Genomic DNA, 52,146 nt, shown 5'->3' with positions numbered 1-52,146 from the left:
TGCTCCTTTTCTTTCTAATAAGCTAAAGGGTGTTGATCTTGAAGATGCAGGGCTTGGTACTTCAAATGTTTCAGTCCTGTTAGTACTGAAGAGTCTTGAACACATTGCAGGTTTTTACAGCATTACCACACTGCACTTCCTATAGTAACTGTGATTTCTAAACAAGCAAAATAGCGGCTGTGTGATTCTTAGCTCTGTCTCCCTCTAAAAGACTCAAATGCATTTTTGCTTCCTGTGTTTATCTGTCACAAGTTTAAAAGTTTCGGTTTTTAGTTAATAACAGGATGCACATTTAGTGCCCAGTCTCGCCAAGTGTGATTTGTGCCTTCAATTGTAGCTCTCCTGTGTTTAGGGTTAGCTGCTTGGGGCTGGGCTGCTGGCCACCACTCTGAGCACACCACGTGACATCTGTTCCCAAAACTTGTGTTTATCATTGCGTAGTTACGTGAATGAACAAATTTTGTCCGTGCTTCAGGAAGTGTTTATAAAGTTCATAGAAAGAACCATGAAGTTTTCTTTGTTTTGTTGTAAAGTTACCACCACAGTGGCACATCTTGAAGATACACACTGGCTTTGGTGAGGCCCTGGCCCAGGCTGCCCAGAGCAGGGGTGGCTGCCCCATCCCTGGGGGTGTTCAAGGCCAGGTTGAATGGGGCTTGGAGCCCCTGATCCAGTGGGAAGTGTCCCTGCCCAGGACAGGGGTGGAACTGGATGGGCTTTGAGGTCCCTTCCAACCCAAATCATTCCATGATTCTATCATTCTAAATAATGGAAAAGATTAAATTTTCACTGCACTGTGTCGTTGTCCTGGCTTGTGGTGCAGCTGCACAAACGCTTTTGCCCACGTGAGGCAAGTCTGCCTCTGTCATGGTGCCTCCTAGCTGGCTGAACCATGAAGGGCCCCCTCCAGACTGTGGCACAGAGAAATCCATGTTGCAGGGATGCTCAGAAATGTCATAATTTTAAAAATGTATTTTTTCCATTCGGAGAATTGAACCAAAACCAGAAGAAAAGTCAGCGAGTGAGCATGAGGTGTGGACTCCCAGCTACAACCAGGACATTCTTTTTTTGCTTAGGGCAATTCTATAGACCATGATGGGGGTGGGGGAAGGGGAAAAGGAAACTTTTTCTTTTCCAGGAGGAAATGTGAATCCAAACTCTGTGATAATCCTAGGAACGCAATGAGATTCTCTGATACTGTAGAGGTGAGTTTGAACCGGCAGCAAATGACTTAGCTCCACTAAAGCTGGCACTGTCTACCTCAGGTCCAAGTCCAGCAGTTTAGGTCTTACCTGCCTGGAGCTTATTTTAGATCAGCACATGCCACCTTGTGGCAAGTTAACACCATGCAGCTGTGCTTTTTCCAGCTCCGTAAAAAACCACTTTTCTTTATTAAGGTTCTACCTTTTTTTTATATGTCATGGATTGCTGTGGGGACAAGATGGGTTTCAGCTCCAGAGTTCCTGTGCTTCACCTCAGTACCTCCTGCACAGCGTGGAAATCTCACCATTTCAAGGTGCTGGCATTTTGCACCATGATATCAGGCCGACATAAAATGTGCTTTTCAGCAAGGGGTACTGAGTGCCTTCTGACTCCAAGCCATCTGAGGAATAACTCCGAGGGTAATACCTGAAGTACGGTATTGTAAAGAATATGGAACATTTACCTTTCAGCTTTTACCTTCATTTCTCCATCCAAATTTTGTGGTCCTTCCCTCTCTTGCACAAAGCACTGGATTTAGATGCTTTATTCTTCTTATTCTTCCTGACATCCCACTTGCTCACTGGGGCTAGCAGTGCTCTTTTCCATTGCAAACACAGCCTTTACAAAGATGATTTTGGTTTTCACTGCAAGCCTTTCATTTGCAAATGCACGTCATGCATTGTACAATATCTGTCTTGTTTGCAATGAATGCCAGTGTGATGGGAAGGGAACAAAAGACTGCAAGGGATAATCACCAGATGTAATGAAACAGTGCCAATAGCAAGAGAAAATAGCTGCAGAGACTGCTTCTGGGGCTGGAAAAGTCCTCAGTGGAATGTGCCAATGCTGTTGTGAGTTTGGAGAGTGGATCCCAAGCATGATCAAGTTTGTGTGCAGATTCACTGGTGCCAGTGGATCTTCTCAATACTGAGTATCTTGCTGGAACTCATTCATGTTTTTAACTTTCCACCTTATTTCTGGAAAAGATGAATGATCATAGAATCAGAGAATCATGGAACCATAGACTGTCCTGATTTGGAAGGGACTCACAAGGATCATCGAGTTCAACTCCTGTCCCTGCACAGGGCAACCCCAATATTGACACCATGTGGCTGAGGGTGTTGGCCAAAGGCTTCTGGAATATTGTCAGGCTTGGTGCCGTGACTGCTTCCTTGGGAAGCTGTTGCAGGGCTCCACCACCTGAAGAACTTTTTCATAATGTCTAAACCTAACCATCCCTGTCTCATCTTCCTGCTATTTCCTGAGGCCCTGTCACTGGTCACCAGAGAGAAGAGCTCAGGACCTGCTCCTCCTCCTCCCCTTGTGAGGAAGCTGCAGAGCTCAATGAGGTCTCTCAAACTCCCTTTCTCCAGGCTGAGCACACCAAGTGACTTCAGCCATTCCTCATACAGCTTCTCCTCTAAACCCTTCACCAACTTTGTGATGATGCTGACTGCCACAGGTTTCCCTAGGTGTTTCGCCTGGGCACTGTGTTGGTTACACCTCCCACTCATCTCTCCTGTCCTCTGCTGTACAACAGCATGAGGATGGGAACTCCTCACTGCCAACCGGGTTTAGCTTCAGAGCAGGACAAGTGCAGCAGATACAATTCTTCTCCCTGCCATGACCTTTCAATGTCCTTTCATTTGGTTTCTTGTGGATTTGCTTCCTATTTCCTCTAAAAAGGTGCGAGTGTTTCTCTACTGTGTTACCCTGTTCTGGAGATATTTCTTATGCTCACTGCAATTTTTTTTTAAATTGGCTGCTTTTTTATGGGACCTGGTATTGAATTTCTCTCTACGCATCCTTTCAGGGTTTGTGCGCTTTACATTTGTGAGCTCCAAGGCCTTAAACCCATGCTTTGGCCTTTATAATTGTGGTAGCGTGCTAAGTTGAGTGAGGGATTGTTCGAGGTAAGTTTGTTGTCACAAAAGGGCAGGGATTTCTGTAGTTTACTGTCATGGTTTAGCCCCTGCCCAGCCTAATTGGCAGCCAAACACGAGCAGTTCTGTCCCAGCTCCCTTGACCCTCCCTGGGAAAGAGGGAAGGGAAATGAGAGAAAAAGGCTTGTGGTTTGGAAACTAAAAGAGTTTTAATGAAACAAAAATAATAAGAAAGAAAATACTATTAATAAGAAAATAATGATGTACATACAAATATGCAAAAGTGCCCCCTTGATGATGACTCCGTCATTACGGATGCTGCAGAGCAGGCATGGGGCAAAGGTCCTGGGCTGGACTCAGCAGCAGGAGGGAACTAGGTTCAGGAATGCACGGAGCCAGCATCAGGGCCAAAAAAAAAGATGAGGCCCTCACTGGATATTGGCCATGAAGAAGAGTGATTTACCCTCATGATCCCCCAGTTTTATCCCCAATGTGACATACACGGGATGGAATCCTTGGCTGGTCAGGTTGGGATCACCTCTCCTGTCCGCTTCTCCCTGCAGGTGCCACCCTTTCTCTCCCGTTTCCTTTACGGCTCCAACAGCTCCAGGATGGCCTCGGTTTTCACAGGAATAAGCATAAACTCTGGCCTTTCTGCATCCCAGTGCCCTGTGTGATCCCTGCTAGAGGGAAACCCAGTCTGAAACCAGGCAGTGAACTTTCAGAACATGAAATTACTCAGATGAAGTTTAGCTGAAGTTAGAAACTGGTTCTACTGTAGCTCAAACCAGAACATTAACTTTACCCACACCTTTCATTAGAGGAATGTTTTTAATAATAACTAGACCTCAGCTAATAATCACCCCTTGTTTTACAACATCACAGGTAACCTAAAGGAGAAAGGTCCAAGTGTCCTGGGCTCTGGGAGGGCTGCACTTCTTAATTATGAGTAAGAAATTTGACAGCCAGCTTTAACTGCAGTGAATGCTTTCCCTTATCAGGATAGGGAATACAGGGACTTGGAGGCTCTCTTCTCTCCTGTCTTGTGGTTTGTGTTCTGCGTCCAGAAAGATGTTAAAAAAACAGCTTTGCAGCAGGTGAAGGTGTAACCTGCTGCATTTATTACAGTCATCTGTTTTCAGCACTCTTCTGTGCGTAACAATTTTACTTTCTAAAGCAAACGCTTCAGTATTTTTCATATTATGAGGTCTGCAATGGTTGGAGTTATGTGCAGCTCTAGAACAGCAAATTAATAGAAGCCACAATGGAGGAAAGTAAATTTTAATAGGATAACACAGCAACTGTAAGTTTGCAGGGAACTAATTTAAACCATACACTCTTGCTATTCTGCCTTGAACATCAGTAAGAAATACCCTAAGTGAGACGTAATTCATTCTGGTCGTAATGCTAGTGGTATTTTTTTGATGGTTAAAGCTTACCAGTCTACGGCTTTTTCTTTTTCACATTGTAAGTCTTAAATTGAAGGGGATTTTTGGTGACTTCTGCATTAGGTTGGATTGGTTTTTCTGACCTAGAGGTAATAAATGCCAGATCTCCTGCAATGCTCAGTGAAAATTCAGAATTGTATCTGTATGCTTCCAGCCCAGAAAGCCAGACATGACCTGGGCTGCATCCAGAGTATTGGGACCAGCAGGGTGAGGGAGGGGATTGTACCCCTCTGTTCTGCTCTATTGAGACCTCACCTGGAGCCCTGAGTTCAGTTCTGGAGTCCTCAGCTCAGGAAGGACACGGAGCTGTCAGAGTGAGTCCACAGGAGGCCACAAAGATGATCCGAGGGCTGGAGCAGCTCCCATCTGAGGACAAGCTGAGAGAGTTGGGGTTGTTCAGCCTGTAGAAGAGAAGGCTCCAGGGAGACCTTAGAGCAGCTTTCATTACTGAAAGGGGTTCCAGGAAAGCTGAGGAGGGGCTCTTGATCAGGGAGTGCAGGGATAGGACAAGGGGAACCATTTTCAGCTGAAAGAGGGGAGATTGAGATGAGATCTTAGGGAGGAACAGCAGTGGTGTCTGCCGCATCCCTGGAGGTGTTCATGATCTGACAGGCTGGGGTTTTAATCACCCTTATCCAGTGGGAGGTGTCCCTTTCCATGGCAGGGGTGGAACTGGATGGGCTTTGAGGTCCCTTCCAACCCAAACCATTCCATGACTCTATGAGTCTGTGATGTTCCCTGCTTGAAGAGAAACCCAGTGCAGTTATCAGAGATCAGTGTACCTTCCGCAAGTGGACTATTCAGATGTTAAAACAAGTTTATTTTGGCTGTGGTCTTGTCTACCATCCATGAATATTTCAGCCAGTAAAAACAGATTTGGAAGCTGTCCATCTTGACTTTAAATTGCCAAGCATTTGCATTCCTGCCAGAATGACACAGACACTTGTTCCTTTGGGGACGTAAGCAGCATGATGGGATGGACCTGCTTTGTCACAACTGTTAAGCAAGTCGCTTCTCTGATGCCACGGAACTGAGATATTTTGGTTTTAATAAAAAATAGGGTGCTTTACAATTGTTATTCAACTCAAGGAAACTGCCTTTGATTCAGGGATATTATGGAAGTAATAAAAAGAGGTTTAAAAAATCAGCACTTTTCTGGAGGTTATTTGCTCAGCTCTGCTATTAATATTGGTTTGTTTGCCAGACTGTGATCAAAAACATTTGGCAGGCAAGGCTGAGTCAGGAAAGTGAGCCAGTAAAGTTGAGCTGTCATCTAAGCACATACAGAAAAACTGTTCTCTTGGCATGGAAAACAGACTGTTTACAGAAATAATAAACATGCCCTCTAAAATTATGTTCCTGCTCTCTAAAATCACGGAAGGTCACAAGACTTTGACCCTACAGAAGGAGCATAACACTTTATGAGACTTCTGTCAAAGCACATGATAAAAAATAAATACACTGCAATAAAGACGTGTCAGCCTGATGGCTCAAATGTGCCTTCCTAACATATTCTGTCTCCTTTCTTTCAGATGTGGTGTGCATGCTGCCACGCAAAGGAAGCCCATCTGGAGGGGATATCCAATCAATCCATTTTCTTGACGTATCAGTTGATGTAATTAGCTTTTGTTTCATCTCCCAAGTAAACCTTGTAAACACTAAAATGTGTCAAAGTAAAAGAGAATTTATTGAAAAGTGTGATTTGCAAAAGTCCTTATGGTGATTCAGCTGCTGGATAGAGCCCCAGATGCTTGGTATCCATGAGGAATAAGAGATTCATCTGGCCAAGACTTTTTTTTTCTGAGCCCAACAATAAACGAGTGAACTGTAAGCGAGGGAGAAAGTGGTGGCTGGCTACCTCAGCAGCTGCCTACAGCCAGAGGAGGGGTGTGTTCACCACCGTTTCCAACATGCCCCAGAGGCAGCAGTCTCGCCTTCTGTTGGCTCTTCAGGATTTGATAAAGCATTGGAAGAGGCTGCCCAGGCCAGTGGTTGAGTCTCCACCACTGGAGGGGTTCGAAAAGTGTGGAGACGTGGCACTTCAGGACATGGTTTAGCAGGCACGGTGGGGTTGGGCTGACAGTTGGACTGGATGATCTTAGAGGTCTGTTCCAGCCTTAATGATTCTCTGATGCTATGATTCTATGATTTCCATGTTTACTCAGTTTGGGTTCTTCCTTCCTCCCCTGTAAAGTGGTTTGTTTAAATTCTGCTGTGTTAGCTCCAGGCACGGGAGTGAGAACTATCACTCATTCTTGAGAGCCCAAGTAAAACAATGAAGCTTTACAATATCATTTGAACATCTTCAGTTGGGAAGTGATGACTGACAGCAAGGTTGTTGTTATACTGGCCATGAACTTTATGGTTGGACTCGATGATAGGTCTCTTCCAACCTGGTTATTCTATGATTCTGTGATTCTATGATTCTATGAACTGAAGTAATTGCAGATGTTTCCCTGCAAAACTTTGTCTGGGACAGTCTATCATCGAGTAGTATTTACATATGAGAACTGAGATGAGGGAACCACAATGTCTTTTCACTTGGTAGATGCTGCTCTTCAGCTAAGCACTGCCTGCGAGTGAAAGTCTGTTTCTAAACTAAACCACAGCGTCACTGACTGGGATCTGCTTACCACAAAAAGCTGTCACCACTGAAGGAGATGGAGAGCACCAGATTTACCAAAGACAGTGTTTGAGTTCTGGGAGGACAGTTTATATGAGTTACAGGCTGCACAACATGAGAATCTCCGTTGACTAGGCTGACATTGCCCCATCCCTGGAGCTGTTCAAGGCCAGGTTGGATGGGTCTCAGAGCAACCTGATCCAGTGGGAGGTGTCCCTGCCCATGGCAGAGGGTGGAACTGGATGGTCTTTGAGGTCCCTTCCAACCCAAACCATTCTGTGATTCTCTGAGAATGCCAAGGCCTGACCTGAGCTTCATACTGTCGCAAGTACATTGGTGTCTGTTTGAGCTGGGTTATTAAAAACCCGATCAAGCTGCAGGTCCACTTCTGAGGGCCATTCAGACTCGTACTCTGTACTTGTACACTGCTGGGTTACCTGTGCATTTTATAGACAGATATTACTCAGTGTCATACAACCGTTACCTCTTCTTCTGGCATCCCTGCAGTTCAGAGGAAGCTGAAGTGTTTCCCCACTGCCTTCCTCACTTGCCATGATCTTCCTCTTCCGTAGAGCACAAACCAGTCCTATGCTCCCTCTTTGGAATTCCACCAGGCTTATACACATTTATAGAATGTAAATGATATGTAAATGTATAAAGCCTGATCTTTCAGCTTGCTGAGGGCAAGTGTGCGAGTGTTTGGCTTAGGGTCTGTCTCCCCCCTGCCTCACAAAACCGTTTAATCCATAAAAACAAAGAAGGAAAAAAAAATCATTGGCTAGTAGTTTCAATTCTGTTTAGTTATAACTCACAGCCCCAAAGCATAAGAATTAAGTTTTATAGTTCATAAATTACACAACACGCAGCACATACTGTTGTTATCTGTACTGCACATAATCTATATGAAGTATAAACACCGATGTCTAAACAAAATACAGAGTCACTATAGGCAATCTTAAACCTCAGCTACCCTCATATGGTATTAATTCAATTGTTTTATGTTATACATGCGTAAGAACTAGAAGGGATTTCCTTAAACAACAAACATTGAGGATAAAAAGGTCAGTGTTTATAAAAGTGTCAAACTCAAAGGCTCTTCCATAACTTGTTAGAGGATTGCTATCATTTCAGGCTCACAAGCTAGTCATTCAAGAAGTCCTCCAGAGAGAAAAGCTAAACTTTGGTTTCCACTCATGGGTTGCTACTCCAATCCCTCAGCAGCATGTTAGCAGCAAGCTTGCTGATACAAGACCAGAGAAATCTGGATATAAAAAGAGATCCAAAAAGGGCTGTAGGATGATTCAGTTCTACAGCACGTAGCTCTTGGTAAGTCTCTGGTTTGTGCTCGGAAGCTCAGGAGGAAGCAGCTCCAAGTGTGGTGCAGCTGGCATTCAAGCCATGTTCTTGCTGCTAAGTGTCGAAGAGTGAATTTTCTGATCACAGCTGCCTGTTGCTCTCTCATAGTTCAGGCTGGCGGGGTTGGAAATGAGAAATCATTCAAAGAGACAGGGTTGACTTAGACCTCTGCCATTTATCTGCAGCTCTAAGTATGTGCTAGAAAGCAATGCTCAATCACAGGATGAGACAGGAGAGCTTTCAAAGTCACTGGGTCCAATCCCAGGGCAACTGACGAGCCTTCTCCCTCCTAATAAAATCAAACAGCCTCAGCTGGCATAGCTGGAGTGTACGGCATGGGTTTGGGAGAAGAAGCGTTCATGTAGGAGCTTCAGACTAACAAAAGGGTTGGGAAACTGCTATCTCAGCTAAAAATGTGATCTCCCTGGGCATTCCTGTTGTATAGAGACTGCAAAGAGGCTTCCAAGACAGGAGATTTTTGTAAGAGTTAGGAGGACCAAAATGACTTGTGATGGGTGATGTGGAGGAGGAACTGGAAAGGGAATTCTGTGGTTATACTGTCTGGAGCTTCACCAAGAAGGAGCTCATGAAGTGAGTGCAGTTTTCATAGAATCATGGAATCGTTAGGGTTGGAAAAGGTCCCTAAGATCATCCAGACCAACTGTCAGCACAACCCCACCATGCCTGCTAAACCACGTCCCTAGGTGCCACAGCAATGTGTTTTTCAAACACCTCCAGTGGTGGAGACTCCACCACTGCCCTGGGCAGCCTGTGCCAGGGCTTCACCACTCTTGTCAGTGAAGAAGTTTTTCCTGATATCCAGTCTGAAACTCCCCTGGCACAACTAGAGGCCATTTCCTCTGGTCCTACCCCTTGTTACCTGGGAGAAGAGCCCAGCACCCACCTCACCACAATCTCCTTTCCAGAAGCTGCAGAGAGCGATGAGGTCTCCCCTCAGCCTCCTCTTCTCCAGGCTAAACAGCCCCAGGTCCCTCAGCCATTCCTAGAACCTCTGGGCTCCAGCCCCTTGTGCTTCTCTGCCCTTCTCTTTTATGTCAGAAGGAGGGAATAGAAGCAGTTTCTGGCATGGGTTTCTGGAGGTGCTCCCATGTACTTCCCCACGTCCTGTTTTCAGCACGGCTGCTACCATCAGCACTGAACCCCAGCGTGCACCAAGGTCTGTGGAGCTAAGAGGGAGGTGTGTGGGTGCACAGTGTTTGGCAGAGGCTGTCAGTGATCTGAAGAGCCAGTGTCGGAATCTCTGGATGCGCGAATCTATTGATAGTGCCAGCTACATACAAAAACTTCTCCAGAAACAAAGATTCTTATTATTTACTGTCATTGCTAAAATAACAGCTTTTGTGTGGTCCTATTGCTATTCACTGGAATTCATTAAGTAGAACTTTCCCTTGTGATATCAATGAAAAAAAAAAAAAAGCCTTTTGCTAGAACTCTATTTGGGATGTGATGGGAATAGGCAGAGCATCATAGAATCACGGAATGGGTAGGGCTGGAAGGGACCTCAAAGCCCATCCAGTTGCACCCCATTCCATGGGCAGGGACACCTCCCACTGGATCAGGGGCTCCAAGCCCCATCCAACCTGGCCTTGAACACCTCCAGGGATGGGGCAGCCACCACTGCTCTGGGCAACCTGGGCCAGGGCCTCCCCACCCTCACAGGAAAACATTTCTCCCTCAGATCTCATCTCAATCTCCCCTCAAGCAGCTCAAAACCATTCTGCCTCATCTTTTCCCTGCACTCCCTGACCAAGAGCCCCCCTTCCCTCTCCCCCAGCTTTCCTGGAGCCCCTTTCAGAACTGGAAGCTGCTCTAAGGTCTTCTTGGAGCCTTCTCTTCTCCAAGCTGAACAACCCCAACCCTCTCAGCCTGAAAATCTTTGTGATCTGCAGCTGATTTTTCTGAGTGAGCCAAGGGTCTTATTAAAACTAGTGGAAAGATTTGCATTAGCAGCATTTTCCTGCTGGATCTGTCTTCGATGTTAAACTGCTTGCACTTTTTCCTCTTTGCTTTGGTGTTGATGCCTGCACAGCCATGGATTCCTGGTTAAAGGCCGGGCTGTTCCCTCTCGCTCTTTCCCTCTGGACTAATATTCTTCCTATTGTACAGTTCTCTCCTTTGGACGTTTTAATTGCAAGCTGACTACTCGTTCTCACCTTCTATTTCGCATGGAAACGCTTCTCCCGGTGCTCTCCCCTCCCCGCTCTGCCCGATCCGCGGGGATGCGGGGGGAGCAGGGATCATCCCGAGCTCTTGATGTCCCGAGGATCCCCGGAGTGCGGAGCCGCCAGAGGGCACCCACCGCCCGAGCAGCCCGAGCAGCCCGCAGATCCCAAGCATCCGGAGCATCCCATCACATCCCGCACATCCCACCTCATCCTGAGCATCCCGAGCATCTCGTGCATCCTACGCATCCTGCACAACCACGCAGCCCAAGCAACCTGAGCATCCCGTGTATCCCGAGCATCCCATCACATCCCACCGCACTGCATGCATCCCAAGCATCCTATGTATCCCAAGCATCCCATGCCTCCCAAGCATCCCACGCCTCCCAAGCATCCCACGCCTCCCAAGCATCCCACGCACCCAATTGCATCCCACACATCCCACCACTTCCTCTGAAGCCCGAGCATCCCATCACATCCTACGCATCTCATCACATCCCACACATCCCACCACATCCTAGGCATCCTGGGCATCTTGTTCATCCTGTGCATCCCACACATCCTGTGCATCCATGCAGCCTGAGCAGCCCGAGTAGCCCAAGCAGCCCAAGCATCCAATCATATCTCACTGCATTGCGCACATCCCAAGCAACCCAAGCGTCCCGTCACATCCCACTGCATTGCATGCATCCCAAGCTTCACGAGCATCCCACACATCCTGAGCATCTCATGCATCCTGTGCATCCATGCAGGCTGAGCAGCCTGAGTAGCCCGAGCATCCCTAGCATCCTATCACATCCCACGGCATCACACACATCGCATGCATCCCAAGCATCCCAAGCATCCTGCACATCCCATTGCACCCTGCACATCCCACTGCATCCCAGATGTCCTGAGCATCCCACACTGCCTGAGCATCCTGCGCATCCAACCGCATGCCATGCATCCTGCACATCCCGCTGCATGCCATGCATCCCACTGCATTCTTCTGCATCCCATGCATCCTGTGTATCCTGCTACACTCCACACATCCCATTGCACCCAGCACATCCCGCCACATCCTGTGCATCCCACTGCATCTCAGCACATCCTGTGCATCCCATTGCATCCCATGCATCCCATCATCTCCCACCGCATCCCGCTGCATCCAGCCCAGACACAGCAGCTCCCTCCAGTCCTTCCCTCTGCAGTAAGCAGCATCCTATGGGCTTTTCCCTCTCCGTCTGGTGCGCTGAGTGGGCTCAGGGAAAGCAGGGGAGACCAGGCTGTGCAAAGAGGTGCCATGTTTGCTCCAAGTCCAGAGAGAGGCTACAGAAAATCAGCGAGGAAGAGCTATGGTGTGAGGCAAGAAGGGTGCAGAGATGAACTGGATCAATCCATCCAGATAACTGTCAATGGGTTCTTGGAACTCCACAGTGGAGCCCAGATCTTTGCAAGTGTCCCAAAATAAAGATGGAAAGCAAAATTGTTTAAACTTCTTAGGCAGTCACAGCCATATATGAGTTTGAAATTTAGTTCTGGACATAGGAAGTAGAAAAGTGCCATACCAGGTGTGAGAATAGGGGTGTAGGAAAGGTCAGATTGAGCCGTGTGAGGAGTGGCTGAAGTTACTGGTTCTGCTCAGCCTGCAGAAGAGGAGGCTGAGGGGAGACCACATCATGCTCTGCAGCTTCCTCACAAGGGGAGGAGGAGGAGCAGGTGTTGAGCTCTTCTCTCTGGTGACCAATGACAGGACCTGGGGGAATGGCAGGGAGGTGTGCCAGGGAAGGGTTAGGTTGGACATTAGGAAAAGGCTCTTCCCCCAGAGGGTGGTGGAGCCCTGGAACAGCTCCCAGGGAAGCAGTCACAGCACCAAGCCTAACAATATTCCAGAAGCCTTTGGCCAACATCCTTAGCTCCACAGTGTGAATGTTGAGGTGTCCTGTGCAGGGAGAGGAGTTGGACTGAATGGTCCTTTTGGGTCTTTTCCAGCTCAGGGCATTCTAAGATTCTATGAGATAAGTTCTCATACTGCCTGGAGCAGAGAGCAATTCTGCTTCTGGTGATTTTAGTGTGCAAAAGGGCTTTCCCATGTGGGAAGAATTCAGAAACCTGCTGCAGCATCCAGGGCTGTGAGTCCTTTGGAGAATCCCACTCCACTTGTGTGAAGAGAAGACCTAAAGCACAGTCCAGATTGTGCCTGACAAAGACCTGAAGGGTCAAACTGGAAATCACGAACTGTTGCACTTTCTTTAACATTATAAGAACACTGATCTTTCTTAAGGCTGCTTTTAGAAAGGTGTGTAACTCTCGTTCATCATCACTGAGAAGGGAGAGGAAATCTGTTCCTGCAGTCTGGTAGGATCATTATAACTTTCAGCCTAGGATATTCCCTAACAGTTCCTTTGTGCAGATAATTCCCTTCATATAAATGATAAAGAAATTAATTTTGAGAAATCTCACAGCTTTTCTGTATGCAGCTTGACCTTGATTATCACCACTTCTTTTAAAGTATTTCATTAAAATATGACGTTCCTAATTCCCCGTTTCATTCTCAATAAGACCAGCGTGTGAAGAGTAGGGAGGCCCTGGCCCAGGCTGCCCAGAGCAGGGGTGGCTGCCCCATCCCTGGAGGTGTTCAAGGCCAGGCTGGATGGGGCTTGGAGCAGCCTGATCTAGTGCGACCTGTCCCCATGCCCATTGCAGGGGTTGGAACTGGATGGTCTTTGAGGTCCCTTCCAGCCCTACCCATTCCATGATTCTATGAATGACAATAAGAAAAAACATGCTTATTCCAACCGAAGTGGACTACGGGAGCAAGAAGCTGACAACTGTAGAAATGTTTACCATCTCCCTCCTTCATCCCACCCTAAGTGAATCTATGGGAAGGATTTCCTGTAGGTGTAGGTACCACAATGTAGTGCGTTTATTGGTGTCCAAAGACCCTGGAGGGTCAGTGCAGGGCACAGGACTGAGCTGGAGCAGACAGAGCTGGGGACGAGCATGTAATCCCCACAGGGGGCATTTTGGCTGGGACACATGTACTCCTGAAAGTTAGGGAGCTCTGTGCAATAGCAAATGGTATAAAACTCACTCTGTGAGCCCACGTAAAGACCTGCGACCCAGTGCTGCTGCCTTCCTGCCATGCCTCATGAAAACTAGGTTCGCTTAAACCCAGATCCTGCTCCAATCAAACTGTGGGCCCAACTGCCACGGCAGGAGGGTGAAACTGGATGATCTTTAGGGTCCCTTCCAACCCCAAACATTCCATGATTCTGTGAATGCAGGGTTTGGGGCCAAACCTTGTTTGCAGTTTGCTTAAAACAAACACACCCACACGAGGCACCTTTGTTTCACGATGGACCAGGGCTCCCTGCTTAGCGGAAGGTGAGGAGAGGCAGCCCCTGCCCGGGCACCGGTACCTGTGTGAAATATTTTAATGTCATATACTCGTTCATGAGCAAGACTCCCACATGGAGTTACATTTTTAAGGATCCATTGAATCTCAGCCAAGCTATGGAGATTAAAACAGGTAAAGACCTGAGTAACAGGAGCGGCATACAGAAATCCTAATCTGTGCAGCACAATTTTATTCCAAAACCAATTCTTCTAGCCTGAGGTGGTAGCTCACACTCAGTTTATGAGTGTCTCATCTGGGAACCCATGTATCTTTAATTGCCTTCTGTTATTAATGCTCCTTGCAGCAGGTAGAATCACAGAATCCTAGAATGGTTTGGCTTGGAAAGGATGACAAATCCCATCCAGTTCCAACAACTCCCACTGGATCAGGGGCTCCAAGCCCCATCCAGCCTGGCCTTGAACCCCTCCAGGGATGGGGCAGCCACCCTGCTCTGGGCAGCCTGGGCCAGGGCCTCCCCACCCTCACAGAACATTTCTTCGCAAGATCTCGTCTCAATCTCCCTTCTTTTAGCTGAAAAACGTTCCCCTCATCCGATCCCTGCACTCCCTGATCCAGAGCTTTCCTGGAGCCCCTTTCAGCACTGGAAGCTGCTCTAAGGTCTCCCTGGGGAACTCTCCAGACTGAACAACCCCAACTCTTTCAGCCTGTCCTTGGCCAGGAGCTGCTCCAGCTCTCGATCATCTCCGTGGCCTCCTCTGGTAACACTTACCTGATTTGCCTGAGTCCGTAGGAGCTGATGTTTCCATGCAGGCGGGTTTCAGCTCTGCCAGATGTCCTGGCCTGTCAGACGGAATATCTGCAGCAGGCCGCATTCAAAGCAAAACTTCTAAATATAGGAGGCATTTAGGAGATTTCAGACACCTGGCTGTTCTGTTTTTAGGACATTTTTCTTAAATATTTTGGATCGGTGAGATGTTCTTTCTGGTGTGGCCGGGCTGCAGACCCGTCTCCTGTGACAGGACCTTTAATTTCTAAGGAAACGGGAAGATATTCTATTCATAATCCCTACTGCATGGACACTTTAATGTTTTTGTACCTATATTTTAAAATAATAGAATCATAGAATCACTAGTTGGAAAGGACCCACTGGATCATCGAGTCCAACCATTCCTATCAAATCGAATGAGATACACATACAAACCATAAAGAAAAGAAACAAGAGAAAGGAACCCTTTATTACCTAACTGGTTTGTACTGTTTGGCATTTAACAAAAGCTGTTTTATGTTGGTGGCTGTGCAATTTAGGGGTTTTTCACCAGCTGTAGTGGTGCTTGAGAAAGACCGGGAAGTCAGCTTTAATGTGATTTTAATATGTATAAAACCTCTTGTTGTTTTTTAAATAAGATATTTCCATTAGCCATTATTGTGTTAAATGACTTAAACATCCCCCTGCTGGTCTATAAACCCAAACCATCCAGATCTGACAGGGAACGGGAGAACCAGGAGCCAAAACCAGCTGGAGGCTCACTGTAAAACCGAAGGATGTAGGGATTTTGTTCAGTTTCTTCACTTCACTTTTAGAAGCTGAAGGCCTCAGCTCTGCACAGATGTAGTCAATAACTTTATGAACTATTAGCAGTCCTGTCCCAGTCAGCTGCCTGTGCACACAGTGAGTAACCTAAGCAAACATTTAAGTGTTCACAGCACAGGGGCTGATGTGATGCCATCAAGGCCATCCTTAATTTTGCAACAGATGCAGGGGTTGTTACAGTTTAAACTAATGCAAGACTGATAAGGACAACCCATTGTCTACTGTCTGAAATGGTGATAAACTGGAGAGGGACAGATTTAGACTAGACATACAGAGGAATTTTTCATGATGAGAGTGGGGAGGCCCTGGAACAGGTTGCCCAGGGACATTGTTGCTGCCCCATCCCTGGAGGGGTTCAAGGCCAGGTTGGATGGGGCTTGGAGCCCCTGATCCAGTAGGAGGTGTCCCTGCCCATGGCAGGGGGTGGAACTGGATAATCTTTAAGGTCCCTTCCAACCCACACCATTCTATGATTCTGTGAAATTCCTGTAGAATCTAGAAATGGACAGTGCAGCCACAGGTGCTGTTTCAGACTGTTGTTATTTATTCCACCTACATTTAACTCACCCATTTATGCATCTCCTACCTGTCAGTGGTTTCACACGCACAGCTCCACACCTGTAAGGTTGATTATGACCATGCTGTGCAAGATCAGTTCTAATACAAAACCCTGGTGCGGGCGGCTTTGCACCAGCCACAGGCTGGAGTCCAAGGCCCATGAACACCGTCACACTCCTTTTGGTAGCAGCCCTGTGAGGAGAAAGTGGAAAGATGCTTATAATATGCTGTCAACAAGGGAAAGTATAATTGAGCTCATCTGTTAGCTGCGATGGCATCTGTAGGGGATGCAGTCGCTGTGATGGTGAAGGAACCTACAAATAATAATCAGAAATCACTTCAAAAGGGGAGGCTGCCACAAAAAATCCCCACCCTGAAATCTAATCACTTTTGTGGCTTTTTACTGGCTTGTATTTCCAAGTGTTGCAATGCTTGCCTGGGAACTAGGGAAAAATTAAAACTACTAAATACATAAAGATTTAAAATCCTATATGTAAAAAGAGATAAAGAAGGGGGGTTGTTGTCTTTCACAGTGTGTGTCTTGGTCACTGTTCGTGCTCTTTTTGTGTTCTGTGAAATAGGATCATGCCAGGGACAAGGTGATGAAGCATCCGGATGGATGGGAGGCAGCAGTGACGGAGGAGGAGGGGAACCTCTTTGGGGGTGTTGTCCGCAGTGCTGGTGACTGGGGGGAGATTGCACATATTGGCTGTTCAGCTTTAGGGATCGTTTCCTTACTTGTCAAGCTCTAGAGGAACTGGGGGACCCCTTCACTCCTCCAGAGCTGTTGGAATGTGCTTGGCGAGGAGGACTGATGATGCTCCTCACCTGGCAGGGGGATGCAGAGGCTGGGGCACAGTCCCCTGCGACCCTCGCTCACGCTCGCTGCCTTCAGACTGTGGGATGAGGCCAGGTGTCTGCAGAAAACAATTTCTGGAGTGATACGTGTTTAACTGCTGATGAAGCTTTACTCAGCCGCTAAACATGATGCATTAGTCAGGACTGAGCTATTCCCGCTGCCCTAGTGCTCCTTCGCCTTTAGCCCGTGATGTCACGTTTTCCACTCTCTTCCTACCACTTTGTGGATTTCCTGAGCATTAAGTGCCATGAGAAGTGAGGGAGTCAGAGCCACCGGGACCGATCCACCCCATCTCGGGAAGGGCAAGGGATGCGGGAGGATGATCCCGTGGGAAGCGTGGGGTCCCCCCTGGCCCCTGCCCGTGGGAACGGGGCAGGCAGAGCCCCACAACCCCGGGGACCCCCGACCAAGGAAAAGCAGAGCCCCACAGCTCAGGGACCCCCAACCAAGAAAGAGCAGAGCCCCGCAGCTCAGGGACCCCCGACCAAGGAAAGGCAGAGCCCCACATCGCAGGGACCTCCGATTCCGGGGTGCGGCCCTCCGGAATTTGCCAGCTGTGAGGTGTTCCCAGCCCCTGGAAGTCGCTCCGATCCCCCCGCCGAGGCTCCGCTCGCTCCTAGAGAAAAGTTCTCCCGTTGCGAAGTCTCCTGAAGGATCCAGAGAGCTTTAATTTTTATTATATTTTCCTCGATAGACTTGTCGGAATTAGGAGAATACTGTGAGAACTCAGCGGCGGAGCCGGCGATGTAAGAAATGCAGCAGAACTCTTATTCCCGTTAAAACGGAGACACGGGGAAGCGGCGGGGTTCCTGCCGCAGCGAGTTTTACATCGCAGGGTGAAGCTGTTTCCTCCTTCACAGCAAATTTTTCCCTAGTTTATCTGTCATCCCGTTCCAGGAAAAAGGGAGAAGTCGATCAAGGTATCCAAAGTGTAAAACTAAGCTGAGGAAGCCTTTAAAAATCGTCCCGCTCGGATGCAAAATGACGATTAGAATTGAATCTGAACGGGATAAACGCGACGACGGTTCCTGCAACGACTAACATACATTTGTTATGAATTTGTATAAAATATGTACTATATTTAAAAATAGCTACCTCCAGAAATACGCTGTTTCTAACAGTTTTATAAAATCTGTCACTGCTACAAGCGAAAAAACCAAACCAACCCCGCTTATTAAATGAGGAGCGGGTTTGCACAGAAAGGCGATTCCCTTCTGATAGCTGGAGGGGGGGAAAAAAAATGTATAAAATGTCCGGCTCGCAGCTTGTTGATCCCATTCCTGCCTGAACCCCCCGTTCTGCTGCCCTCCCACTCCGAATCGGCGCCGCTTGGGAAGGAGCCGCTGGGGGAGTCGCTCCGGATCGGGGTTATGGGAGCGGGATGCGGAGTGAGGGCGCGGGGAAGCCGGACAATTCCAGACAATGGGAGAGCCGCAACTAAAAAGAATATTAATTGGTGTGCTCTTCGCTACGGGATGTGCCCTGCAACGATTTTAAATCACTGGCCGCAGCCGGGCGGTGGAGTTGATCCTTCCTTTCTTACAGCGCGGCATCAAAATATTAAAATAAGCTCGTTTTCCATAAAAGTTCTTTTTTACAAGTGAATTTGGGGCCGGTGGCCTGCGCCCGGGGTGAGTTTCGGCTGCGGGAGCCTCCTCCCTTCTGCAGCATCGGGGCTGACGTTCCGCGAGAAAATAACCCCTGAAATTCTCAGAGATTATTCCGTGTGCTGGGAAACGCTCCCCGGATCCTCACCTGCTCGGGCCGGGGGGAAAGGCTTGGAATTATCAATGAGTTTTGTTTTATTATAAAGAATAAAAACCCGGGGTGCGAGGGGGTGGGTGGCGTGTCTCAGGCAGGGTGTTCCGTGGCTGCGCTGCTCTCGGCGGCGAAGCCCTTGAAGCGATCACGACCGAGTTCTTCTCTCTTTACTCGTAATTATTCTCTTTGTTATTTATTACGATAGTTCCAAAAGGCCTCGTTATGCCGGAGATCAGCACCTTGGGGCAGACGGACTAAAGGATGAGCGGGCAGGGAGCCAGGTGAGGAATCCGAGAGGGATCCTGCTCCGAGTTTTGGGGCCCCGCTCCCCTCGATTCGGGCTCCCGGGGCGCTGGGAGGGACACAGGGATCGGGATCCACGGCTTCGCTCTGTTTCCCCACCTCGCCGGTGATGCCTGAATAAACGGGAGCCCTGGGGCTCAGGGCAGGTACCGGGGCGGTTCTCAGCCCCGCGGGTTCCCCCTGCGAGGGGCATCGGTTTGGATGGAGAAACGCGGAGAAAACGGACAAATCCACGCGGAAACGCTCCGTGCCGGTGGCAGCAAACACAGGGAGCAGGTGATCTGGGAAGGCAGGGGGAGCACAGCCAGAAATTAATCCGAGGGACGCCTCGTTTCTGCCGAACGCAGCGGTTAAGCGGCGCCGCGGAACGACGGGACGTTAGGAATTAATTAAGGCTAACGAGAGCGAGCAGCTCGGCCTCGTGTCCGCGATGGTTCCTTGAAAGCCTCCAAGTATCCTTTCCGCTCCCATTTAATTAAAAATCCCGTCCCGGCTGTCCCCATCCCGGGCGCACCTCCCGGCGGGTCGAGGCTTTGCTGGCAGCGCCCCCCCCCCGCGCTTCCCAGCCTCAAATCCCTGGGATTTTGGTGGAAAACCAGAAGGGCAGAGGCTGAGCCTTTCTGCCCCCGGGGCTGAACCCGACGCCCACCCCTCCGCGTGCGACAGCGGCTGGGAGAGAGCCCTGGGATGAAGCCGTGGGATGAAGCTCTGGGATGAAGCTCTGGAATGAAGCCCTGGGATGAAACTCTGGGATGAAGCCGTGGGATGAAGCCCTGGGATGAAGCCCTGGGATGAAGCCGTGGGCTTCCCTGGAATTCCCTCCCCGCTTCCCCCTCGGTTCCTGCGTTTCTCCCGGGGGTGAGGAGCGGCGGGACCCTCCCACGGGATTCGTGCACAAAGCACGGGGGTAATTAGCAGGATGGCTCATTAATTGTCCGCTGCCTTGCGCTGTGCGGGCTGGAAGGGAATGAAACGGATCTCCTTGTACCGAGCAAAAATTCGGCGTGAAAGGGCTGTGGAAGGATGGGGATGGGAACGGGAACGAGGATGGGGACAAGGATGGGGATGGGGATGAGGATAGGGATGGGGCCGGAGATGGAAAAGAACACAGGAGTGGGGCGGGCACGGGGATGGGAACGGAGACAGGGATGGGGACAGGCGTGGCGATAGGAAGAGGAATGGGGACTGGGATGGGGATAGGGCCGGGGATGGAGGAGACAGGGATGGGCATGGGGATAGAGGTAAGGAGAGGGACAGAGAGAGGGATGGGAACAGGGATAGGGATGGGGATGGGGGAGACAGGGATGAGCATGGGGATGGAGAAGAATGCAGGGATGGGCATGGAGATGGGATCGGAGAAGGGGATAGGGATAGGCGTGGGAATGGCGATAGAGAGAGGGATTGGGACTGGAATGGAGATAGGGCCAGGGCGGAGGATGGAGGAGACAGAGATGGGGATGGGGATGGGGATGGGGATAGGGATAGGGATAGGGATAGGGATAGGGATAGGGATAGGGATAGGGATAGGGATAGGGACAGGGATAGGGACAGGGATAGGGCCGGGGATGGAGGAGACAGGGATGGGCATGGGGATAGGGGTAGGGATAGGGATAGGGATAGGGATAGGGATAGGGATAGGGATAGGGATAGGGCCGGGGATGGAGGAGACAGGGATGGGCATGGGAATAGGGGTAGGGATAGGGATAGGGATAGGGAAAGGGGCAGGGATAGGGATAGGACTGGGATGGGGATAGGGTCGGGGATGGAGGAGACAGGGATGGGCATGGGATTGGAGAAGACGACAGGGCTGGGCATGGAGATGCGAACAGAGACGGAGATGGGGCAGCGGCTGAAGAGAGGGAGAGGGACTGGGACGGGGATAGGGCAGGGGACGCGCGAGACGGGGCTGGGCCTGGGGGTGGGGACGGGTCTGGGGTCGCGGTCGCCGCCGGGGAGGGGGCGGCCGTTCCCTTTATACGTCGGGGATCGGCCGCAGCCCCCGGTCCAGGTGCTCGCCCGCCCCGGCCCCTTCCCCCCCCGCGGCCCCTCCCGCCGGGCGCCGCTATAACAGCCGCGCGGTGCGGGGCGGGGAGAGGCTCCCGGAGCCGCGGGCCGGGGGGGGGGGCGATGGGCAGAGCCCCCGGGGGGCGCCCCGCTGCCCTCGGGCTCCCGGCGGCCGGGGCGCTGCCCTAGGGCTGCGGGGGCCAGGATGCAGCAGCCGCTGGAGCTGGGGGCCGCTCGCTGCCTGCCGGCGGAGCCCTTCCCCGACCAGCGCCCGCACCGCTACCGCAGCTTCATGATCGAGGAGATCCTCACCGGGCCCCCCGAGCCCAAGGGCGCCGCGCCCGCCGGGGAGCTGCTCAAGTTCGGGGTGCAGGCGCTGCTCTCCGCACGCCCCTATCACAGCCACCTCGGTACGTGCCGGGATGGGGGGGGGGGGGGGGGACCCCGAGGGGCTGCGGGACCCGCACCGGCCGCCGGGGAGCCCGAGCGCAGCCCGGAGCGCGGCCCCTGCCAGAAAACCTCGCGGATTTTGCCCTAAAAAAAAAGAAGCAAAGCAACAAAACAAACCCTCTTCGCGCACCCCCTGCCGCGGGAGGAGAAGGGTTTGGGCCTAAAAAGCGGGTTTTAGGGTCTCGGAGCGGCGCTGGGGGGTGTCTGTGCCGGGACTGGAGCCCGGGGGGGGGCGGCGGAGACCGGGAACCCGGCACAGGGGCGGCGGGGCGGTTATTTATAGATATATAATATTTATATACGCATTCACATATATAACATTTATATATCTATTTATTTAAGCGTCTGGGACAGCGTCCGGGGCAAACGCGCCCATTAACGACGTAGTTTCTTTTTTTTTTAACGCCGGAATTCGATATATTTTAAACGCCAGTATTTAATCTATTTCAAACGCCGATATTGGATATATTTTAAACGCCGATAGTGGGTATATTTTACACGCCAGGATACGGTTCCTGACTGCGAAAGGATTGATTTCCCGAGCAGTTTTAGTCTGCGCGGAGGCCGCTCTTTACCCGGACGGTACAGGAGGATCCCGATTTCTTGTTTTCCGTTTAGAAGGGAAAGAGGGAAAACGTCAAAATCCATAGCAAGGGAGCAGCTTTTATTAGAATATTTGGAAAGGACCGTTGTTTTCAAGGCGGGCAGAGCCCTTTGGAGCAGGGAACCAGACAAAAGGCTCCTCGCAGCCCCGGGCAGCGGGATCGGGCCCCGCAAAGCAGCGAGGCCGCTTCGGCTTAGGCCGAGGAGGGGAAGCCCGTAGAGACTCCCCAGAAATCTTTTGCACGCCCCCCGGGCTCGTTGCGGGGATGCGGAGCCCCGGGAGCCCGGGATTGAGCCGCTGGGAACCGGGCGTGGAACGGGGGAGCCGGGATGGAGCGGGACGGGAGGGGACGGGCAGCGGCTCCGGGAAGCGGGGAGCCCTCCGAGAGATGGGGGAGCTCCCCAGGAGCGGCCCCGTCCCTCCGGGAAACGGGGGAACCCCTCGGGGAACGGGGCAGCCCCCCGGCAGCGCCCCGCGGCAGCATCCTCGGGGGTGGGCTCGCTCCTCTTGGGCTCCCGGCGAGGGACGCCAACTGCTCCCCGGTGGAGAACGCTCGGGGGGCCGGGGCTCGGCTGCTGCTGGGCGGCCCCGCTCCTCCCGGGGAACGAGGAGAAGGACCCGCGGCTCCTTGCAGGGTCTGATCCCGGGGCCACCGAGCTCCCTCTATTCCCGGGGCCACCGAGCTCCCTCTATTCCCGGGGCCACCGAGCTCCCTCTATTCCCGGGGCCACCGAGCTCCCTCTATTCCCGGGGCCACCGAGCTCCTTACAACGCCCGGGGACACCGCGCTCCCTCAATCCCCGGGGTCCCCGCGCTCCTCGCATCCCCGGTGCCACCGAGCTCCTTACAGCCTCTGCGATCACCGAGCTCCCCGCACCCCCGGTGTCCCCGCTCTCCCCGCAGCCCCGGGGGGCTCACGCCGGTCTCTCCCGCAGCGCTGCTGAAGGCGGAGCCGGCCGCCGTGTTCAAGTTCCCGCTGGCCCCGCTGGGCTGCTCGGGGCTGGGCTCGGCGCTGCTGGCCGCGGGCTCGGGGCTGCCGGCCGGGTCCCCCCCGGGCCCCCTGCCCCTGGAGCTGCATCTCCGCGGGAAGCTGGAGCCGCCCGAGCCGCCGGGGAAGGCCAAGAAGGGGCGGCGGAGCAGAACCGTCTTCACCGAGCTGCAGCTCATGGGGCTGGAGAAGCGCTTCGAGAAGCAGAAATACCTCTCCACGCCCGACAGGTACGAGACGCCCGGCCGGCGCCGCGGGGAACCCACCGGTTTGGGGTTTTTTTTGGGGGTATTTTTTTGGTTTTGGATTTTTTTTTTTTTTTTTTTTCGCGAAAAGAAGGAGGAAAGCCGGAAAGCGGCTTCTCAGCGCTTCTCTCTCTCGCCCCGCAGAATAGACCTGGCCGAATCGCTGGGGCTCAGCCAGCTCCAGGTGAAAACCTGGTACCAGAACAGGCGCATGAAATGGAAAAAAATTGTGAGTGTCCCCCTCATCGTGTCCTCATCGTGCCCCGCGGGCCCGTCCGCCGGCGAGCCGGCCGGGGGCAACAGTCTCTGTGTGTCTGTGTGGTATCTATACCTCTATCGATAGATTATTATATCTAATACGCACAGGGTTGGACTCGAGGATCCTGGGGGTCTTTTCCAACCTAGTGATTCTGTGATGTGTGTGTGTATAGATGTATATATCTTTATATATAACATATATGTATGTGTACATCTGTATGTGTGCATATATTGCTATAAATATTACAGCTATTACATATATTATTATATATATTATTATATATATTATTATTATATGCATATATGGGTGTACATGCATACATGTGCATATATATATTTATTACATATATCATTATATGCACATATGTGTGTGTACATGTATATATGTATATATTACTATGTATGATATATAATGAATATATAGTATATATAATGAATATATAGTATATATAATAATATAATTCCTATGTATGATAAATGTATGTGTATATATTCTATATATACTTTATATATACGTAGGGATAGGTATGTGAATACATTATAAAATCATAGTGCTCCCGCTTCCCGGGAGAGCATCCATGCAGCGCCGTCCCTCCGGGAGATGCTTCCCGTGGGATCCCCAGGGAAGTTTTTTCTCTGCCTTGTATGTAATTATATATTCATTCATATATATATATACACTCACATGTATACGCACAGGTATATACATATATATACATATGTACGCATACACATATATACATACACACAGAGATGCATGCACATATATACACATACACGTACATACATATATGTGTGTTTATATGCTCCTGGCCCTTAAGGCACCGGTAAAGGCATACATATACATATGTACGTATACATATATGTATATATACACACATATGCGTGCACATATATACGTACACATGCACATACATACATATGCGTGTGTCTACATGCTCCTAGCCCTTAAGACACTGGTAAATACATACATATACATATGTATGCATACACATACATATATATACACACATATGCATGCACATATACACACATATACATGTATATACATATCTATACATGCACATGCATGCATATACATACATCTACGTGTGTCTATGTGCTCCTGGCCTTTAAGGCACTGGTATATACATACATATACTTATGTACGCATACACATATATATACACACACACACGTATATATACACACACACACACATATGCACATATGCGTGCACATACAGGCATATAGGTGTGTCTATACGCTCCTGGTCCCGGGGGCCGCGGTTTGACCCCTCCCCGCCCGCAGGTGCTGCAGGGGGGCGGCCTGGAGTCCCCCACCAAGCCGAAGGGGCGCCCCAAGAAGAACTCGATCCCCAGCAGCGAGCAGCTCTCGGAGCAGGAGCGAGCCCGGGACGCCGAGAAGCCGCCCGAGGTCAGCCAGGAGGAGTGAGGTTACCCGGGGCCGGAGGACACGGGACCCTCGCCGCATAAATCCCTGTGGTGCCCTAGTTATCCGGCAAAAAACCCAACCAACCCTGCATTTTAGGATCGGTTTTATTAACGCGAAGATATTTACTTTATTTCAATAAAATATTTTATGAACTATTGCTCTGAGAAACGCGCTGCTTTGGGGTCAATCGCGATGTGTCCGCGCACAGACCCGCGGCCGCGCTCGGATCCGCAGCCCCGGCAGGTAAATCGCTGCCCGGCGGGTTCGCTCCTGCTCCCGGGAGGCACGATCCGCGCTCCCGACAAGCACGGGTGCTCCGACCCTTCAGAAACACACCCGCTGCTGTCAAAGAACCGAACGGAGCCGTGCGCTGCGCAGCCCAAATGATGCTTTTTTTCCAGAGGGAGAGAGGAGCAGCGCTGGGTGCAGCGAGTGGGTCCCGATCCGCAGCATCCCACGGCATCGCTTGCCTTTTTATCCTTGCTTTTTGAATTGTTTCCCCCAGGTCCCTGCTGTTTATTTGACCTTTGCTTTTTGAATTGTTTCCCCCCAGTCCGTGCTGTATTTTTTAATCCTTCCTTTTAAAATTGTTTTCCCCAAGTACCTGCTGTATTTTTCACCCTGACTTTTTTAATCGTCTTCCCCAAGACCCTGTTGTATTTTTTATCCTTATTTTGAATTGTTTTCCCCGAGTCCCTGCTGTATTTTTTTTTTTCTCCTGTCGAAATATAAAATTATAGAGCATCTATAGAGGGGGCGAGGTGGGCGAGCAAGAAGGGGGAGGTGGGCGAGCAAGAGGGGACGGTGGGCGAGCAAGAAGGGGGAGGTGGGCGAGCAAGAAGGGGGAGGTGGGCGAGCAAGGGGAGCGGAGGCAGCGCCTTCGCGGTGTGTGCGCGGCTGGGAAGGAGCGAGCGGGGCCCGCACTGAAGCCCTTGCTGGGATGGGGGTGGGGGGCACTCATTAGGCCTGCCTCCCAATTAAAGGCTGTAATTAGCAGCCGGGGCTGCTGTCCCAGCCGGGCTCGGGGTGGGGGGTGGGGGGGGCGGGGAGAAGGGTTTCCTTCATCCCAGGTTAAATGTTCTCCCGGGATGCGCGCTGGAGCGGGATGCGGCCCCCACCGAGCTGAAACGACTTCTGGATTTCAACAAACAAATTCCTTCGCGATGTTTTATTTAACCTGGGGGTGAGGATTAAGGCTGGGAAGATGGTGGAAGGGGCACGGCGGGCGCTGGGCTTTGCCCTGTTCCAGCTCCGGGCGTTGCGTTGGGCAGGGATAAAGGGATAATGGGATAATGGGATAACGGCGTTGGGAGCAGCAGCCAATTCGGATTAAAAGGTAGATTCTCTGTGCATGAACCTGAATTAACAGAACGGCGAGCTGTGCCCACCACGAATGCTGGAAAAAGTATTTTTTTCCCCTTCTTATTAATTTGCTATGTATTCAATATTTTAGTTCACAGTTTTCTGCCGTGGAAACCTGCGCTGCAAATCTCCGTGTTTACTGTGAGAGAGTTTAATTCACACTGAATTCCTTTGCAAACTCTTTAGCGAATGTCGGAAAGCCTCGCGCATCTCAGATGTGTTTCTGCTGGAAGTTCTCGGCGTACCCCAAGGCTTTTGGCATTTCCTTCTGAGCTCAGAGACAGGAGGGATTCTAAAAGGCAGCAAAAACCTCTGAGGAGCTGTTGTGTTTGTGCCACAGCTGCTCCTGCTGCGAGGAAAGAAATAAGGAGCTTAAAATAGGTCATAAGTTGAAGTTTGATTATTTCGGATACAAAAGCAACCTGTGGGGTTGAGGACGTCCTGGCCTGTTCTAGGGGAACGATCGCTGTCATTTAGCTGAACAGATGTCAGACCCAACTACTTTATGAGGAATTACCTAACTGCTTCGGGAGGAATTATTGCCGTTTACTGCCACCAACGGAGCTCGGGGAACAGCACGGCTCCAGTCATTGCTGTCGTGATAGAATATGAATATTTTCCTTTCGCTCTGGAGTAAGCGATTGCTTTTCACAGTCCATGAGGAATGTTATTTTATTGTATTTTTCTCTCCTGGATAGCAAGAGGGAAGCAGGAAGGGTCTGAGGGAGCCGTGCCTGGGCTTTCTTGTAAAATATGGAGGGGTTTTGTCCCCCTGTGTCACTGGGCTGGTGCTGCACCTCAGGACAGCGGCTCTGAGCTGGGAGCAGAGGGCTCCTTCTGTTCGAAAAGCAAAGGCGAGTGCCACCAGCTAGTAGTGACAACACGTCTGGGTAATATCCGAGTGGCTTTACAGGGCTTCGGGGCTCCCGGCAGCCAGCATCAACAACCCTCGCTGGCCGGTGAGCGATCGGGAGGAAATTACGGCAGGCCTCACCCGCGCACGGGCTTGGCGCTGATGGATGGTTTCTGTCAGAGCAGCGTAATTGTTCCATCTTCTAATTAGCTTTTCATAGAATCATGGAACAGTTCGGGTTGGGAGGGGGTCTCAAAGCCCATCCAGTTCCACCCCCCACCATGGGCAGGGACACCTCCCACTGCGTCAGGGGGATCAAAGCCTCATCCAACCTGGCCCTGAACACCTCCAGGGATGGGGCAGCCACCACTGCTCTGGGCAACCTGGGCCAGGGCCTCCCCACCCTCACAGCAAAAAGTTTCTCTCTAAGATCTCATCTCAATCTTCCCTCTTTCAGCTGGAAACCATTCCCCCTCATCCTATCCCTGCCCTCCCTGATCCACAGCCCTTCCCCAACTGAATTCACTGCTATCCCGAATGGCTGTGGGTGTCTTTAGGCTTCAATGTTCACAAGGCTTCAGCTGTGTCAGCGCAGACACGCGGAGGCTCTGACAGGGCTACGTGGCTTTGTCCAGCACTGCCATTTCTCCTCAAAGCCCTGTTCTGTCTGCAGGAATGATCTCTCCCTATAGCCCCACAAAACAAAGCTGCCAGAAAGGCTGCCCCCATCTCAGGGTTTGTTTGTTGTAAAGTACACATACAGCTCATGTACATGATGTTTATTCTCTTTCCTGTATATAAATAAGCTACGTTGGTTATAACACATTTATTCTGGCAGAAGTGCACCCGTGCTGGGCAACTCCATCACTTTAATTACACCAGCCCAGGTAAAACAGCGTGTTTTCTCTGTAAACAAAGTGGAAGGGTGTAGATTGAAGGCTGGAAAAGCATCACCAAAAGTGGATTCTTCCCATGTTTGAATGCTAATTGGGTCACGGTTAATTGGCAAACATTACAACGTCTTTCTTAACTCGCCTAAATGGATTTTTTGTTTCCAGTTCAAACATCCGAAATTCTCTTTTTATGAAGCTTCTCAGGGAAACTTGAGAAAGGTTCTGCTTTTTCATATATGTCAGTTTAAAAATAGCTCCATGGAGCCGGACAACTTCAAGATTGATATTGCACGGTTTTACAGCAAGGGAAAAATGCAGGGGTGCTGCTCCGGTGGGAGTGGACAGACACTGTGCTCATGTCACGAGGAGGTGCCGCGGGGAGCGACCTTGCCTGGATTCTCTGTGCTGAGGCAAGTGGAGACGTGCTGCACCCTCCTGAAAGGTTCTAGAGCAAAGCCTCGCGGGGTCTCCTCACCAAAGAACCCCAAAATATGGCCTTAACGCTGCCCTTACTCCTCCAGAGGAGGAAAAGATTCAGGGGGATGGGGGGTGGATGGGAGAGGGTGGAGGGATGTGATGGGAGGATGGAGTAGGACATGGGAGAGCATGGAAGGATGTGATGGGTTGTGATGGGAGGATGGTGGGGGTGGAAGGATGAAGGGTCCGGGGGGATGTGGTTGGAATGGAGGCACGTGGGGAGGATGGAGGAGAAGGGGTGCAGGGGGACATGAGGATGGAGGGGCGTTTGGGGTGGGCGGGTGGGTATGGAGGGATGTGGAGGGTTGTGGTGGGAGGATGCAGGGAGGAGGGAGGAGTGGGAATGCAGGTGGTTGCGGGGGGGATGCTGATGGGATACGAGAAGGTGCGAGGGTCTATGGAGGGATGCGGGGTGGATGGGGGGAATGCTGAGGGATGTGGAGGGTTGGGAGAGAAGCAGGGATTTTGAGGTGATGTAGGGAGAACGGAGAGGAATGTGGGAGGATGCAAGGGGGATGTGGAGTGGATGGGGGGAATATGGAGAGATGCAAGGTGTGGGGTTGTGGGGATGATGGGTGGGGAGGCTGGAGGGGGATGTGAAGAAAATGGAGGAATTGCGGTGGGACACAGAGGGTTGCGAGGGGATGTGGGAAGGACAGAAGGTGATGCTGCAGGTGATGCCTCAGGCGATGCTGCCTGCATATATTTTATCAGATGTACTGATAAAATATACTGCCTAGCACCATATGTGTGTGCCGAGCTGAAGCTGGGGTGAGCTAGGCCACCTTGGACTTGGGGAGAAAAAAGTTAACACCTATCTTGTAATTTTTATCACCATTTTGGATAAAAATACAATGAAGGGGTCCATGTGACTCCTTCAGTTAAGTCAAATTCTCTAAAAGCATATGAAATACAGTTACCAGGCGTTTGTTTTACTCCTAAATGTTGGATTGAGGTTGTAACAAATTTGGTTGTTTCAGCTGAATTGTATGGCAGACAAAATCTAAATGTTGAGAGCTTTATTGCATTAAATTTGGTCGAGTAGTATGTAAATGAAGCTCAGGGCAATTTTGCATTAAATACACTAGCATGGCTCTTGGTACCAGCTAAGCAGAGATTATAAACTTCTCCATCTACAGGAAATTTGCCAGAATGAAGGCTTCAAGATCTGGATGGAGTTACCTTTGATGGAATTGGTGATGACTATTGTGTCCCTCGGCAGCGGTTTTCATAGCATACTTAAAAGATGCATCTTCTTATCCACGCAGCTCTGTGTTGATGGAAAAAAATCCTAGTCAGAGTCTTGTACGGGTTCATCAGTTTACAAAAAGAGTCCATTAAAACATTATGTATAAAATGGGTTCTTCCTCTGCTAGATCCTCAAATCCATTGTTTACACTGCACCTATATTAACAAACCACAAAATAAGCTTCTAGCATTTCTAAGACATTTCTTTTTTTTTTTTTAAGTATGGCAACATGGAAACATTCTGAAATTGAAATGGCATATAAAGTAAATTAATAAAAGAAGATTGATCTGTATCTAACATTTCAGTAGTAGCTGGAATGAGAAGATTTCATTCTTTCAACACAATTCCCACCCCCTCTTCCCCGATAGTTAAATTAAAAAGTGTTAGGCAGTGTGTATTCACTCCCTGAACAGATATTGAAAGATTATTTAGAGGATATCTATTTAGATAATATACTATTATCTCTGAATGGATATTGAAGGACTATATTTAAATGGAAGGCACTGTTCAAGGAGGAAACCCTTGAGTTAGCGTTAAAGACATTGCCTGCTAAGTTCAAGCACAAATAGGCTTAAAGAGTGATGTCCTTTTTCATTCACACTTGGAAGTTATTCAAGCATGATTTGCAGTCCAAAATTATGCAAAAAAAAAAAAAAAGGTTAATTTATGGTGGCCACTTCTAGTCTGATATTTTGGAACTGCAAACTTGCTTGTGCAGGATTCTTAGAGCTCAGCAACGTTCCACGAGGATAAAGAAAATAAAGGGTAAATGGATCTCGGAAGAGAACAGGCAGACACGTGGTGGTTATTCGCACACTGAAAACTACACGTCCCAGGAACTCGGACATCTCTCTGAAGACCCCATGCTGTGGTAATTAGGAGAAGAGACCCCCAAACATTATTCTGGGAATGTTTATATGAGTTACAGCACAACAATTCTCCAATGCCCAAAGTTGTGCTCGGCATAGGATAAATATTGTATTGGGGAGGTAGTAGAGAAGTGACGGCTGCCCCATCGCTGGAGGTGTTCAAGGCCAGGTTGGATGGGGCTTGGAGCCCCTGATTCAGTGGTGGGTGTCCCTGCCCATTGCAGGGGTGGAACTGGATGGGCTTTGTGGTCCCTTCTAATCCAAACCATTCCATGATTCTACAGAGTGGTCTGGGCATGAAGCTACATACGGTAAAATGCAAGTCTGGCTTAGGCTGGCAAGGAAGGTGCTCCCAAAATACAATGATTTCTTACTGTGATAAAGTCTGCGAGGGAGAAGCTGACTGCTCACTTTGAGCTAACAGGCTTTTTGCTTCTCTGCTGCTTGATTACAAGGTCTTAGAGGGATTCCTGCCGATTGATGTTGCTAGGCATGCTTTTCTGAGGTATTTACTAGCGATTAAACACAAGTATTTAAGAATAAATAACATAATCCCAAATGATTTTAAATGTCGTTCTCTCTTATTTGTATCACTTACTGAAGTATGGAAATGAATAACATCTTGTCTAAATTAAAATACCTATTAATAGTTTAGAAAAAAAGTTTGTGTATCTCGTCCTCTTCTCCGCTCCGTAAAAGTGAAAGTTGGGTTGCTGAACGCTCCCATTTCTTAAAGAGGAATTCTCATAGGGCTTGCTCTGTCGATGTAAAATGCTGGATTTTTTTGTGCTAGTCCTTGCAGATGTTCAGAGCTTCCTCGGTTCTGGTGACTGAGGCTGATCGCTGCTATCGGGAAAAAATTAAAGGGCACTGCAAGGGTTCTTCTTTTTACCTTAATTCTGTTGTGTGCTTTGAAATTTCCACCTTAATGAGTGTGGAAATATTTCATATTCAGATTTTGTGCTGTGAATTGTAGAAGTCACAGGGTATTGCTCGTTTCCTGGTTGGACGGCACTCCTCACCGGATAAGTGTTAGCGTACGGATCATGTCTGTAATATCCGAACATGCCACGGTGAGCTCGGTGGTTATTTGAAAGTAATATTCATTATTCACTAGTAAAGTACAAGTGCTCAAATATTTGCAGAAAGTGAACGTAAAGCGGCTGTAATTTGCTTCTGAATTTTAATGCATATTTACCGACTCCTGGCTAAGCTGCAATGTATGCGTGGATGGGACAGAAAGCTTGGAAATGCCAACGCTTTACACTTTGCAACGTGTAAATTGCAGCTAAGCCCACTGGATTTAACTTTTATATCCTTAGTTTACAGGGAAAAACGCAGACCAGCTTGAGAAAAAGCAAAAACAAAAGACTTAAAAAAAAAAAGCCTACGTAGAGCGTCAGAAGCTTTAGATAAACACAGAAATTAGTGGTCTGTAGCCTTGGCTGGCTTGTGGGTAGAAAGTAAGTCATGTATAGTTTAACTCTTCCATTGCCAGCAAGCACAAGCCATGCCCAGCAGCTGACGGGGAAGCGTGTTACTCAGGCATGAGCTCTGCGAGTCAAGATCTCTCCCGCTGCTTCCAAAGAACTCGTTCTCTGGGTGGAGGGTAAGGAATTAGTTGCAGTTTTTACAAAATGTAATTTCAGCCAAAGTTTGTGTTTTCAGCGTGAAAACAGGCTCTGTGTGAGCAGGGCTCAGGAAAGGGTGTTTGGTTTCAAAGGGATGCAGTTTGTTGAGAGCTGGAAGGCTGGGTAAGGCAAATGCTGTTGGGTGACACGCCACACAGACCATGCGTGGCACCTTTCAGCTGCCTTGACACAGATAATTTCCAGTTAGTTTTGGTGCCATCTAACCCCTAATGGGACAGGAAATACTGAGATGGCAAAACTTCCATAGTTTTGAAGCCTGTGTTCCTAATGCTTCAAAATTCAACACAAGTGTTGCTGCTGGAATTCCTGCTCTGGATTTCCAGAATTGCCTTGTGCTTTCACCGTGTTGGCAGTGCAAACACAGCTTAAGGGATCCAGGAGGTAATGGACCCACCGAGTATGTGTTGTATGAGTGGTTTTCATGCTTCCTCTGAGCTTTGGGGTGCTGTATAGCCAAAGAAGCTGTAGATGAAGTGTAAGAGTGATGGTTCGCTGCCAACAGGAGTATTAGCAAGTGTGTTTGTGGCATTTGCACGGTCAGAAAGCCATTCTGTCTCCTCCACAGACTCACAAATTCCTCTGCTCAAAAAGGGTGAATTTTTCTTGCCTTCTGGGCCTCTAAGAACATAAAAGGCATTTGCTTCTTTCCTTGCTTTGCATGATTATGTGAGCAGAGCTTTACATGTACCTAGTTTTGAAACCACTGTGTTTTCCTTCTGCCCAGTAGTCCTTATTCTTCCAGCAAAGCTCTTTTCACTGTGTTGCATGATACAGCTTTTAGGTTTTGAAATGATGCTTAATTCAGAAGACGATGCTTTTCAGAATGGAAAGGAGAATGTCAGGAAGGTGAGGAAGAGATCTTCGTGTTTTGCTGTGAGCCCATTGTAGCCCCCACGTAACCTATTGGATGGTGCTTAACAGGGATGCACATGGAAATGCTGCTTAGAAACATCCATGGCGTGGAGAGAAAAAGCCTCTTTATTGTCTTGAACTCTTCTTGCTAAAGCAGTCCTAGTGTATTCCTAGGGTATATTTATAGGATTTCATACTTAAGAGTTCCAATCATAGACCAGCATCTGCTTTGGAGTCCACAGCACACGAAGGATGTGAATCTGTTGGAGGAAGTCCAGAGGAGGCCACAGGTATGATCCAAGGGCTGGATCACCTCCCGTACAAGGACAGGCTGAGAGAGCTGGGCTTGTTCAGCCTGGAGAAGACAAGGCCGTGGGGAGACCTTAGAGCAGCTTCCAGTACTGAAAGGGGCTCAGAGAAAGCTGGGGAGGGGCTCTTCAGAGAGGGGCTCTTGATCAGGGACTGCAAGGACAAGAGGAGGGGGAATGCTTTTCAGCTGAAAGAGGGGAGATTGAGATGAGATTTTATGGAGGAATGTTTTGCTGTGAGGATGGGGAGGCCCCGGCCCAGGTTGCCCAGAGCAGTGGTTGCTGCCCCATCCCTGGAGGTGTTCAAGGCCAAGTTGGATGGGGCTTGGAGCCCCTGATCCAGTGGGAGGCGTCCCTGCCCATAGGTGAGCTTTAAGGCTCCTTCCAACCCAAATCATCCTATGATCCATGCTTCTGGGTGTTGCAATGCAGGATGGGTGTGGTCAACCTGTTGTGTTCTCTTTCTTGTGTTGCAATCTTTATGTTTTATGAAGGGATTTATAAAAGCAACCAACATCCTGACAGAAATTTTTGTAACCATATCATGATGTGATCTGTTTGTTGGATATGGAAAAAAAAAGTCGGGAAAAAATGTATTCAAAACTAAAGATTTTGATTCTGTATGGTCCCTCCCAGTGTCTTCTCTTAGATGAGACAAATTCCAGAGGAGATTTGATCCCTATATGAATATGGAATAGTTATGTTTGGGTTGGATAAGAAAATGAAACCTTTATAACTGGAGAGCCCCTAACTGGTGGTACCCAAAACTGGGTCAAAGATCATGGCACATATTTGTGTTTTTTGCCCTATTAAACTGAAAAACCTGATAATGTTTTTTAGGCTTGGATACATGGCCTCTACAAGAATTCTTTTCTTCGACCTTACATTTACATATCTCACATTTTCCAGGTGTGTTTTCCCTGATGTTATTTTTATTGGTGCATTCATAGTAAATCATCCTTGAGTGTCCACAAATTCTGCGCAATATACATTCTGCCTCTACATTCAATGCTGGTGAAAGGTTCAAGAGAAAGCATAATTTCTGTGGCCAAAGACTTTATAAAGCTGCTGTACCTGGGAGATGCATCTTCCCTTCCCAGGAAAGAACTCTAAGTTTAATCCTAGATCCACACATGATTTTATAAAGGAGCAAGGTGGCTGGAAATAACGGTTGGTCTAGTATGGTACGGATACAAGTTTCATCACATTCATTCCTATTCAGAAGTATTTTTCCCTACGCTGTTTTTGATCTGGGTTTGGCACAATCTTATTTGTTATATTCAGATCCCTCCAGTCTCTGTTGCATTGGAGCCCTCAAGAGTCAATAGGTGATGAAGAACCACTTTAAAGATTAGATGACTAAAGAGATGACTCCAGGAACTTTAGAGTCGGGGTTACCTTCTCTCTCCTTCACTTCAGTTCTTAATGATGTCCTGAAACAACATGTAATGATGTAATGAAACAACCAAGTTTTGGTGTCTCAACCCTCATGACTTGCCCACAGAGAAGGACAACAGTCAGAAAGAGGAATTCCCTAAGGCTGTGAGGACTGTAGGACCCATCCAGGTTTAACCATGCCCTCCCCACCCCCGCATTTGACAGTGGTCAGCAGAATACTTAGAAAATGGTGCCAAAAATGGTGAGCAAATGGTGATGATCTTCTGTCTGACAGTTGCATTTTACAGTCATTTTTCGCTCAATGATTTCCTGAGGAGAAAATCGATTCGTACTTTAACCTCTAGCAGGCATTTCTTACATTTATTCATCATTTTCAGCTAAATTGTTGTTGGTATATGCCAGATTATCGGGCAACAACTTCTGTTCTCTTTTCAATACATGAGGAACACCTTCCTATTGTTTGCTTTTTTAACTTGCCCTCCGATAATTTCATTTGCCAAGCGTAGCTGATGTGTTTTCAAAAATATATGGCCTCTTTGTTTTTCCCCATGCAAATCTTTTCTTTATGGAGCTCTGTCATCTTTTCCTTCAGCCTTTTTCTGCCACGCAGTGGCTTGTACTGAGGTCCAACATGCTCTTTGATCTAAGATGTGGTGGGTTAAATTTCTAACTGAACATCATCTTCCAGCGGTCCTGGATTACTGGTGAGGTACCACTGAACTGGAGGCTGATGTTGTGCCTATCTATAAGAAGGGGCACAAGACGGATCAGGGGAGCTACAGGCCTGTCAGTCTGACCTCAGTGCCAGGGAAAGTCATGGAGCAGGTGATCTTGAGAGCTATCATGAAGCACATGCAAGAGAACCGGGTGATCAGGCCCAGACAACACGGGTTCACAAAAGGCAGGTCTTGCCAAACTAACCTGATCGCCTTCTATGACGAGGTCACTCGGCTGCTGGATGAGGGAAAGGCTGTGGATGGATCTTCCTGGACTTCAGCAAAGCCTTTGACACAGTCTCTCCCAGCATTCTCCTTGAGAAACTGTCGCCTCTGGCCTGGACAGGTGCACACTCTCCTGGGTGGAAAACTGGTTGGATGGAGGGCCCAGAGAGTGGTGGGAAATGGAGTTAACTCCAGCTGGAGGCCAGTGACAAGTGGTGTCCCCAGGGCTCAGTGCTGGGTCCAGCCCTGTTCAATGTCTTTATCAATGACCTGGATGAAAGCATCGAGGGCAGCCTTAGCAAGTTTGCGGATGACACTAAGCTGGGTGGAAGTGTCGATTTGCTGGAGGGTCGGGAGGCTCCAAAGGGATCTGAACAGGCTGGATCCATGGGCTGAGACCAAAGGAATGAGGTTTAACAAGGCCAAATGCCGGGTCCTGCACTTGGGGCACAACAACCCTGAGCAGCTACAGACTAGGAGAAGTCTGTCTGGAAAGCTGCCTGCAGGAGAAGGACCTGGGGGTGTTGGTTGACAGCGACTGACCATGAGCCAGCAGTGGCCCAGGTGGCCAAGAAGGCCAATGGCATCTTGGCTTGTATCAGAAACAGCGTGACCAGCAGGTCCAGGGAGGTTATTCTCCCTCTGTACTCAGCACTGGTGAGACCGCTCCTCGAATACTGTGTTCAGTTCTGGGCCCCTCACCACAAGAAGGATGTTGAGGCTCTGGAGCGAGTCCAGAGAAGAGCAACAAAGCTGGTGAAGGGGCTGGAGAACAGGCCTTATGAGGAGCGGCTGAGAGAGCTGGGGGTGTTTAGCCTTGAGAAGAGGAGGCTGAGGGGAGACCTCATTGCTCTCTACAACTACCTGAAAGGAGGTTGTAGAGAGGAGGGAGCTGGCCTCTTCTCCCAAGTGACAGGGGACAGGACAAGAGGAAATGGCCTCAAGCTCCACCAGGGGAGGTTCAGGCTCGACATAAGGAAAAAATATTTCACAGAAAGGGTCATTGGGCACTGGAACAGGCTGCCCAGGGAGGTGGTTGACACATCTTCCCTGGAGGAGTTTAAGGTGCGGGTGGATGAGGTACTGAGGGGCATGGTTTTGAGATTGGTGGGAATGGTTGAACTCGATCCAGTGGGTCTCTTCCAACCTGGTTATTCTATGATTCTATGTTTCTATGATTCTATGAGGCAGCAGTGGCCCAGGTGGCCAAAAGCATCCTGGCTTGGATCAGAAATGGTTTGTCAGCAGGAGCAGGGAAGTGATCATCTCCCTGGACCTGGTGCTGGTGGGGCTGCACCTCAAATCCTGGGTTCAGTTTTGGGCCCCTCAGTGCAAGAAGGACATTGAGGGGCTGGAGCACATCTGGAGAGGAGGAATGGAGCTGGGGAAGGGTCTGGAACCCAAGGGTTATGGGAACAGCTGAGGGACCTGGGGCTGTTTAGCCTGGAGAAGAAGAGGCTGATGGGAGACCTCATCGATCCAGGGCAGGTGAGGTGGGTGCTGGGCTTTTCTCCTAAGTACAAAGGGATAGGATGAGAGGAAATGGCCCCAACCTGCACCAGGAGGGGTTTAAACTGGATATTACAAAACATTTCTTTCCTGACAGAGTGGTGAAGCACTGGTAGAGGCTGCCCAGGGCAGTGGCTGAGTCTCCATCCATGGAGGGGTTCAAAAATTGTGTACATGTGGCACTTCAGGACATGGTTTAGCAGTCACGGTGGGGCTGGTCTGATGTTTGAACTGGATGAGCTTAGAGGTCTTTTCCAATCTTAGAGATTCTATGACTCTGTCTGCAGAGAGTCAGTCACTATGTAGGCATGTGCAGTGCTGCTTAAAGCAAGAACAGCCAGTATGGACCATTCTGGCTCATGTTCCTCCATATGTTTTATTATGAGCTTTTTGAGAGTTCTGGCTGTAAATCCATATCTATCCATGGTATCTGAAATCCCCCATATCAGTGGTTTTGGAGTGCTGGAATAATCCCGGCTCATGTAATCAGGTTGCCCTCTAATGGTTATCTTTGATTCAGAGCACTCAGGCTTGCTGATGACTGGAGGAATTTTACTTTGTTTCCTGTGGAAGAGGCATAAATTTTTGGCTCTGCAAGGCTATGGTTCACATGCTGGCTGGGTGATGGGTCTGTGCTTCATGGAGGAAAGGGTGGAAGCCCTTTTGGAGACTGTGGATGCAACCCTGTTCATTTATAAAGCTGGTTTTGAGTTATTTTAATTAACTGTACTTTTTAAGAGCTGGAATTCATCGACGTCAAGGTTTGTTATTGAAATGTTTGTGCTGACTTTTCAAAAAATTAGACTGAAAGCAGCCAGAATGGGAACTTTTCCCTGTGTGTCTAATGTTCCATCCTGCCCCTGTATATTCCCAATGAATTCAGAAATGTTCTCTGAAGTCAAATGGTGCAAAAAACCCCACCAAAACCAACCAGAGGGTGAAAAATGGAGGAGGGAGAAGACTCTCACATAGGAAAATATGAAAAAATCTCCCTCCAAATGCTGGAAAAATATTTTTATTTTAAGCCCAGGCAACGTGATTGATTATAAGACTGGTGAGGATGATGGGAAATGTTAACAAAGTAGAGTATTTTTGATGTTGACTGCTTAGTCCGGCACTGTTCTGAGTGGAAATGGACTTCTAGGATCTCGCAGTGTCCTATTATCCCTGCAAATATGTTCTGGCTGCATTCGAGTAATATGTTCAGCTTGATTTTTATTTTTTTCCCCAGAAGATGTAATTGAGGATCAGCATATAAGGAAGACAACTGCAGTGTTTTTTCCTTTTGAGGGGTAAACCGAAGGTATTTCAGCTGAGGGTTTCCAAAAAACAACAACAACAAATAATCCACCCACATGAAAGAAAATAAAGACACAAAATCACAGAATCATAGGATGGTTTATTTTGGAAATGACCTCAAAACCTATCCAGTTCCACCCCCTGCCATGGGCAGGGACACCTCCCACTGGATCAGGGGCTCCAAGCCCCATCCAACCTGGCCTTGAACACCTCCAGGGATGGGGCAGCCACCACTGCTCTGGGCAACCTGGGCCAGGGCCTCCTCACCCTCACAGCAAAACATTTCTTCCTGAGGTCTCATCTCAATCTCCCCTCAAGCAGCTCAAAACCATCCCCCCTCATCCAATCTCTGCCCTCCCTGATCAAAAGCCCCTCCCCAGCTTCCCTGGAGCCCCTTTCAGTACTGGAAGCTGCTCTAAGGTCTCCCCGGAGCCTTCTCTTCTCCAGGTGGAACAACCCCAACTCTCCCAGCCTGTCCTTGTACGGGAGGTGCTCCAGCCCTTGGATCATCTCCGTGGCCTCTTCTGGACTTGCTCCAACAGCTCCGTGTCCTTTCTGAACGCAGGGCTCCGGGTGGGTTCTCACCAGAGTGGAGCAGAGGGTTGGAATGATTTGTATAAATTTCTAATCCGCTGTAAACCTCACATTCAGACTGAAGTTCGGCAGTGCAAGGAGTCTGCTGAGTGGTGATGGATATTAGCGTATTAAAAATAAAGGAAGGGGAAAAATAAAAGGGGAAGAGAAAAAAATGGCTCCCCAAGAGGTTGAAGTGGGATTCTGGTTTGTGTTGGATCCTTGTTCTGTAAGCTTAGAGCACTCTGATCCACCTGAAAGATCAAAAGTGTCCTCAAGTCCTTAAACAGATGACTCGGAAATACGAAATGTGTTTTGTTTTATGGTAAGTTTAATGTTTCTAATCTCCGTGCAATTTACAATGACAATAAATATCACCAAAAATTAATGTGGCCACTTCAAATATAAAGGAACGACAGAGCGTAATCTGAGAAAATTTTATCAACATGCAATTTCCTTAACAAAAACATCAATGTATCATTTCAGCATGCTGAGAAATATTTATCTTTTGGGACGGCAAAATCATTTGCAGAACGTTTTAACTGCTAAATAAATATTTTACTGGCAACTTCTGAGGCATCATAAATGCAGTCAATATAAACAAAGCAACGTGGAAAGCAGCCCCAGCTTCAGTTCAAATGATGGTTGGCCAGTTCATGGCAACACAGGATGCTGGGATGCATTTGGCTGAGCCTCAGCATTTGGAAAGATCCGATTTCTTCCTGCTATTATAAGCAAGTTTGCTTAGTTTATTTGGAAGTTCTGGCAGGGGAAGCCACGGTGAGTTTTTAGCACTTGTGATGCAACTAGTTAACTTAACTGAAACCTGTCTTTGAATAGTTAAATGTTATTTTTTTTTTTAATTGAATCCAGCACGTATGAAAAATACGTGGTTTGTAGCCTTAGAAGCAGAAGTTGTCTACTTGGCTATGGAACAAGAACATCGAGGCCATGGTGTCTTGAACTTCCTTGTGGGCCCTGGACAATGTGCTTCACCCCTGACCTTGTTGTTCTGATGTCCATGTTCTCCCTGTTCTCTTCTCCGACTGCTCAAATCAACTGGCACGTTTAAACGGTGATTTCAGAAAGGTGCCTCCCTCCTCTGGAAACAGAGCAGAGACCTGTTCTGTATAGCAGTTGAAAAATTAATTATTCCTTGCCAAGGCTGTCACTGCTGTCCTTAGTCCCAAGGATAATATCAAATCTCAGACTTAGATTCCTTATTTATATGGCTTTTACTTAGCTCTTGCCATCTTTAAAGTGGTATTTTTTACCTAAGCTGAATGATAACTGTTTACTTTCCAGTACAGCTGCTCATTTCAATTTGTGTGCCCTTATTTGTGTCGAATACAGAGTAGTATCAATATTTATTCATAGAATCATGGGATGATTTGGGTTGGAAGGGACACCAAAGCCCATCCAGTTCCAACCCCTCCATTGGTTTCCCCCCTCACAGGGAAACATGAGGGTGGGGAGGCCCTGGCCCAGGCTGCCCAGAGCAGTGGTGGCTGCCCCATCCCTGGAGGGGTTCAAGGCCAGGCTGGATGGGGCTTGGAGCCCCTGATGCAGTGGGAGGTGTCACTGCAAGGGGTATGGAACTGAAGAATGACTAAAAGCATTAGAAGAACACTATCATACAGGGAAAGATGAACATACATCTACTTCACTTGCAATGCATCTTTCAGGGGTAGCTGGGAAATATGCGTCTGTGTTCATGACTGAGTATAACAGAAAAGGCAAGAGTTTCTTCAATGAAAAAATCCATATAAATACCATATGTTACCAGTGTTTCTTGATAGTAACTGGAATTTAATCCTTGCTTTAAAGGATTTTGTTGATTAATTGAACACACAGGAAGAAGCCAACAATACAGTTTCTTGCATAAGAAAGAGCTATTTTTAGGCATTTGCTTAAATTTTAGGTTGATTTGTTCCTGTTAAATCTCAGTATTTGGCAAAAATCTCATTTTAAAAGAACATTCTAAAGTTCTGGCCCTTCTGGAGACAGAGGGGTTCACTGGTGCTTAAGGGCTTGACAGAATAATTTCAAGAACAGTTTTTACAGAGTTCGGGGTCATCAGTGGCTGGTAGATGATGATTGATCTTTTTGCCTTTGTAGGATTTAGGATGAGTAGAGCTACCTCTGCTTAATTAAAGAACAGTTGGGTCATATGTGTGACTTAGGCTTAATGGAAACAGCCATATGGGCAGCACAGGAAGGATGCGGATCTATTGGAGCAAGTCCTGAGGAAGCCATGAAGATGACACAAGGGCTGGAGCACCTCCTGTACAAGGACAGGCTGAGACCATAGAGCAGCTTCCAGCACTGAAAGGGGCTCCAGGAAAGCTGGGGAGGGGCTCTAGATCAAGGAGGGCAGGGACAGGATGAGGGGAATGGTTTTAAGCCAAAAGAGGGGAGATTGAGATAAGATCTTGGGAAAAAATGTTTTCCTGTGATGGTGGGGAGGCCCTGGCCCAGGTTGCCCAGAGAAATTGTGGCTGCCCCATCCCTGGAGGTTTTCAAGGCCAGGTTGGACGGGGTTTGGAGCTCCTGATCCAGTGGGAGATGTCCCTGCCCATGGCAGGGAGGTGGAACAGGACGGGGTTTGTGGTCGCTTCCAACCAAAACCATTCCATGGTTCTCTGATTCTCTAAGTTACTCTTTAAAGCAAGTTAGAATTCAAACATTGTTTCTACCTCAATAAGTTTGAGGAATAGAGTGGGATTAGTTCATGGCACACTTTACTTCACAAATAATCCATTTTTATTAAAGAAATATTGTTACTGCACCTGTATCGTGCTACTAAAGCAGGAAGGAATCAGCTTATGGGTCAGCTTGTGCAAGTATTAATTTAAAACGACTCTTCCATCTTGACAGGTTGGTTAACATGTAGTGTTTGCTGGCTGATATATTCCAACCCTTACACTTTAAACATGGTATTTATCAGCCCTTCATTAAATATACAAAACAAGACCGCACTCGCCAAAGTCTGTCACAGCCCATTTTGTTGTCACACTGCATTTTGCTGTATGCTGAGGAATGAGACTCCAAGCCGCAAAGTCGGCTCATTTTAGCCTCAATGGCTTTTTAAAAAGCTTGCAGCTTAAAATAATACATTATTAAGGTATTCCGACTTGTCAAAATTAATAATTAATATCGCATTTATGTTCCCCACACATACACAGAGCCTTTCATTCCCTTCAGTTGTTTGTATTCCAGCCAAGTGGCTGTGAGTTGTAACCTTCTCCCGTGGGAGAGGTGGATCTGGGAGGCTGGCGTGGAGGCTTGGGCAGCTGTCTCCCAGCTACCTAGCATAGATATGTTATGGAACATTGGTTTTTCTATTGGTCCTCTGCAAGTTATATGAGTTTGCACATGAGCTGGTGGCCTAATTAATAACAATAATTTGAATGTAAATTTTAAGGGGGATGTGGAAAATGTCTCTATGTTTAGTTTTAAGATCATAGAATCATGGAATCATTGGAAGGGACCTCAGAGTTCATCCAGTTCCATTGCTTTGCCATGGGAAGGGCCACCTCCCTCTGGATCAGGGGCTCCAAGCCCCATCCAACCTGGCCTTGGACACCTCCAGGGATGGGGCAGCCACCACTGCTATAGGCAAATGAAATATTCTCAGAGCTGTTTGTGTAGCGTTATTTAGTGTGCAACAGCACTCCCTGCTCAGTTCTTCTGCTCCTGATGAGATGTGTATCATGCTGTGGAATGTGGCTTTCTTGAATTTGGAAAGCAGCTGAGATACTAGAAATCTTCTTTCTCAAAGGAGTCTGTATTCATTCAGAATTTAATTTGGTTGATGGGGATGTCAGTGTGTCTCATTCCAAGAAAAGCAATGTACCAGCAGAATTGTGCAGCTTTGAATTTAGTTGAAGTGAGCTACACAGAGAAACCTGGGTGTGTTTAAATGATTTCTATGAAAGGTCAGTAACTTTTCCAAAACTACTCAGTGGAGCTCTTGAATGCTTTGGCAGTCAGTCATGAGCTGATTGTTTCCAACATTTTCCAATATGTAGGTTTATTTCAGGTCCATCTCTACTATAGCTTGGTGCATTCTTTAAGGTGTTATGCACAGGGAGGAGTGAACAAGTGCACAAAAGGCCTGGAGAAGCAAAGTGATGGCTGTCCCATCCCTGGAGGCTGGATGGAGCTTGGAGCAACCTGATCCAGTGGGAGGTGTCCCTGTCCATGGCAGGGGGGTTGGAACTAGATGATCTTTAAGGTCCCTTCCAGCCCAAACTATTCTATGATTCTATGTTTCTACTGGAAATGAAGTCAATGGGATGTATATAAAATAAGCAAATAAGAAAGCAAGTAGATCCAGTTATGAGGTTCTCTTCCAGCATCTTCTTTCATATACAAGTAGCCTTCATTGGCGATATTAGCAGTGCTATTCATTTTTATTGCTCAGTGCACACTATTTATCCTCAGGCCTGATATTTCTTCCAATTTGTGTCTTTGAAGCTCTTCAGATAAAAAGTACAGCTTGTCACAGGAGTCCACTGGTAATTTTACTATAGAATTATTATACATACTACATATTTACTGTACACACACACACACTGTGCTTTACGTGAATGTCCACTATGTGTTATGATATTTACTACAATCATGTCAGTATTGGAAAAACAAGCTGATATATATGATATTAAAGCTATGCAATATCTGGAAGAAAAGAATGCATCAGGAAAGGTATTTCCTAAGTTACTGTATATTTCTTTTTCTTTGGATTGCTTTAGAGCCTGCAAGATTGGTGTTGGATGTCAAAATGCCTGTAAGTGTTCTGGATGAACTCTTGTTTAGCTGGTGATAAAATAGCAGCCTGGAAAACTGTGTTTTTAAAGGTACCTTCATTCCCCAAATGAATCTGTCCTGCATTTCCCACTTGAAAGAGTTGTTTAAGAAAAGATGCATAATTGCTGTCGGTTTTGCAAATTTATCTAAATCATGTGTTTTAGAAACTTTTTCCTCTTTTTGACATGAAAACTGCAGCTGGTTGGAGGCAAAGACATTTCATCAGTCAAGATATCGCTGCTGCTTGGTAACTTGCCAGAATGCCTCAATGATGAGAAAACTTAAAAAATAAGGATTACAATTTTTAGGATCATGGTATCATAGAATGATTTGAGTTGGAAGATCCCTTGAAGGTCATCTAACTCCACTCCCACTGTCACCAGCAGGGACACCTCCCACTGGATCAGGCTGCTCAAGGCCTTGAGCGCCTCCAGGGATGGGGCAGCTACCACTTCCCTGGACAACCTGGGACAAAGCCTCACCATCCTCATTGTGGAGAACTTCCTCCTTATGTCTAGTCCTCTCTCCAATTCAAAGCCATTCCCCCCCATCCTATCACTATATGCCTTTATAAAATGTCCCTTCCCAGCTTTCTTGTAGCCCCTTTCAGCACTGGAAGCTTCTCTAAGGTCTCCCTGAAGCCTTCTCTTCTCCAGGTTGAACAACCCCAACTCTCTCAGCCTGTCCTTGTATGGGAGGTGCTCCAGCTCTTGGATCATCCTTGTAGCCCTCCTTGTGCCTGTTCCAATAGTTCCATATTCTTCTTATGTTGAGGGTTCTAGATGCTAAAATGCAGTGCAGTTGAGGTTATTTAATATAATGGGAAATGAGAACAGTAAGAGATTATTTCTGTAAACAAGCACTGATTCTACAGAGCCATTAATGGTTGCAATCAAATTCTACCACATGCTCTGAACCTTGATCTGTAAGGAGCAATGCTGTCAGTTGTTTCAAATACATGAACTGAAATAAGTCAGTGCTAGCAGGCCATTCCTATCAACAGTTTTGACAATTAAAGTGATTCAGAGTGGGCTCTTTTTAAGTCATTTGGAGCTTGAGTGTTGAATAGTCCCTCAAAACAGTGATGATGGTGGTGTGGTTAAGTGCACGCATGTCCACTTGCACAAGCAAAATTTTAGGCAGCAGATGATGCTTTCTATCAGTTATAAGTTTCAGGTGCCACTTCACGTTTTGTTCCTCCCAGTGTTTGTTTGAAAACAGATTTTAAGCTGAAAGAGGGGAGATTGAGATGAGATCTTAGGTAGAAACTTTTTGCTGTGAGGGTGGGGAGGCCCTGGCCCAGGTTGCCCAGAGCAGGGGTGGCTGCCCCATCCCTGGAGGTGTTCAAGGCCAGGTTGGATGGGGCTTGGAGCCCTTGATCCAGTGGGAGGTGTCCCTGCCCATGGGAAGGGGTGGAACTGGATAGGCTTTGAGGTCGCTTCCAAACCACTCCATCAACCTATGATACATAAATATATATCTACTTTCAAGTCAAATGTGCTTTCCTAACCCTGCAGTTCTCTTGCAAAAAGACCTGTTTCATATCTTATAGATATTTATGTGCTAATTTTAGGAGGGATTTAATAAAGGTGGAGTTGAGAAAATCCTAAAGGATGATCAGATTTAAATGTAAGCATCTTTGCTGCTTTTTAAAAGAGAATTGATGGAAAAGGGATATAGAAAATTACAGTCTTTGGTAAAATTGTGTCTGAGAGCAATGTTTTCTTTTTAAAGCCTTGCATAATGTGCCAATGTATTTTAAAAAGACATATCCCAAACCACTAGAAAATAATCAAGCCTTTTTTTAAGGAAAAAGTTATGTCTTTATCAAATAATGGAAATCTGGCATGAAAATAAATTGACCTTCAGTGAATCGCTATGCTGCGCATCAGTAGAAAGAGTAAAGAATCATGGAATCATGGAATCAAGGAATCATTAAGGTTGGAAAAGACCTTTAATCTCATCCAGTCCAACGACCAGCCTGACACCACTGTTTCTGCTAAAGCACATCCCAATGTGACACCGCCACACATTGTTTGAACCCTTCCAGGGATGGAGAATTCACCACTGCCCTGGGCAGCCTCTGCTAGGGCTTCACTAGTCTGTCAGGAAAGAAATGTTTCCTAATATTCAACTAATTTCCACTGGTGCAACCTGAGGCCATTTTCTCTTGTCCCATCACTTGTTCCTTGGGAGAAGAGCCCAACACCCACCTACCTACAACCTCTTTTCAAGTAGTTGTAGAAAGCCATTATGTTTTCTCGCCAGTCTCCTTCTTCTGAGGTATTTCATTAAAATACAACCTTATTAATTCTCCATTTCCTTCTCTACCAGACTGATGAATGAAGGGTGGGGAGACCCTGGCCCAGGTTGCCCAGAGCAGTGGTGGCTGCCCCATCCCTGGAGGTGTTCAAGGGCAGGTTGGATGGGACATTGAGGAACCTGATCCAGTGGGAGATGTCCCTGCCCATGGTAGGAGGTTGGAACTGGATGGGGTTTGAGGTCCCTTCCAACCCAAACCATTGTATGAAGAGTAAATAAGGAGCGAGACTCAAAGGACACATGAAATTTCGCCTACCCAGGGCCTGCATAGAGCTTCTGTCATTATCTGCTGCCAGGAGCTTAAGCCAGGATTTGTGGCATAAAAGTCTAGCCTTAGCTGTGATTTGAGCCAGATTTGGTATCTGATGTGGTGGCTGTAGTTTGCTCATACTGTTTGTGGTAGAATTATCATGCAGGTCATTGTGCAAGAGCTGCAATACATTAGCAGGTAGATTGTGTGTTTCAGCTGATCAGGAAACTTGCACTGGTTCTGGATCTGTCACTTCAGAAGATAAGTTATGCCCTTCAGCAGACTGGGAGAGAAGACTTGAGGCATCGGAGACCTGCCTCAAAATGTGAGGTCAATTCAGTATATTTATCCCTGCTGTTTGTTTGCCAGCTTATAGCTCAGAGGAAAGGTGGGTGACGTACTTTGCGGTTAATGCTCCAGTTTGGTTTGCTTATGATCAGCAACACAAGCACACCAAAAGTCCTGATCAGGATGTTGAGTGACAGAAGATCATGGAATCCTAGAATGTCCTGAACTGAAAGGGACCCAGGGGGCTCATCAAGTCCAGGTCATGTCCCTGCACGGGACACCCCAACATTCACACTGTGGGGCTGAGGGTGTTGACCAAATGCTTCTGCAATGTTGTCAGTTCTGGTGCCATGACTGCTTCCCTGGGACCTGTTCCAGGCCTCCGCCACCCTCTGGGGGAAGAACCTTTTCCTAATGTCCAGCTTGATGCTTCCTTAGTGCATCTTCCTGCCATTCCTTTAGAAAATTGGTATAGAATTGTTATTTTGTACCATCCAGAAAAATGAAGTTGAAATTTTTAATCCAGTGGAACAGCCAATGCCGCAACTTTAGCAGGGTTGGGGTTTTGTCGTGCAGACTTGTATTTCTTTAGGCTTTGGGTTTTACATGGTGTGAAAAACAGTCGAAATCCACGATCTGTGTGTTTCAGAAGAACATCTCTGAAGCTGTTGTTCAGTTTCATAGCAGAACTGGCTTTCTGTTTCCTTGTACATGACACAAAGCATTAATTCAGCACAAACTTTCTTTGTTTCAAGTTGGTTTAATTCATTTTATTGGGCAATTCCATATCAGCAATGTTTACATTAGATGAGGTATTCCATGGCAGGGGGGTGGAAGTGGATTATCTTTAAGGTCCCTTCCAACCCAAACCATTCCACGGTTCTAGGTTCTGCCCATGGAGCTTTAAGTTTTAGTGGTATTGCACATCATCTCTCCTTCCAGGGCTTGCTTAAAACAGAAGTTGGAGGAAATCTCAGGTACCCCAATAAATTCAGCAGAAATGTGATGATCATAGACTCATAGAATCATTAGGATAGAAAAGACCTTTGAAATCATGAGTTCCCACCATACCTGTCCACTACTAACTCATATTCCCAAACACCTCATCTACCTGCCTTTTAAACACCTCCAGTGATGGTGACTCAGCCACCTCTCTGGGCAGCCTCTGCCAGTGTTTGAAACCCTTCTGTGAAGAAATTTTTCCTAATGTCCAACCTAAACTTTGCCTGATGCAGCTTAAGGCCATTCCCTTTCACTGTCACCTATGATTTGGGAGAAGAGAACAACATCAACTTCTCTGCAACCTCCTTTTGTAGATGTAGAGAGTGATAAGGTCTTCCCTCAGCCTCCTCTTCTCCAGGCTAAACAACCCCAAGTGCCTCAGCCGCTCCTCATAAAACTTGTTCTCCAGCCCCTTCACCAGCTTCCTCATTCTTCTCTGAACTTCAATGTCTTTCTTATAGCAAGGGGCCCAAAACTGAACTCAGAATTCAAGTTGTGACCTCATCAGTACTGAGTACAGGGGGAGAATCACCTTCCTGGTCCTGCTGGTCACTCCCTTTCTGATCCAAGCCAAGATGCCATTGGCCTTCTTGGTCACCTTGGCCACTGCTGGCTCATGTTCAGTTACTGTCAACCAACACCCCCAGGACTTTCTCTGCCAAGCAAATGATGTCCTTGTTAAAGAAGGAAGTTTGTTACAACATGTGTGATTAGTGTCCTTTAAAGATCTTACAGTCAGGACTGGCACATTAGTAGTTTCTAAAACAACGTGGAAACAAGACTCTGCTTTAGATTTTGGAGGCTGGAGCCTGGCCAGTGAGGGACAAGTAAAACCATTACTCTGGCACCTCTGTTGGCTCTTATACAAATGAGAACAGATTGGTAGCTGAGCCCAGCTTTATTTTCATATTGTATTTGATCAACCCAAATTAATTAAATTACACTTATTAAAAATGAGTGGTAGAATCATAGAATCATAGAATCATAGAATAACCAGGTTGGAAGAGACCCACTGGATCATCGAGTCCAACCATTCCTATCAAACACTAAACCGTGTCCCTCAGCACCTCGTCCACCCGTGCCTTAAACACCTCCAGGGAAGGTGAATCAACCACCTCCCTGGGCAGCCTCTGCCAGTGCCCAATGACCCTTTCTGTGAAGAATTTTTTCGTAATGTCCAGCCTAAATCTCCCCTGGCGGAGCTTGTGGCCATTCCCCCTTGTCCTGTCTCCCATCACTTGGGAGAAGAGACCAGCTCCCTCCTCTCCACAACCTCCTTTCAGGTAGTTGTAGAGAGCAATGAGGTCTCCCCTCAGCCTCCTCTTCTCCAGGCTGAACGCCCCCAGCTCTCTCAGCCGCTCCTCGTAAGACCTGTTCATCAGACGCCTCACCAGCTTTCTTGCTCTTCTCTGGACTCGCTCCAGAGCCTCAACATCCTTCTTGTGGTGAGGGGCCCAGAACTGAACACAGGATTCGAGGAGCGGTCTCACCAGTGCCGAGTCCAGAGGGAGAATCACCTCCCTGGACCTGCTGGTCACACCGTGTCTGATACAAGCCAAGATGCCATTGGCCTTCTTGGCCACCTGGGACACTGTTGGCTCATGTTCAGTCGCTGTCAACCAACACACCCAGGTCCCTCTCCTCCAGGCAGCTTTCTAGACAGACTTCTCCTAGTCTGTAGCACTGCATAGGGCTGTTGTGCCCCAAGTGCCGGACCCGGCACTTGGCCTTGTTAAACCTCATCCCATTGGTCTCAGCCCAGCGGTCCAGCCTGTTCAGATCCCTTTGGAGCCTCCCGACCCTCCAGCAGATCGACACTTCCACCCAGCTTAGTGTCGTCCGCAAACTTGCTAAGGGTGCACTCGATGCCTTCATCCAGGTCATTGATAAAGACATTGAACAGGGCTGGACCCAGCACTGAGCCCTGGGGAACCCCACTTGTCACTGGCCTCCAGCTGGAGTTAACTCCATTTCCCACCACTCTCTGGGCCCTCCAGCCAACCAGTTTTCCACCCAGGAGAGTGTGCGCCTGTCCAGGCCAGAGGCTGACAGTTTCTGAAGCAGAATGCTGGGAGAGACTGTGTGAAAGGCTTTACTGAAGTCCAGGAAGATCCATCCACAGCCTTTCCCTCATCCAGCAGCCGAGTCACTTTGTCATAGAAGACGATCTTCTTGTAGATGGGCACAACATCAGCCTCCAGTCCAGTGGGACTTCCCCGGTCTTCCAGGACTGTTGGAAGATGATGGAAAGGGGTTTGGCCAGCACACCCGCCAGCTCCTTCAATACCCTTGGATGAATCCCATCCGGCCCCATAGACTTGTGGGTGTCTAGCTGGGCAAACACGGCTCTGACCACCTCCTCTTGGATCATGGGAGCCTCATTTTGCTCCTCTAGCTCCTGGGTTTGTACACAGATGGGACAACTTTCTTTACAGTTAAAGACTGAGGCAAAGAAGGCATTAAGTACCTCAGCCTTTTCCTCATCTCCTGTCACTGTTGTTCCTTCTGCATCCAATAGGGACTGCATGGTCTCCCTAGTCCTCCTCTTATTATTTATATATTTATAGAAGGATTTTTTGTTATCTTTCGCAGACTTTGCCAATCTGATTTCTAATTGAGCCTTAGCCCTTCTGATTTTTTCTCTACACAATCTCACTTCCCTCCTGTAGTCCACCCAAGAGGCCTGTCCCCTCTTCCAGAGCCCATAAACATTTCTCTTCTTCTTGATATCACTCAAGATCTCTCTGTTCAACCAAGCTGATTTTCTCCCCTGCCGGCTTTTTTTCCAGAACACGGGGATGTCTTTCTCCTGAGCTGCTAGGATTTCCTTTTTGAAGAGCTCCCAGCCCTCATGGGCTCCCTTGCCCTTGATTACTGTCTCCCATGAGACTTTGCCAACCAGCTTTCTGAAGAGTTCGAAGTCTGCCCTCTGGAAATTTAATGCTACTGTCCTACTAACCACCCTCTTCACTTCACCTAGAACAGAAAACCCCATCATCTCATGGTCGCTTTGTCCTAGGCGTCCACCTACTGCCACATCCCCCACAAGGCCTTCTCTGTTCACATACAGCAGGTCCAGGAGGGCACCCTCCCTTGTTGGTTCATTCACCAGCTGTGCAAGGAAGTTGTCTCCCACGCACTCCAGGAACCTCCTAGACTGCTTCCTTTCTGCTCTATTGTACTTCCAGCAGATATCAGGCAGATTGAAGTCTCCCACAAGAATGAGAGGCATCGATCTAGAGATTAACCCCAGCTGTTTATAGAAGAGCTCATCAGCTCCTTGGCTGGGTGGTCTGTAACAGACTCCCATCACAAAATCTACCTTCTGGTGGGCTCCTCTGATTTTAACCCACAGGCACTCAATCTCCTCATCACCACAATCCATCTCCATGGTGTCTAAGTCCTCCCTTACAAAGAGGGCTACCCCGCCTCCTCTCCTGCCCTTCCTATCCCTCCTGAAGAGTTTGTACCCACCATAGCTGCACTCCAGTTATATGAGTCGTCCCACCACATTTCCGTGATGGCAATGACATCATAGGCTCCTTGCCCTATGACAGCTTCCAGCTCTTCCTTCTTATTCCCCATGCTGCGTGCATTGGTGTAAATGCACTTCAGCTGAGCTGCCAAGCCTTCAGCCCTCTTAGAGGGAACAGAGTTCATTCCCAATTGCCTGGTAACTGGAGTAACTAGCTCCAGAGTGCCCATATCTCCCTTAGCACCCTGACGTTCTCCCCCACTTTCTGTGTGGTGAGGTACTGGTGGCCCTCACCAGCACACCCTCTCCGAATCACCATTGCCCCACGTCCAGGCTCGTTCCTGTCTAGCCTGGGCTCAACCCCCTCCCCCTTCACATCTAGTTTAAAGCTCAATTTATGAGCTTAGCTAGGTTTTTAGGTAATTCTCTTTCACTGGCTCTGGCATTCATTAATTTTTTCCTGCTAAGAAACAGGCTTCTAACGAAATGCGACGCAAGTCTGAAGCAGTACTATGGTGCCTCAGTAGAGAGAAGTGTTTTCCTAAAAAAGTTATAAAGTTAACTTCAGGAATCTGATTTGAATCAAGAATAGATAATGACTGCAAATTTCATATAAACTGGGACACAGAAGCTTTGTACTAAGTGTCTTGCCAACCGTTAAACAACAGTTACAT

The 52,146-nt window shown here is 48.1% G+C and overlaps 1 protein-coding gene across 1 annotated transcript; it reads left to right on the top strand.

Moving 5' to 3' along the window:
- The first annotated feature begins 21,317 nt into the window (after positions 1–21,317).
- On the top strand, positions 21,318–25,185 carry BARX1 (BARX homeobox 1). Its single transcript, XM_069865702.1, has 4 exons — positions 21,318–21,522; positions 23,102–23,384; positions 23,544–23,628; positions 24,948–25,185. Exons 1-4 carry the CDS (start codon positions 21,318–21,320, stop codon positions 25,089–25,091), a joined length of 717 nt encoding a protein of 238 aa, XP_069721803.1. The 3' UTR covers positions 25,092–25,185.
- The last annotated feature ends 26,961 nt before the right edge of the window (positions 25,186–52,146 follow it).

This window comes from Phaenicophaeus curvirostris, chromosome 11 (genome assembly GCF_032191515.1).
Source record: "Phaenicophaeus curvirostris isolate KB17595 chromosome 11, BPBGC_Pcur_1.0, whole genome shotgun sequence".
Taxonomy (NCBI): Eukaryota; Metazoa; Chordata; class Aves; order Cuculiformes; family Cuculidae; genus Phaenicophaeus; species Phaenicophaeus curvirostris.
This window is presented reverse-complemented; position numbering and strand designations above follow the sequence as displayed.

Excerpts from the sequence above, each read along its gene's own strand:
- BARX1 (XM_069865702.1), top strand. The coding sequence starts at position 21,318 with ATGCAGCAGCCGCTGGAGCTGGGGGCCGCTCGCTGCCTGCCGGCGGAG. Across the intron at positions 21,523-23,101 it reads CCCCTATCACAGCCACCTCG|CGCTGCTGAAGGCGGAGCCG; the intron begins GTACGTGCCGGG and ends TCTCTCCCGCAG. Across the intron at positions 23,385-23,543 it reads TACCTCTCCACGCCCGACAG|AATAGACCTGGCCGAATCGC; the intron begins GTACGAGACGCC and ends CTCGCCCCGCAG.